At 50.6% G+C, this 70476-nt stretch overlaps 1 protein-coding gene across 1 annotated transcript; it reads left to right on the top strand.

Annotated features, from left to right (window-relative positions):
• The first annotated feature begins 50197 nt into the window (after positions 1 to 50197).
• RND3 (Rho family GTPase 3) lies at positions 50198 to 63712 on the top strand. The gene is made up of 5 exons (XM_050339709.1): positions 50198 to 50384; positions 50491 to 50578; positions 57246 to 57355; positions 58776 to 58910; positions 61613 to 63712. The coding sequence occupies exons 1-5, from the start codon at positions 50235 to 50237 to the stop codon at positions 61862 to 61864; spliced, it is 735 nt and encodes a 244-aa protein (XP_050195666.1). The 5' UTR covers positions 50198 to 50234; the 3' UTR covers positions 61865 to 63712.
• The last annotated feature ends 6764 nt before the right edge of the window (positions 63713 to 70476 follow it).

The following is a 70476-nucleotide window of genomic DNA, read 5'->3' as shown; positions in this document are numbered from 1 at the left end:
CATTAAGGGGAACAGATTGCTTACAAGCCTGGCTGCCTCGCTGCAGAGACAGAAATTCCTGGACTGTGGCTCGAGCTTTAATCAGGCAAAAATCCCACTGAACTCGCCGGGAATTTGAGGTCTCAAAATTGGCCCCCTGAACCAGCCAAGCAGCACTTTGTGCTGGATGCACATCCCTCCTCCCCTTTCCCTGGCTGCTGGAAGCACTCCCTGCTCTCTCACGCTGCAGGATGAACCCCTGCGAGTGCCGCAGTGTAAAATCCGTCGCATTAAGATGCTCCACGCCAAATTATTCCCTTATTAATTAGAACACGAGCTGTTCTGCTGGTGCTCCCCGTTCAGCTGAAGCACAGGTTGGATCCTTTCCCCTGGCTCAGCCTCCTGGTCCAAGGAACTGGATTTTTCTGCTGTGTTTTATTTTGGGATTAAGAGCAATGCTTGGTGTGTCCCCTCACCCCGGCGGGGACAGAGCCACCAGGCTGGGCCAAGGTCATCTGTGTGGGCACACCCAGCCCTCTCCATCAGGCTGTAATTCCAATGAAACAGGAATCCTCTCTGTTTGGACAGGTGCAATAAATTAATCTCACATCTGGCAAAGCTCAGGCCGGGGCTCTCTCGGGCGAGACCATCCATCAGCGCTCGAGCTGCAGCGTCCTGGGCTCAGGGGAGGCAGGGGCTGCCTGAATCCAGGGCTGCTGCCTGTCCCCCCTGCTGGAACAGCTCCTTCCCAGCACCACAGAGCCAGGAATTTCACCCCTCAGTAAGATTTTGGAGTGTGGTGGAAAGGGAAACCTCGGCTGACCTTGGGATGGGGAACTGAGGGGGATACGAGGGATGCTGGACAGGACAGGTGGGATCCTGCCCATCAGCAGGGGATGCCTCAGGATGGTCAGGCTGTCCTACCCCAGGATGGTCAGGCTGTCCTACCCCAGGATGGCCAGGCTGTCCTACCCCAGGATGGCCAGGTTGTCCTACCCAAGCTGTCCTAGACTGTCCTACCCCAGGCTGTCCCAGACTGTCCTAGCCCTGGGCTAATTGTTGGCTGATTATTTATCCAAACCATCTTTTCCAGCTGGAGGCTTCAGCCTCCACATTTCCAGCCTGGGCCAAGGGAATGTCAGAGCTGCCTTTCAGACACATCTGATGAACACATCGAATCCCCCAGAGCGCTGACTGGGAGGGGGAAGGAGCCAACCCCTCCAGGGGAGAGGCAGCTCGGGGGATTTTTTTGTTAACCACCCAAAAGCACAGCTCCTGAGGTCCCACCACCCCCCTCCACCTGCCCCTCCTGGATGAATCTGAGCCCAGAGACTTCTGGATCCACAAAACCAGGAGAAAACAGAGGGTTAATAACTCTTTCCTTGGATTGCTGTGGCCTTGCTTTCTCCTGGCCACGTTTGGGACCGTGGGCTGCTTTGAAGCAGTGGATTTTAACATGTGCTCATCATCAGCCTTGACCCCGTGCAAGCCCAGAATAAAAACCACCAGCACAAGTGCCCTGACCTTTAACTCCCAAGCAAAGCCTGCAGTGCTGAGTAATCCCTCTCCTAGCCCAGTGCCTTCGCCTTCAAGGTCTTCAGGGAGGTAAAAGCCGGATTCCTTCCTCTCTGCAACCCTGGCAAGGAAACAAGGAACAAACAAACAAACAGGAAAGCTGCTCCCAGCTGGAGCAGAAGCCCAGGAGGGGAATCCAGGAGAGGTTATTTAAAACTGGGAGAAGTTCCTCCTTGCAGCCAGGCTGCTGCTCCAGGGGAAGCAAGGCTGGTTATTCTTAGCTGGAGTGGAGGGAGCTGGGATACTGCAGGATATCAGCAAGATATTCCCGGAGGAGCAGCTGCTCCTTCACTTCAGGGAGTGTGAGGGGGCTCCGTGCTGGAGGTGATGCCACATCTGATGTGACCCGAGGTCAAATCAAGCCCTTCAGCTGTTGCTGAGGCACGAGGAGCATCACAGGAAGAAAAACCATCTCTCTGGGGGTCTGGGAGCTCAGCAGTTTGGGTTGGAAAGGACCTTAAAGCTCCTCTTCCTCTGTGGGCAGGGACACCTCCCACCAGCCCAGGATGCTCCAAGCCCTGTCCAACCTGGATTTGGACACTTCCAGGGATCCAGGGGCAGCCACAGCTTCTCTGCCCAACCTGTTCTTCCCCACCCTCATGGGGAAGAATTTCTGAAAAACCCCAGCTCAGGGATTTTTTTTACCAGCTCAGGAACAGCTTTCTGTGCACGATTATTTCCATGGCATTGTTAATTTGGGGGCCTCTGAGTGGAGTCTTTGTTAATTCTGCTGATCACTCATTGTTAACTGATGGGATGGATCCCAACAGCTCCAAAAAACCAGAGCAGTGAAAGAACTGTTTCAAAGATCTCATTTTCTTACCCCTCCCTGCCTTCACCCCACGGGTTAGGAAGATGTGGCATCTCTCAAATCACGATGTTGGACCAGAGCAGCATGAGGAATTATTGATGATGCCTGGAGAGAGGAAGGTTTTGGGGCTGGAGAGGGACTTTTCCCAGGGACATGGAGTGACAGGACTGAATGGAATGGCCTGAAGCTGAAGGAGGATGGGATAGGTTGGATATTGGGGAGAAATTCTTCCCTGGGAGGGTGGGCAGGCCCTGGCACAGGTTGCCCAGAGAAGCTGTGGCTGCCCCATCCCTGAAAGCATCCAAGGCCAGGTTGGACAGGGCTTGGAGCAACCTGGGCTAGTGGCAGGTGCCCCTGCCAGTGGCAGGAGATGAGACTGACTGAGCTTCAAGGTCCTTTTCAACCCAAACCATGCTGGGATTCCCTGATTCCAGGCATGACAGGCAGGGCTGAGTGGGATTTGGGGCTGCCTCAAGCAGGCACAGAGGTGTGGGAAGGCTGGGAAGGCTCCAAAACACCGGCATGCCCTGAGATGGACTGGACAGAAGTGTCTGGAGCTGAATCCCAGCCCCCTGAGCTCCACTCCCACCACGGCTCTCGGGGGCAGCAAAAGCCCCAAGTGCCATCCCTGGCACTTCCTGCTCCCAGGGTGGGAGCAGAGGGGTGAGGTTCCTCCAGCACTGGACACTGCCAAGCAGAGACAGCTGGTGCTCCTGGTGCTCCTGGAGCAGCAGGAAGCGTGAGGAGCGCTGGGAACAGCCAGTTGGAGTGTCCTGCTGTCCCTTAGGGATGGGGTGGGGACCATTTGGTGGACCATTTGGCTTTGGAGAAGTGAGAATTGACGTTCAAAACCGGGAGGAGGGATCTGCCACCTCCAGCACTCCCCAGAGGAGGGTGTCAAAGCCCTCCTGGAGCCCCCCAGGTGGCAGTTCCCCGGCGGGATTCTATCGCCAGCTCTGTGCAGAATTCCCAGAGGGGTGTTGGAGAATCCTGGCTGTCCCCAGCAAGGGATCCCTGTCCCCAGCCTGCTGTGGGGATGCAGTGGCCAGAGGAGGGCTGGGACATGTGGAGGCAGCAGAAGGTGCTGCCTCGCTCCCCGTGGATGAGCGGATCAGGGAACAACTTCCTCTGGAGGACACAGATCATTTACAGGGATTTTTATTTTTTTCCCCCTTAAAAAAAAAAAAAATCACCAATGAATATTTCACAGGCCTGGAGGAAAAAGCAGGATGCATGAATAGCTCCTACCCAGGGAACACGGTGTGAAATCTCCACACCGCCAGTGCTATTTTTACATCTCCCTTTTTTTTTTTCTTTTTCTTTTTTTTTTCTTTTTCTTTTTTCTTTTTTTTTTTCTTCTTTTTCTCCCCCATATCACATAAATGGTGGCTGATTTTATGGTCCACGATTAATTTAGACACGGAATAATGGAAAGCCAGGAGCACTCAGCCGGTTCAGAGAGCCATAACAGGTAAATAATGTGTGTTTACATAAGTGTCATATCAATCTTGGCAACAAGGGGTTGGTGGGAGCCTGGCAGAGGATGGGGACAGGGGAGAAGTGGGAAAGGTCTCCTTGGAGGTTTCAGCAAAGCCCCAAGAGGGGCTTCAAGCAGCTTGAAGGTTGCAGCTTGGAGATCCAACCACCTTGGGCTGCCTCTTCTCCTTGGACAGGAATCATGGAATCCCGGAATGGTTTGGGTTGGAAGGGACCTCAGAACCCATTTTGTTCCAACCCACAACACCTCTCACCAGCCCAGGATGCTCCAAGCTCCGTCCAACCCAGCCTTGGACACTTCCAAGGATGGAGCAGCCACAGCTTCTCTACCCAACCTGTGCCAGGGCCTCCCCACCCTCCCAGCCAGCAATTCCTTCCCAATATCCAAATTAAATCCACTGTCTTTCAGTTCAAAGCCTCATTTTTCAAGGGGGAGTTCTTACAAGATCTTTTATGGGAACTGGGGTTCTGGGTGTTTCTTCAACACCACGGAATTCCCATTTCAGTTTTCCCACATGGAGATGTTCCCAAGAAGAACACCTGTAGGTGCTCTCTGAGAACATCCTGCACTTCCCTGGCTGCAGCAGAAGGACCAGGGCTGGCACCAGAAGTCATAATGGCAGGTGCATTGTCCTGCAATGTCTGGGCACTGGAATCTGCTCTCCATTCACCATCTGCTCCAAAGTCTTCCTCACTGTGCACTGATAATACAGGGTTTCCTTTTTATTACCTCTCATCCAGAGAGATCAGCTCATTCCAATCCCCCTGCCACGGGCACAGGCTGCCCAGGGAAGCTGTGGCTGCCCCTGGATCCCTGGGAGTGTCCAAGGACAGGTTGGACGGAGCTTGGAGCAACCTGGAAGGTGCTGGGTTTGGAACTGGATGGGCTTTAAAAGTCCCTCCCAATCCAAACCATCCTGGCATTCCATGATCGCTTTAAATGACCTGCTAAAGGATTTGCCTCAGCTGGTGAATTTTAACCAGAAAGAGAAACCACCTTGGCTTCCCTGTTGCCTCCACAGGCTGAGAGTTCTGCGACTCTTTTTCCAGGAAGCAAAAATCCTGCTCAAAACCCATCACGTTTGCACATTCGAATCCAGCTGAGCCAGGCGGTTCTGGCCACTTGCTGATGTGAAATGTCAGGGTAGGTGGTTATATAAATGTTATTTTTAGATGTGATTAAAAAAAAAAAAAAACCCACACATTCCTTTAATGCTAACACATTTTTTTTCCCCCCTCCCCGCTGGCTTTCTTGAATTAAGAGGCTGTGAGATATTTCAAGGCGGGATTGCATTTTGCTCGTGGCATAACAATTCAGCCTAATTGTGCATATGTTAATGGTTTGTTTTTTCAGAAAGAGCCTTAGCAGGCTCCGAGGCTGCTCAGCAATAATTTGGCTTTGCACTGCACAGACCTTCACCTATAAAACTCTTTTATTACCTGCGCTGTGACTGCAGGACGATGGTTCTCATCCTGCTCTCGGCCTCCCCGGGGGGAGCCAGACCCAAGTCGTGCCTCCACTTCTCCTTCTGGCCAAGCAAACATTTCATTTGGCACATTTTCCTCAGCTGAAATCCCCCTTTCTGCGTGATAAAAGGGAATAATAAATAGAAATGTGGTGGGTTGGTTCGGGCCGTTCGTCATCGCTTGCGTGGGGGTGCAGGGGCAGCTGCCGACATCCAGGGGGGACCTGGACAGGCTGGAGGGGTGGGAACGTCAGGATCAACAAGGCCAAGTGCACCTGGGTTGGGACAAACACAGGCAGGGTGGAGAATGGGTGGAGAGCAGCCCTGAGGAGAAGGATCTGGGGGTGCTGGTGGGGGAGAGGCTGGAGATGACCCAGCCCTGAAACCCCCGTGTCCTGGGTGATCCCACAGCGAGGGCTGCAGGGGAGGGGGGGATTCTGCCCCTCTGCCCCCTCAGGTGAGACCCCCCTGCAGAGCTGCCCCCAGCCCTGGGAACAACAGCACAGGGATGTGGAGCTGCTGGAGAGAGTCCAGAGGAGACCATGGAGATGCTCCAGGGCTGGATCCCTCTGCTCTGGAGCCAGGCTGGGAGAGCTGGGGGGTTCACCTGGAGAAGAGAAGGATCCAGGGACACCTGAGAGCCCCTTCCAGGGCCTAAAGGGGCTCCAGGAGAGCTGGAGAGGGACTGGGGACAAGGCATGGAGGGACAGGACACAGGGAATGGCTTCCCACTGCCAGAGGGCAGGGCTAGATTAGGGATATTGGGAAGGAATTGCTGGCTGGGAGGGTGGGCAGGCCCTGGCACAGGTTGGGCAGAGAAGCTGTGGCTGCCCCTGGATCCCTGGAAGTGTCCAAGGCCAGGCTGGACAGGGCTTGGAGCAGCCTGTGCTAGTGGAAGTTGTCCCTGCCCATGGCAGGGGTGGGATGAGATGATCTTCCAGGTCCTTTCCAGCTCGAAGCAGTCTGTGAGACACAAGATGTGAAGAAGGCAGACTGGGCCACAGTGCTCTTCCTGTGCCCATCACAGACAGGTTGGCAGTGGGATAACTGCACATTTACACCCTGTGGAATTCACAAACGGACTTGGAATGAAATAATGCTCCGTGTTGCAACTCACCACACTATTCCATATTTCGCATTCCCACGGTGTGTCCTGTCCTGCTGGGAGGCTGAGAAAAGCCTATTTTTATTTTTCTCTTTCTCTGCTTAATTTTAAGAATTTCTCTGGTCGCTGGACAGGCAAATAAATCGGGATTGTTGTTAAATAACTTAACGAGGCGTCAGGAGCCAAAAAATATCCTCGTGGCAGTCAGGCCTCTTAGTGATGGAACATTGATCCTCCCCACTCTAGGCATATTTCTCCTATTTTAGCAGTCAGTTAAATAAAAATGGTGATTGGTTTCTGAGTCCATAATCCATTGCCAGCAGCTTAAGTTAATATTTAACAATCTTTATGAGATTAGGAGATTAATTTCTCCACCTCGGCACAGGCGTCGCTGGTTGTGGTTCCACTGTGAGCGTTGGTGCTTGATCCACCACCCACTGGGGTCATTTTAAGTGGAATAAAAAAGAGAAGATAAAGGGATTTATTGCATGTTGAGTGCTCATTAAAAACCAGGACAGGGTTAATTGGGATTTGAATTAAGGGGGGGGGGATTTTCCCACGCGCCGGGTTCGCTCCCCACACCGAGTGAAACCCAGGCCCAGGGATGCTCCTCCCAGGCAATGAGCTCTTCCACGGTGTGAAATCATCCCTCTGATCCAAAGCAGCTCCCACAGGGAGCAGGGAGCACGAACATCAGCAGAGGACTTTGCGAGGCAGCCGGGATTGGTGCCTGGCTCTTGTACTGCCTGAGCCAGGAGCGCTCTGTGTACACAGGGATAAACTGAGAGGGAATTTGGCCTGCAGAGCCTCTCAGATGCTTAGTCTTTACACAGGAGGACACTGATAAATATTTACCAGAGACCTTGGAATAGTTTCTGGGCTAGTACCGAGGCAGGCATTTAAAAATTAAATGGAATTCCTGTTATAGGCTGGGTAAAATAGAACAAGTCTGCAGGGACCGGTCTGGGCTTTCAGGTGAACGAGGTTTTAAAGCAGTTCCTTAAGGCCCCACGGAGTAAATGTGCAGTGTTTCTGCTTTTATGTGGTGGGATATTAACCCAGTGAAATACAAGTGGTGGCTTTGCTTTCCTAAAGTGCTTCCAGCTCCTGGGGCTGCTCCGGCACAAAGTTTATCCCGGGGCTGCTGGTCCCGTCCCTCGGGGCTGAGGATGGAGGGTAATGGACCCATTTAGCTGTTAATGCAAATAAGAGCTATTAAGATAAATTAAAGAAAGAAGTGTAAGGACAACTGTGCTCTGAGCTGCTGTAACGAACACCATCATCAGCTTGTAATTAAGCTGTGAAGACTCTGCGAGATCCCAACCCAACTGTGCAACTGCCAGGCAGAAATATGTCAGCTCTCGTGCTCTGCTGCAATTGTTTGGGAAGTTATCCTGCTCATCCCGCCTCACAAACGTTCCTGGCCAAGCAGGTTGGTTGGGGGAAGGCACTGACACCAACTTGCTCCAGCTGATACAGCCCCTCCCTATTAGCAACGACGGGGAAGTGTCAGTAAATCCCAGCTGGGGAGATGAGTCTATTTGGAGTTGACACACAGTATGCTCTGTGTTTGCCTTGGCTTAGCCAGGAGGGATAGGAGGAAGGAGCTCTCCAAGGCAGGGCTTTACTCCGGGGCTTTGCCTGACTCTAATTCCGAGCCTGTGCTCGTCCAGGAGCAACACCGGCCTCCGGATAATTAGGGAGAAGACAAGGTACCAACCACGCTTGGGAAAAGTAAGCTGCTGTAGTGATAAGAGAAGGGATTAGGCCATTATTGTGGAAAAATAATTTCAGCCATTAGCCTAATGCCCAGCAAGGAAAGCAGGGATAATGATGGGCTTTTCCAGCGGAGCAGGGACGGGAACGGGATCGCTGTGGGAGGGGAGAGGCTGCACACATGAGTTGTCTGCAAAGGTGCAGGGGGAGGAGGATTAAAAAAGGTGAGGGATGGGATTGCAGAGCTTAGCAAGGGTGGAAAACACGTGGGACAAACTGGCTGGGAGGAGCACTGGAGCAAATGAGCTGCCTGGGAAAGGAGGGAAAAAAATAAAGGCTACGGAAACCCCCCGAAAGATGAGCTAAGGAAGAAAACAAACAAGCTGCTCCAGAGGGACTCCTCAATCCCTTATTTTCCCCGTGTTCTCCCTAACCAGTCACAAATGCTGCTCATGTGGGGTGTCACTGGGGTTCACTGGGTGATGCCAACAGTTGCCTTGCAGGGAAAATGCTCCAACACTTCAGAAACACCCTGGAAAGGCAGACAAGAAACATAAAAGCTGAGTTTTCCCTCCCCTGATGCCACGGGTGACGTTTCCCTCCTCCCTGGGGTCGGAAGACAAGGGTCAGGCGGTGATTTTCTGCCAGCTATGAAACACCTTTGCCTGCCTGCACAACACGAGCCAGCTCTTCCCACCTTTCCCATTATCCCCCTTTTCTCCACCGCTTTTTCTCATCTTCCGCCGTGAACTCCTTCAAACCGAGGATTATTGGAGTCCCTGCAAAATAGAAACCCTCTGGCTCTGGCTGGGCTGTTAGCAAAGCCAGTGGGAGGCTGGGAACCTCCCCGCTCTGGAGAGCTTGTAAAATGTTTGAAAAGGAGAATTATAGGGAAGAAAAAAAAAGCAAAAAAAAGCCCTGTATGCACCGAAATAGCCACCCACGGCCTCCCTCAGCACAATAACTGGATGCACTAAGTCATTGCTGAGACACTTGATGTGATCACTTGAAGATAAGGGGAAATGATTCAATCCCTGATTTTTTTCTCATCAAACAAAGGCTACGGAATAACATTTTTGGGGCGAACGATATAAAAAGGATCAAGGGAAATGCACAGCGTGGCCTCAAATCCATCACTTCCTCCCGTGGGAATCACAGCAAATGCTGGAATACCTGGGGAGGTTCTGCCAGCCCAAGAGGCAAATCCCAGTTACGAATTCCTCCCATTTGGACACCTCCGAGTGTTTTCCAACAGGTGAGCACTCAGAATCTGCCGTCCACAAGTAACAATTCCCCTGCTTCTCCTGCCTCCTGCTTCCCTGCTTCTCCTGCCTCCCATTTGGCTGGATCATTATTAAAGCACCTTTTGTTACTGTGGCCTGTTAATGCCAAGATGGGTCTTCTGTGGTTTGTGAAGAGGAACAGATAAGGCTGAGCAAATAAAATAATTCAGATTTAGTTCCCAGGAGGAACGAAGCACCTCATTAAAGACAGTGCTTCCCAGACAAGGTTTATCCATATGGAAACACCCATACAGTGCTCCCCAGGAACTGATCTCAAACCCTGTTTAATATCTTTATCAAGGACCTGGATGAGGGGATCGAGGTCACCCTCAGCTGGTTTGCAGAGGACACCAAGTTGGGTGGGATGTGGATCTGCTGGAGGGCAGGAAGGACCTGCAGAGGGATCTGGACAGGCTGGAATCCATGGGATGAGGCCAACAGTGTGAAGTTCAACACCCCATGGAACGTTCCAGGCTGGAGGCAGAGAGGCTGGAAGGCTTGGAAAGGACCTGGAGGTGCTGGTTGACAGCGGCTGAACGTGAGCCCAGGTGTGCCCAGGTGGACAAGAAAGCCAAGGGCACCTGGGTTGTGCCAGAACTTGGGTGTCACAGCCCCAGGGTCACTGCTGGGCACCCCCAGTGCTGGGGCACTTCTGGGACCCCAGCCAGGACACAGAGGGGCTGGAGCTGGGAAGGGGCTGGAGCAGCAGGAGGGGCTGAGGGAGCTGGGGGGGCTCAGCCTGGAGAAAAGGAGGCTCAGGGGGAACCTTCTGGCTCTGCAATCCCTGACAGGAGGGGGGAGCCGGGGGGGGTCGGGCTCTGCTCCCAGGGAACAGGGACAGGAGGAGAGGGAACGGCCTCAGCTGTGCCAGGGGAGGGGCAGGTGGGACATCAGCAGGAATTTCTCCTGGAAAGGGTGGTCAGGCACTGGCAGGGGCTGCCCAGGGAGGTGGTGGATCCCTATCCCTGGAGGGATTTAAAATCCATGTGGATGTGGCACTTGGGGACTGGGCAGTGCTGGGGGATGGCTGGACTTGATGATCTCGGAGGAGTTTTCCATCCTGAAGGACTCTGTGTTCATTCACACACACATGTAGGTGTGTCTGGGTGTGTCCTTGGCCCTTGTGCCCCTTTGGCTGAGATTTTAACCAAGAATCTGCGTCACAGTCGGTGCCTCTCCCTCCAGCCACCGCCCAGGCCATGGGGATGGGGTGGCTCTGACTGCTCTTTGCTGCTGCTTCCCCAAGGAGATGCCTCTCTTGGATTCCAGGGGTGATGTGAGGATGGGTCTCAGCAGGATGTTCAAATTCCCCCTCCAGGGTTCCAGGCTCTCCTTGTTTGCCCAAGTAGGAATGTAGGTCTCTGCAGCAGCTGCTCTGAAACCACGAAATTCCTACATTTCACTACAACCCTTTGCAAATATAGAGCTCTTTGCTCTCTTTTCATATTGGATGAAAGGATCTCTGGGAATGACGTGGGAGCCAGGTCCAGGAGGAGCCCTGCTGAATTAAATGGAGCTTCTCCCAGGGGCCAGAGCTCTGAATCCCAGCCTGTCCTTGAAAAAAAAAAAAAGCCTGTCCCATATACAGATCTTTGCTTTTCCTATTCAGGTCAGCTCTGGTGCCTCAACTCTGTGTTTCAAATGACAGCTATTGCAGTCAGGCTTGTGTCAGGTTTCTGCCCAAACACATGTGAAAACACCGAATCTTCGCTGTGTTGTTGTATCTAAACATCAGATGGGATTCTTTTTTGGCCCAGCTCCCCTGGAGCTGCCTCTGTGTGCCGGGATAAGTGATGATCCCAACGCTTCCCCACGTTTCAAGACAGTGGGATAGTTACTCACTTTGGGCTGTGGAAAGTCCTCAGGGCAGAAGAAAACTCTTCTCTTCTCAGTCTTGCCGTTCAAGTGCTCCTTGAATCGTGGAATCACAGAACATCCCGAGCTGGAAAGGCCCCCCAGGGATCATCCAGTCCAACCCTCGGCCCTGCACAGACACCCCAACAATCCCACCCTGTTTAATCGGTATTTTCCTCCCCAAATCCTGTCCTTTCCCACATGGGAGCCAACACCTCTTCTCCCAACGTCCCACCCCAGGAAAAGCTGAGTCTTTAAGCTCTTTAGCTTTGTTTTGTGCCGTTCTCTCCAGCCAGGCTGGGACATGTGTTGATGCAACCCAGCTATTTATACAATTCACCCAGAAAATTATGCCCCAGGAGGTGTCTGGGTGGGGTTTTTTGGGGGATTGCTCCACAGGTTCATCACAACAGGGAGCAAATGCTGGCACTGCTGTAGGATGACAGCAAATAACTGGTGGCTTTTCATTCAGCAGATCAATGAAACAGCAATAAATTCTTGCACGGGTTGTCTCAAACACCCCTGTGAACACACTCATCCCCAAAGAGCCAGAATTTGGGCAAAGCAAGTCTCTTCTTTCACACCCAAACCAAAAAACTCGTGATTTCGGTGGGAAAAATAATTTCTTCTGTCTCCAGACACTTGCACTTGGGATCACTGATCTCTCTTTCAAAAGGTGTCAGCTGATATTTATATTGAAACTGGTCTGAAAAAATACGAAATACACATGGAAGGTGTGGAAAGGTCTTTTAAGAGTCATTTGCACAAAGCCTCAGGTTTCTCTATCCCTGAGCTAACCTTAGAGACACAGTCACGAATCAGAAAAATAAGAAAAAAAAAAAAAAATAAAGGAAGGTTATAAAAAAATAGGAAAATTAGAGAAATTAGAAAAATTGACACCTCTGGTGAGGAGTGGACAAAAAATGAGGTGGCAAATACGTCACACAGTGTCCTGGATTGTGGACAGGCCAAAAGCCATCAGGATCCACCTAGCACTGATGATTGAGGGAACAACTGGGTTAAATTCACACTTCCCTGTGTTTTCTTCCCTTTCCTAAGGCCAATTCCCGGTTCTGATGGGCTGTTTGGGACTCAGACAGTTGCAAACAGCAGCTATAAATAAACCCCAGGCAAAACAAATCACTATTACACAAATCACTATTACACGTGGCCGTGGAAAAAACCTCCCAGGCCTGGTCTGGAGGAGCAGAGGAAGAGCTGTGCTATATTTACACTGGGCTTAATTGGCCTGAAGTGCCTCAAAAACAACAACAGAGGGGTTGGAACGTGCTGGGAAAGGTGAATTATGTGGGATGTTTAATCCTTGGCCATCCTCTGCAGCCAAGGGATGGTTTCCTACTGATGCTCATCCAAAGCAGTGATGGCTTTTCCCTTGAGGAGCAGTTTGCAAGCTGAGTCAGGGCAGGGTTAGGATGGATTTTAGGACAAGGTTCTTCCCCCAGAGGGTGGTTGGCACTGCCCAGGCTCCCCAGGGCAGTGGGCACAACCCCAAGGCTGCCAGAGCTGCAGGAGGGTTGGGATGATCCTCTGGGGTACAGGGTGGGATTGTTGGGATGTCTGTGCAGGGCCAGGGGTTGGGGACAAGCAGCAACTCTCCTGAAACAACCTAAGGGCCTTCTTCCTGCTCAGAGCTCAGGATTTAAAAATAAACGAGCCAAGAACACAAGCCCAGTCAGATGCACTCAGGATCACCGTCACACTCGGGTTTTTTTTTCCTCTTAACTTTAAACCCGGGTTCTGCAAACAGCCCTGACAAAATGGATGGCTTCTCTGAGCTGCACTCTTTTTTTTTAGGGTAAAAATAGTGGTTTCATGCCCTTTTGAACCAGAGGAACATCTGGCTCATCTCTGTGACGCCTTGCAGCCAGCGATTTTTTTTGGAAGGGGCAAGTGCAGGACCGTGTTTAATCCCCCCTGCGTGGGACACCCTCACGTGGGGTGCTGCAGCTCCAGCTCATCGCCATTCCCGCTCCCCTTTGGAATCAGAGCCTTCCCGGGGCAGCCTGCACGGAGCTGAGCTCACTCCACGTGATTTATCCTCCCCGGTGCCTGCTTTGACAGAGCTAATCTCTGAGAAATGTCTGAGCAATCAAAGTGTCTGCGGCTCATGTTGCCTCTCGCTCTCAAAACCATCTCGGTTTCCAGCTGCTGCCAGGGCTCTGCGGGCCAGCTGGAGGGAACTTAAAGGCAAACAACAACAACAACAAAAATCCCTTCTCTCTGGCCGGCTCCTTTACTGTTATAATATTTCCTTTGCGATGTTTTTCTTTTCTCCAGGCTCATTCCCCGGGGCTGCTGCACCTTCCCTGCTCGGCTGCCCAAGCTCTGCCCAGCACCAGGGGTGGGGGCCGGGCAGGGGGGCAGTTCCTGCTCGTTCCCCTCTGATCATCCAGGCTCAGGAGCTGGACATTCCATGTGCACTGGACCCCCAGGAGCCCCCCATGTGCTGGGTGATCCCTGTGGGCAGCAGGGGAGGGGGATTCCGAGGTGAGACCCCTCCTGCAGAGCTGCCTCCAGCTCCGGGGAGCAACATCTGAAGGACGTGGAGATGCTGGAGAGAGTCCAGAGGAGGCCACAGAGATGCTCCAGGGCTGGATCCCTCTGCTCTGGAGCCAGGCTGGGAGAGCTGGGGGGGTCACCTGGAGAAGAGAAGGCTCCAGGGACACCTGAGAGCCCCTTGCAGGGCCTAAAGGGGCTCCAGGAGAGCTGGAGAGGGACTGGGGACAAGGCATGGAGGGACAGGACACAGGGAATGGCTTCCCACTGCCAGAGGGCAGGGAGAGATGGGAGATTGGGAAGGAATTGCTGGCTGGGAGGGTGGGGAGCACTGGCACAGGTTGCCCAGAGGAGCTGTGGCCACCCCACATCTCTAAAAACAATTAACACTCGAGAGTCTTGTCAGTGGCCTGGCCAGCTTTCTGCCTTCCTCACTTCCACGCCTTTGAGCTGCCCGGCTCGGGGGATCGTTTCCCAAAACCAGCTCGTAAAACAAACCCCTCCCTCGCGTGCACAGCCCATAATAACCCCGCTGGAAGGGGGATTGCTCGGGACACTCATCAGCATCGTCTCCCAACACCACACTCTCCCTCCTCCTCACCCCCCAGAGATGCAGCAGTCACTGCCATGCAGATCAGCTCCGATGGTTCCTGCACACCCAACCCTTTTTTCTTAATTCCCTTCTCTCTTTTATGTATTTTTTAAACCGAGGTGGTTTGTGTTTGGTTTTTTTCCTCTCCTTTTCTATTTGTTATTGGTTTCCATTCAGAGCCTTTCAGGTTCCCTCACACCCTCATTTCATCCCGGTTTGGAGGGGCGATTTAACACCTTCCTCCCAGCTTTGTTAAAGGTGTGAAGGCCTCATTATCCCTGATCCCACTGATCCCAGCCCACGCAGGCAGGAATGGGCAGCCTCTTCCCGCCCCCCCAAATCTCCCCGAGTCCCTGGCCGAGGTCTCTGGGTAATAATAGCACAGGAAATTGTTGATTGGAGTGTTCTCTTGAAAAAATGTAAACTTCGGGTCTCCTCTTGGCTGTTTTGGCAATGGGGGAAGTGGGAGGACCTCCCACAGGATGGTCCCAGTGTCCTCCCAGCCCCTGGGATCACCCAAGCACCCCACTGATGACCAAGCAGGGAGACAGCCAAGATACCCAGGGCCATTCCCACCAGTCCTGTGGTCCTGGGGGCTGAACAGGTCCAGGCAAGTCCCTTCCACCACGTCCCATCAACCAGAACAGCTGCAGGCTCTCCATCCCCTCCTGAGCTTCCCTGGAGGCCAACTCAAACGATCTGCCAAAAATGGTAAATGAATTCCCACCTTTTACAAACGACAGCAGCTAAAACAGGGACCAGGAGTCACCACAAAAATTAAGGGGAGTCTTCAAAAGGAGTAAGAGAAGTGAAGGCATCCAAGGGAATATCTGCATGGAGGTGTTTGGATCCTTTCTCAACAACCAGCTTATCTCCAGAAAGCCAAGTAAGTAGCACTTGTGCATAATAATAATAATAATAATAACAATATTAATATACCACCAAGCCCAAATATATAATTTCCTTCTAAAAACTGAATGACATACAGGTGACAACGAGGTCTAATGCCCCCCACTGAATTAGGCACAAGGCCCTGGGGATAACAGCACCCCTGCTCTCCAGAGCAGAAATGTGGAGTGGTAAAAACCACAGAGCTCTGCTCAGCCAAGCTTGGCTCCAAGGCTGAACCTCCAGCCTGGTTTAAGGTGTAAGTGCTTTCAATTTACCTCAACATCATTTGACCCCATAGTCACTATTTTACACTGTGCTTTTCTCCCTAATACCTGTCATGTTTTTAACCATAATAATCACAATAAATTCAATAATTTTCAGCCTGTTTTCTCCAGTCCTTTATGGCCAACAGCATCTGCTGACATCAAGTCCTGAGGTGCCACCACTGCTGGGGAGGTGTCCAAGCCTGGAAGCCACATTTCCCTAGGACTTCCCATGTGTCCATGAAGAATTTCAGGATCATTTGGGCTGGAAATGACCACTGAGTCCCACCCTGTGCCCCATCCCCACCTTGTCCCCAGCCCAGAGCACTGAGTGCCACGGCCAGGCCTGCCTTGGACACCTCCAGGGCTGGGCACTCCAAACCTCCCTGGGCAGCTGTGCCAGTGCCTGACCACCCTTTCCAGGCAGAAATTCCTGCTGAGAAGGGAGGGAGCAGCAAAGCAGTTGTCCTCCTCAAGGGTCTGGGCCTTCTGCATCATCTTTGCCTGCTTTATGTCCCTTGTCTCCCTACACAGAGTAAAACCCGAACGGTCCAAGTTCATCTGGAGTGGAAAATAAACCCCTCTCCCTGCAGACTCACCAAAGCAGCTCCACAACCCACCCCAGGGACTCCTGGCCCCTCTCAGAAACCCAAGAGCTCGCACAGGCAACATCTGCAATTCATAATCCTGTCAGGCAGCTCCAGCTGGGGGACGTTTCGCTGACCCCGCCGCTCGGACGCTCCTAACGACTTCCTATTCAAAAAAAAAAAAAGAAAATTAAAGAGTGAGTTAAGGTCAAAACCGAGAGAACTCCTTTTATTTGCTGACAAAGAAGGCAGGGAGCTCAGCCCTGGGGGCTGGCTGGGTGCCCACTTCCCCCAGCCCTGGGTGGGGACACGGATTGCGACACCGGGAGGAAGATGCTGTTGCGTAACATCTCCCTCACACCCCCTTTCCAAGTGACATTCCATCCTAGTGGTCAGGAGATGCTTATTTTTTATTTCACTGCTTTTTTCCTAAAAATATTTCAATATTAAATGTCATGTCTTTCAATATCACGATTTTTTAAAAAAATACTTTAAATTTTTTTTTAAAAAATTAGATAAACAGAATTAATTTCTTTCCTCTCAGCTATTTTAGCCAGCCCTGCCAAAACAACCAGCTCGTGGAGATGAGATTTTGGAGAAGCATATTCTGCTTTTTTTTTGGGGTTTTTTTGGGTTTTTTTTAAAGCTTCTTCCTGGGCAAATCTCCACACTGGGATGCACCAGCATTTTATGTATTGCATTCTATAGAATAATTTGGGCTTGGACATAAGTTTTGCTTCGTGTCTGCTCAAAACACAAATGTAAATAGGAGGCAGTGTCAAATCGAAAAAATACCGAGAAAAAAACGTGGTAACACATGGAGGAAGCAGAGAAAAGAGACTCTTATGGATGAAATTTCAAATGAAATTTGGAGGGTGAGCGAGGAGGAGGCAGAGAAAACACTGCTTTAAATATCAGGAGTTGCAGGAGGAGATTTGGATGCGGATAACGTGGAGAAATGTGGATGTTGGGAGTGAGGAGTGACGAGCAGGGGATTGAGGGGCTAGCTCGGTGCCAGCTGCACCTGGGCAGCTCTGGATCTCCCACTGACCTTCCTAAGGAATATGCAGAGTGCCAGAAGGGTTTGGAGCACGTGGTGGGATTTTGGGGATGTCCTGTGCAGGGCCAGGAGTTGGACTTGATGGCTCTTGTGAGTCCCTTCCAACTCAAGGTATTCTATAATTGTATGATGTCATTATTGTCCCAATCCTGACAGGGCCACAGACAAACCAAACATCCTCAAAATGTCTCTTGACTCCTCTCCTGCTTTGCTTCTGAGCTGACCTTAAAAATCCGATGGTGGGAGAATCGTGAAGGTCCCACGGGAGGGAGGGTCCAGCTGCACCCCATAAATACCCCCCCACCACCACCACAGCTCCCCTGCTAGAAATTCAACCCACACAGCTCAGAAACGTTTGTGCAGCCAAGATAAACTCTGGGAAGAGCAGCTTGGATTCATCCCCGAGGGCGTGCGAGCTCGGATCCACAAAATACTTATGGAAATTAATACTGCAGTGGATTAGAAACTGCACAAGGTTTGTCCTGAGCAGCCAACATCTGCTCTGCCTGCTGCACTCCCAGCACCAGGAATGTATTTATTGATTGGAAAACTGTCCTGCTTTCTTGTGGTTGTGTCTGTAACCCGTGTTGAGAGCAGCACATCCCATCTTATCCAAGTGTGTTGCCTCTCGCCACCCAACGCTGCAAAACCAGTGGTGGGATCAGCGAGGTCATTTACAAATCCAGGGAGATAGAAATCATCCCTGACTTCTTCCCACACGGAGTTCAGGCTGGCACCTTACACCCTTCGTGCCCTGCATCTGCTTCCCGGGAATATCCCTGCACAGAATGCGTGAAACATCCTTATGGATCCATGTGAAAATACACACGGATGTGGCAGGATGCTAATTAGCATGCAGGAGTGGGTAATTAGCATGCAGGAGTGGGTAATTAGCATACAGGAGCGATTAGAGGCAGAGCTAAAAGCAAACACACTCAGTGATGGTCCTAGAATTGGGGAAAGTTCCTAGGAGTGGGAAAAATTAAGGAAGGATGTGGAATATGGAGCAGAGGGGACATGAAATGTGGTACAGAGAAATTCGGCTCCTTGCTGGGAAATGTCCCAGTGGCCTCTGCGGGCCGTGGAAATGGGGTTTGGGTTGGGCTTGTGGGAGAATCTGAGGGCAAATTCATCCCCTCAGGGCTCGGGATTCAGGCAGAGCTGTGGGAATCCCGCTGGATTTGGCTTAGGAAAGTCCGTTTGGAATCCACACAGAGTCACCTGGGGGGTGGAGAAGCAGCTCGGTGCTGTGAAGAGGCTGGACCCAAAATCAATTTGTCTGAGCATTTGGGGTCTGATGCCACATCACTCTTGGTATCCCCCCCTCCCCACTTCAATCCCAGGCTGCTCCAGGCTTTGCTTTTCCCAGAGGATTCGGCTCCATCCACCCCGATGTGACAGGACGGGCACACCAAACCAGATCTCTCCGTTCTCACTGAATGTAGCACCTCTTTTGGTTATCTGCTGCAAAATCAGCTGCAAGGAGACACTCAAAACACCCCCCTGGGAAACCAGGGAGAATTCCAGTAACTGGGAACAGCAGGCACTGCTGGGAACACCTGGGTGGGCTTAGTGGAGGCTGTTTGTGGCCAGCACTCAGTTGTCCCTGGGGTTCACACCACTACCAACCACTCCTGCCTCCAGATGTTTCCCCTGACCCCAAAGTGCCAGCCCAGCACTGCCCTCCACCCCCACCAAGTGCCACAAGGACACCAAACCTCATCTGCCACCTCCCCAAAGCTCCTTCCTTTCAGTTTACATGGTTTGGATGCCCTGGATCCATCAAAACAGTGACCCCCAGGGGTGTCCCAGGTTTGGATCTCAGCAGCTTCAGCACCACCAAGAGCAGACCACCCAGGCCCTGGGGACTCAGAGTGTTTCCCAACCAGTTTAATGGTATTTTCCATGCAAGACAAAGCCTAAATAATTCAGGGTTTGACAGAACCCTGTGGATTAACATCCCACAGTTTGGAATGGGGTATTAACCCACAAGTTGCCAGCATTCACACTGAAAGGAGAACCTCAGCAGTCCCAACCTGACATTGGGCAAGAGTATTTAGCATCAAAACCCCTTAAAAACCCACAGAACCCCCCTCTCAAAAATCATATGAACTAAAATAATGAAATCAGTTGTCGTGTTCAGCACTAAAACCAGGGGGAAACAGGAGCTGAGAGAGGAACATGTGATTTAGGTTCTGTAGTGGATAATTAAAGAGGAACTGAAATTAATGCAGCCTTTTCCCCTTGCTCTCATCAGCACCACTAAGCTATACATTATCAAGTGCATTAGGCTGGCTTTGGGGTTTATTTTAGAAGAAATTTCAGTTTTATCAGTGCAAGGCAAATGCTCATTCCCTTAGCTTGACTTCTTACCATACTAATGAAGCAGCTCTCTCAGAAACAGCTGAAATTGTTTTTTTTTTTCCACAGAATTTTTTAGATAATCAAGATTTAAGAGTTCACTGTAAGAGAGGTCAAGCTTGGGGATGTGATTGCAGAGCTTGTCTGTCTCTCCCTGGATGGGACCCAAGGGAAGGGCCAGTTTGGAGCCAAGTGCTGCCAACTCTTCACTTTGTGCTCGGAGCATCAGCTGGTGGCAGATCAGAGCAGGAAAAAAAAACAAACCCTGTGAGGAACAGGACAACCCTCCCCCATCTTCCAGCCCCTCCAAGCTGCCCCCAAAAAAGCTCTGCAAACTCCAGGAGATCCAAAAGAGCTGCATGAACCTGAGCAAACCTGTGCACAGACACAAACAGCTCGACCAGGGCCAGAAGGACCTGATTTTTAAACACCAATTTCCTTCTTTCTTAAAAAGAAACAGCTGCAAACGCTTGTCAGCACCTCCCACAGCACTCTGCTGCCCTGGCTTACCTTGTCTCCGTGGATTTGTTCATCAGGGATGCTCCCTGTGCTGCGAATCACATGGGGGAAGGGAGATTTCTCCCCTCAGATTTGCCTGAAAGACAAATCCAGCACAGAACACTGAAAATTCAGCTTCAGGTTTTAGAACAACCCCCCAGCCTGGCTGTTTGCAACCTGAGGAGAGCTCCAACAGGTTGGCCCCTGAGCCTGGGAGCCAGCCCAGCTCTTCTTTGGGACACAGCAGAGAAATAAAACTGATTTCCAGTTTTCCTGCTCAGGGACAGGCAGGATTTTATCCTGTTTAACCCCATGGATTGTTGCCACAATCCTGCCCTCACTGGAGCAGGATGAGGGCAGCCCAGGGAGCAAATCCAGGCAGGGAGGGGCTCTTCAGATCATCCTGTGGGCAGCTGGAGCCTGTTATCCCTGAAGGCTTCACCAGAAGCACCTGATTCCAATGAAAAATGTTGATGGAGCAGGAGAGACACCTGATGGAACGTTCCCTGGGGTTAAAGTTCTGGGAAGTCACACAATGGAATTGCTGTAAAAAGGAAGGAGCTTTCCCAGAGGTTCAATCTTATCCCTCAGTGGATCCCCTGTTTGGCTTTTCCTTCACTTCCTTCCTGATTTTATATCCTTTTTTCCCTGCCTTTTCCCTCCTCCTCCCCACCCCTTGCTCCTTTCAGCCCAGGAGAGCAGCACCCAGGACATTCCCTCTCTCCATCCCACGGCATATTCCTCGTCCTCATCCATGTTCTCCCCTCTCTACATATTTCACTCCATTTTTCCAGTGCTTCAGGCACTGAAACATAAACACATTTGAAGACTGGGATTTGATAAACTGCCTGTTGTTTTATATTATCATGTGATATTAGACTTGCAGATCAAGCTCTAAACCCCAGTGTTGAACTGAACACCTTCTCAGGCTTCTCAAGCCCCTGTGGCCAGGGGCAGTGTTACCTCCACCTCTATATTAATATATATATTTATATATATATATTTATATTTTAATATATTTTATATATTAAAATATATATTACATATTATTTATATATTTTTATGCGTGTGTATTTATATATATATAAATGTATACGTATATAAAGGTATTTATCCGTATTTGTGTATTTGCAGTGAATTTTTGGATATACAAATTTATATCTAAAAGTTCACTGCAAATACACAGATGTACAAATATAAATATATGTATTTTATTTATATATATATATAAATGTCACAGCTGAACAAGTTGCTGTGCTGATATTAGAGATAACACGATCAGACATAGGACCTGATTACATCACCCTCATTATTTTTTTTGCTGGTTTTCCTCTGTTTTTCCTTCTCTGAGAACTCGTTAAAATACCAACCAAACGCAGCTTAAAGCCATCTCTCCCAGCGAGGTGATGAGCAGTGACAGCTCAGAGAACTCGCTTTCCAGGGATTTAGAGCTGAGGCTCATCAGGGATGGCCCGGGAATGGGGGGATTTGTGCTCTTATCCCAGCCATAAAAGTGGGGAAAGCAGAACCCCCCGGGCCAGGGGCTAATTGGGATCGGGGTAATTAATTGCTCGTTCTGCTCAGCTCTTGGACTCAGCCCCAGCGAAACGGAGATTAATTTGATCGGCTGCAATTTTGTGGATGTTATCAGAAAAAATACACCGAGTTTCGAAACGTTTCCCTTTAGTCCTGAGTGAGCAGAGCGCAGCTCCGGCTCAGGGAGCAGGAGAAGGGTCTGTCTGCAGACATCATAAATCATGGAAAAAATGGGATGCTTTGGCTTGGAAGAGACGTCCAAAGCTCATCTGGTCCAATCTCCTGCGATAGGCAGGGCCATGTTCCACCAGACCAGGTCCCCGACTGCGATCTCTGCATTTAAAACACGTCAGATTAGCAAAAGTCTTGACGCTGACCGATAAAAAAGCAGCAATCCCGTGTCACCAGAAGGACACCAGGGAACAGCTCCTCGTCCCCAGCCCTTTGCCACCAGCTTGGCAGGTCTCAACAGCCCAGGGTTGCGGTTTTAGCACCGGAGGATGAATTAAAGGTTTTAACTCCATCGGACCGCGGGAATTCCGCCGCTCTCTGCAGGATTTCCAGCTGCATTTGTGTCTCTTTTCTCATCCTTCGGTTTTATTTGGATAAAAGAGATTGCTGATGAGGAAGATGGTGATTTGGTAATCCTCCGCTTTTGTCTGGGTAGCAGAGAGTCCGTCTCGCTCAAGAGATCGAGTGGATCACAGGTCTCTGTAATTAGCAGGTGATTATTTCCTCCTCCCTGGCACCTTCCTCAATCCCTGTCCGAGCAGATCCCCTCTAAATCCTGATAAACACCCTGCCCATTTTGGAAAGGGAAAAGGCAAAAGTTTTCATCCTCTGCTTTCCCAGATGTAATTTTTTGTGGGGGATAACCTTGAAGTTTATTCCCATTTTCTTTTTCTTCAGAGCCAGCCGAGCACAGGTCACTTTGTGTCCTGTTTCCTCACTGCTGGGTACCGGGGGGGCTCCGGTGCCCCTGCAAATCCTGCTCTTGCCATTATGGGAGCAGCGTAAATTAACAGAGAGACGTTTTAATCGCCATTAATCTGTAACCCAGCCCATGTTTTACCCACTGGGAGGGATCCGGGGAGGGAAGAGATGTCAGCGCTGGGCCACGAGGAGATGAGCGATGCAACAAGCGATATAAGAACTGCATTTCCCAAGGGAACGCTGCCGGGAGCACCTGCCTGCTCCGGAGGGTTGTCCTTGCTGCGTGGAGGAGATATTTGGTCAATCATCAGGCCTTAATGACCCCCCTGCTGTGATAACCAGCCTGGAGCCTCACATTTCATGGGGCAGCGCCTCGGGGCTCTTGGGCGTCCAAGAGGAGGGTGGATGAAAATTTCCCTGGCAAAGAGCAGGACTGGCTGTCTCCTCAAACATCCCCCAGCTCCAGGAGTTGTTTTATCTGCAGGGAACATCTCCAGAGGGGGTTTTCCTTACCTCTCTCGAGTTTCCTCTCGCTTTGCAGTGGAAGGGCTCTCGGTGTGTGCTTTGCTCTCCGAGCAAGTGCAGGGGAAACAATCTTTAGTTATCTAAAGAAACGGGAAGGTTTGAGGGGAAACAGCCAGAAATTCAGATGTTCTCGTTTGCTTGGTGGGCTCTGGCCAGTGGAGTGTTTGAGGCATTAATAAAACCACGAATATTCTCTGTAACACAAAGAGTCTCTGTGGCTGAAAGGGGCAGAAAAAACAGTGCTGGGCTTTGCTCTTCCCAACTCCCCTCCCAAGGAGGGGTTTGCTTGTTTGGAGGTTCTCCACCAGGGGTAATCCACAGTGGGAAAGGACCTCGAGGGCAAGGGGGTGAGGGAAGGGCAGCCTGATGGGAAGAGGTGCATGAGGAGTTCAGCAAAACTCGGGAGAGGACTCGGGACAAGGGGATAATTCAGTTTGGAGGGGACCTCCTGTCCCAGGCAGGGTCAGCTACAAGTCTGGACCACTTTGCTTCATCCAGCTGGGTCTAGGACACCTGAAAGGCTGGAGATGGTGCTGGAGATCTCCTCCAGCTTGCTCATTCTCCCCATGCCACCTGTGCAATCCCAGAGCTGCTGGAGGTCACCACAACCCCACCACTCCCAGTCTGACAACACTGCAGCCACCAGCTGTCCCCCAAACTGCCCCTGGAATCTGAAAAGCCCTGAATTCCAAGCCTTGCTCCCTGTTTCCACCCCGTGGGACCCTTCACTATCTGTGTGGGAGATGGGCGGATTGGGGCACCTCTGTCCCTGCTGCCTCAGCTCCCAAGGGAACCTTCCCATCACCCACATTAATCTGCATGAGCAGGCACGGCGTTTAACACATCCATCTCACCAGTCTGTCAGCGGGAGTGGGTCACATAATGCAAAACTCCTAATATTTTGACTCGGCTCCTCATCACGCTCTCCAAAATCTGCTCGACAGCAGGAAGGGAGGGGTTTCTCTCCTCGCTCCTGAAGCTTCAGTTCTGATGGTGTAATTGTTGCAAAACGCTGTTCTCCTGCAGGGCTGGAGCGATCAGTGGGCTGTGGTTGTGGTGGTATCCCAGGGATATTCCTTCCTGGGCTTCTGGCAAGCCCCTGGGAGGAGGATTTTCCCCCCTGATCTCCCCTGGTGTGGGGGGAAATGCTGGGAGAGCTTCCCCTGGATGTCTTGCTCCATCCCTCTGGAGGGTGGCATGTGCAGGCTCTGGAGCTGCTTAAATCTGCCCTGAGATGCCCGTGGGCTGGGCTGGGTTTGCCCAAACGTTCTCCCAGGATGGAGAACATCCCCGAGTGAAGTGGGGCCGCTTGTCTGGACGTGCTGGTGGCCCTGCTGAGCCCATCACTTAGGGGGATGCTCAGGCTTTTATGGCTCATTTTAGAGCTCCCATGCATCAGTTTAAGGGGCTGTCAGTGTGGATGCAGCAGCAATGAATTCCCAAGGCTGCTCTTCCCGGCGTGGCTCCAGCAGGGACCGGTGGGAGCTGCATCCCGGGAACTGCCAGTGCAGCCAAACGAAGGGATGGCAGCGAGGAAACAGCACATAAAGGGTTTGTAATTCCAAAGGAACGGATCCTGCATCACTAAAGCGGATTAATGTGTGGATTTTTATGGTGTTGGATGTGGAAAGCACCTGCACAGCGGGGCAGCAGCAGTGGGCAGCTCCAGGCCTTGGAAGGTATCCCTGCTCCTGCTGAACATTCCCTGCTGTTGTTTGCTGCAGTGATTACCCTGGCTATTTGCTGATCAGAAATTAGTGTGCTAATGGAAATGCAGTCACAGCACAGAGTTACTTGAATCCAGCTGCTTCCCAGGGTGGGTGATGAGAGCACTGCCCAGGCCACCGCTGTCCCCAAGAGCCACATCCTCGTGGCTTTTAAATCCCTCCAGGGATGGGAACTCCAGCTGTGCCAGGGCTGGACAGCCCTTTCCATGAGGAATTTCCCAAAATATCCAACCTGAGCCTCCCCTGGCACAGCTGGAGGCTGTTCCCTCTCCTGTTCCCTGGGAGCAGAGCCCCTTGGGGGACATGGAGCAGTGGTGGCCTTGCCTGTGCCACTTGGACTTGACAGTCTTGGAGTTCTTTTCCAACCTAAACCATTCTGTGACCCCGTGGAAACATTTTCTCCTGGTTTGTATCTCAAACTGAGCAATTTTTCATGCAGAAGGCAGAGTTTCATCTGGTGCCAAACTGCTCCTCTTACACCAGTGCTGGTGGAGGCACCTGCAGGGCCCAACCTCTGCCATGCTGATCCAAGGGAATTCCACTTATCCCTCTATCTGGGAGAACTTCTGGCAGCTGTGGAGGGGTCATGGAAAGACAGACACACTTCTGAAATAGCCCAGTTTTTTTTTTTGGTGGGTGAGCAAAAAAGTGTTGCTCGTCCTTAAGGAAGGTCCCTCAGTTTGGGATTCCTGCTTGGAGACCTCATCCAGCAACCAGGAGAGAGGAAGAGGCACAAAATCACATTTATCATCCCCTTTTTCCATCAGAGTTTCTCACCAGGTTTATAGTGATGACATTTCCTTAGATTTGTGGTGCAATTTGATATTTTGGGGTCTTTTTCACTAAGGAAAATAAGCAGCTGGGGGGATGAGATAGAAAGAAAAGTGAGTCAAAATACCAAAATATTACATTTTTCTTTTGGGGCTGGAGAGTTGAAATCCCCCTCAGTTTTGATAGGAAGCCTTTGGAGGTGGAATTCCCCTTTCCCAGCCATCTCAGAGCTACTGAGCCGACTTTTTTTTTGCCCTCCAACTGGAAAAATCTGCTGCAATCTGATCTCCCACACCCAGCTAGGAGGTTTGGGTTGTGTCCCAGCCCTTCTGCAGGCACAAATCCAGCTTGAGAGGAGCTGATTGGAAGGAAATCAGCAGAAAGAAGAGATCCTGCCAATATATCCCAGCCAGGGGCTGAACATCCTCCATCCTGGGACTTCTTCTCCCCTGTCTGAGGACGGTTGGGTTGAGCAGGGGGTGGTACCTTGGCTGGGCACTGCTGTGGTTGTCTGGATTTTAAATATAAAAGCAGAAAGGGCTTCTATAGCACAGGGGATGCAGGGGTTTGTAGTTTGGAAACACCTATAAAAGAGTTTTTAAGAATCTTATTAATGTATTTATATATATTTGATATAGAGGTATTTTATTATGTGTGTTATATATAATATATCAGTGCAGGTAACCACAGATGTAGAGCATTTAGGAAGAGTTGTGGTTAAGAATTTCATCACATTAATAAATATGGATTATTTATAATAAAAGAGGCCACCAAGAGTTGTGCAACTCTGTGGACAAGCTCTTCCCATCCAGGACAAGCTGCTGGCCAAGCCCAAAACCTCGTGGTCCACCTCCCAAATAATTTTGCCCCAAGCCAGGCCCTGCCTTGCTGCACTGATCTGGCCATTTCTTTGCTTTTGTGGCAGTCCTTTCCTCCTGGAGGTCTGTTAATATTCATATCCTTGGATGATCTCCTCATTCCAAATTACAGGGTGCTCTGTGCACTCCACCAATGGAGCGTGACAGTGTCTGTATCTGAATTTAAAATCACCCACAGGGTTGTTATTCCAGGTCAGGCTGCTCAAGGAAGCAGGAGAGCACTTTGGGGGATACTCAGTGTTGTTTCTGCTGTGGAGAAACATAACATCCAAATGTGGTTTTTTTTTATTTGAAGGTGTTTATTTTAGTCTTAAAATATATGCAGGAATCTTCTCCTTAATCCAGTCTGTCTGTGTGTCTGGGCTTGGGTGTTGTTTGATCTGGGCATGGACTGGGATATGTTGTGTGTGGGGGGGGTTTATGATGGGAGCAGGGTCTCTTCCAGTCTCTTGCTCCATTCTCCTTCCTCCTGGCAGCAATCCCTGGCTCTGGGATCCATCAACCAACGTGCTTACAAGGATTTATTTCTCTCCAAATTCCAGTCAGGCCACGTTGCCACCCCCTTGGGGAGGATGTGGGGGGCACCAACACCCTGCAGAGCAGAGGTGGGTGCACACAGTGCATCTCCTGAGCCTGCTGGGGTGTTTGGGTTGGAGGATTCTCTCCAAGATCCTTTTGTCCCCCAGCCAAAGTGGCTCCTTGGCTGCCAAGGAGCAGCGCTGTGGCACCCTGTCACCCTGTCAGCACCCTGACCACCAGCACACCACGTGTCCCACCCCTCTCCAGAGGCAGGGAGAAGGGAGCAGAGCCAGGAAAATTGGGATGCAGCACTTCCAGCTCCACAGACCAACCGTCATCTGCTGCCTGAGCCCCTTCAACCTCTTCCATTCCCACAGCCATTTCAACCCCTGGGAAAAAAAAAGAGTCAGGGCTGTGATCCCTCCTCTCCTGACTCTTTGCCCACTGTTGTTTTGGGCTGAATCAAAGGGTTTTCAGAGCTTTGGGATTGCTGTGGCTTGAAAAGCCACAGGCTTCAAAATTGAAAGATGCAGCTCAGCTGTGGGGGTATAAATATGCAGAAATTATAGCTCGTCCCTGAACTCAATTGAGCACCATATGATCTGCATTCAGTGCACTCAATTTGGGCCCATTAAAAGCTATCTTGATGGCTGCTTTTACAGTGACTGATTTGTTAATGTGTGTTTTGCAAACGTGGCTTTGATTGGCTTGCCCCAATTTGCCAAGTGGAAGGCCCTCCTAATGAAGCCAGGAGGAACAGAGAATTTCATCTGACTTTATGTGTTAATACAAGGACTGGTGGTTGTTTTCCCACTCCAGCCCACGTGGGGACAGACAGAGGGTTGTGGCAAAACACCCCCAGGCCCTGGAGCACTTTGATGTGCGGGGTGTCTGAGGGAGGGACAGCACAGAGTGCTTGTCTGACACCCAGTGAGGAGGTTTTGGGGCTTGTGCCAAGTTCAAAGAATCCCAGAACGGTTTGGGTTGGAAGGGACCTTAAATCCCATCCCAGTCCACCCCCTGCCAGGGACAGGGACACCTTCCACCAGCCCAGGCTGCTCCAACCTGGCCTTGGACACTTCCAGGGATCCAGGGGCAGCCACAGCTTCTCTGCCCAACCTGTCCCAGTGTCTGCACCACCGTCCCAGCCAGCAATTCCTTCCCAATATCCCATCTCTCCCTGCCCTCTGGCAGTGGGAAGCCATTCCCTGTGTCCTGTCCCTCCATGCCTTGTCCCCAGTCCCTCTCCAGCTCTCCTGGAGCCCCTTTAGGCCCTGCAAGGGGCTCTCAGGTGTCCCTGGATCCTCCTCTTCTCCAGGTGAACCCCCCAGCTGTCCCAGCCTGGCTCCAGAGCAGAGGGATCCAGCCCTGGCAGCATCTCCATGGGCATCCTCTGGACTCTCTCCAGCAGCTTCCAATATTAGTGGCCCCAGAGCTGGAAGCAGCTCTGCAAGAGAGATCTCATGAGAGTGAAGGTGAGAATCACCTCCTGCTTTTCCTCTGCTCTGATTTGCTGCTGTGGAAAAACACGGGAAAAAGCAAATTATCACTAGAAGTTTTATCACCAGTAAATTCTTTGATTTTTTTTTTTTTTGCCAGTCTCAAAAAATCATTAAGTTATTGAAACCTGGGACACCTAAAAGTCAACACTTAGATGCTGCCACAGGAGGAGGAGGAGGAGGAGAAGGAGACTGTTCATCCTACTTGGAGACAATTATTCCAATCTCTTGGGGGTGATCTTGTCTGCACCCAAGTGACCGTGGGAACAAAGACATCCCCACAGCATCTCCCCCCTCCTGCCAGCTCCTCCCCCTGCCTGCTCCTTATCACACCCAGGGATCACATCCACTGCAGGGTGGGTGGCAGGAGCTCAGGTTTTTCTGGTCGGGCTCGAAGGCTCCTCAGGTTTATCAGGGACTCCTGCAGGCACCACATCAAACACTCACCCTGGGAGGGACTCATCCCCTGGCTCGAGCAGAGCCGGCCTCTTGGTGTTCACAGCCGGCCACCAAAACACTGCTGCGGGCTCTGCAACCTCCCTGCTGGCTTCACCTCAGATCTTGAGGGTTCCTCCAGTCCCCTTGGTGTTCTCCCACTCGTCTTGAGTGGCTTGAGAAACTTCTTGCCCCTCGCCTGATATCTGGCCCTTCAGTGTGTCCCCAGACGGGAGGTGGATTTTCTCACGTTACCCTGCTGAGGTCTGGGCAGATGAAATGCACGGTTTGTCCTGCACTGGGACAGCTCATTTTGGAACACACCAGGTCAGAGTGGTGTGCAGCATCTCAGGTGGGGGCTCCTGAAATCCTTGGGCGTGTCCTGGGAGCTCTTCCTCCCCCTTCACCATTTGGAACTGAGGCAGTCCCCCCACATCACACAAATCTTCACTGGGAGACCCTGAGGGCATTCATTCAACCCTCAAGGTCTCAAATTGCCCATGTTTTTCCCCTTGAATTTGTGCCATCAGCACAAATTCCATCAGCAAACACCACCCCCCACAGGTTTTTTTTCTCTTGTTATGGTCGTTAATGAAAATACCATTGGAAATGCCATATTGGAAAATAACTTTGTGTTTCTTGAAGGAAAAGGCTCCTCTGGTTGTCACCTGCCCTTTCCCATTTTTTACCTGGAGCTGACATCCCCTAATTTCCCACCTCCTCCCTGTGCCCCTGCAACCTGCTTTTGCTGACATCCAGATGCAATCTCCGTTTCCTTTGTCTAAGAATCCCATTATCTTCACAAAGTCAGGCTCAATTAACCTTCCTTTCACCTTTGCTCCACTTTCCTATCATTTTCCCTTTACCTCTGTAGCAGTAACAGCTCCTTCCTTCATCCGTTTTTTTTTTAAATAAAGTTAAATTAGTCGGCTTTTAATCACCCAATCACCGTTTTTCCAAGGTGTCAGTGTTACATATGCTATTCCCCAAGAAAATGCTGAGCAGTCCTTGGGGCAGGGATCAAACCCTGTAATTCCTCTCTCCCAAATGGGGGCCCAAATCACAAAGATAAACCACTGCAAGCCCTTCAGCAAAATGCCTCTTGTGCTTTCTTAAAGCTTTATTGCCATTAATAGGTCATGAATTAGCAGGAATAACTCCGGGAGCTTCATTAATTTCCTTACTGAGTGTGAATGAAAAAGGTGACCTGGATAAACCCATCATGTTCTGGAAATGCTCATCAATCCTTGGAGGTTGAAGGTCTTTGCTTCTCTTCACAAAGCCGTATTTCTTTCCTGCAGTTTGGGTGAAAATGCTTCATAAACCTCAACGGGGCCTTAAAATGCTCAGAAATGAGTGTTCTCACCTCCAGAAATGTGAGTTCAAATGCAGGAAGGAAAAATGAGAGGGAATTGTTGCAATTTGATCACAGAGTGCCAGAATGTGCTGAGCTGGAAGGGACCCACAAGGACCACCCAGTCCAACCCTCAGCCCTGCACAGGACGGACCCAAGAGTCCCACCCTGTGCCCCAGAGGATCATCCAAACCCTCCTGGAGCTCTGGCAGCCTTGGGGCTGTGCTCACTGCCCTGGGGAGCCTGGGCAGTGCCCACCACCCTCTGGAGGAAGAACCTTTCCCTGAGATTCAGCCTGATCCCAGTGTCCAGGCTCTGCTTCATCACCAGACCCAAGGTGGTGCCACCAGTTGGGGGTGAGGGGATGAGCCCCAAATCTCTGCCCAGAACACCTCAAATTGACCATGAGCATCACCAGCTTCAAGTAGCCTTGAGATGTTCGTGTCCCACTCCCATGGCCAGGGAGATGTTCGTGTGCCACTCAGATGTCCCAGGCCCTGTCCCTGGCACTGGAACCATCAAACTCTGCTTCGTTCATCCCCCCAGGGCACATCCCTCTGCAGCTGGGCTTGGGAGCTTGTTGTCACCCTTTCCAGAGCCTTCCCAGTGCTGGATGGGAGGCAGAAAGCCCAGAAATTTCGTGGCAGGCCATTCCTGGTGGATTAACAACAGAGCCTGCATTCTGTGGTTTGGACAAGTCACCGAGTTGGTGTCCCCAAAAACAAAACCAAATGCTGGATTTCCTGACAAGCTCCACTTACTGCTTTGATCCTTAGGGAAAAGAAAATCATTGCTTCACCTTCTCAGCAGGTTTCTGGAGGAGCAGATTGACCCCCCAGCCACGTCCTCCTCCACACAGATGCCGCTCCTTAAACTGCAGGGTGACACCTTTGGCAGAGAACTTGCTAAAAAGTAGGTTAGGTGTGTATTTTAGGACACTGTGCATGAGTAACAGCTATTTTAAAAAGTAGGATTCAGGGTCACAGAAGTGGAGATGCAGAGAAGTTGGAAGGAAGCTGGATCTTTCATCCAGAACCAGAAAAAAAACCCCAGGGAGGTGAACAATGCTGGCACTTTTACCTTCATCAGTGCTACCCCCACACACAGGTTCCCTTCCTGAGCTCCACAGCTTGGGGAGTGTTTGTGTTGGGATGGATTTGGGACAATTTTGGACAATCAGGATGGCACAGGGAGCACAGGCAGGACCTTGGTGCTAATAATGCCAAGGTTATTGGTTTGATCTCTGTCTGGGCTGTTCATTTAAGAGCTGGACTCGATGATCTTTGTGGATCCTTCCCAGCTCTGACTGTTCCGTGATTCTCTGATCACACCTGCAGTGGCAGCACCAGGGAACACAATCCCACCCTGGGAATGATTCAGGGCTCACAGAGCTGCAAATCCAGGGGCTTTGCTGCTATTTGGGGGCGGGGGAGACCCAGGGCAGAGCCAGCACCTTTAATCCTTCCTCCTTGTGACCAGCGTGGTGGCTTCTCTAGGAGGACAATGGCAGGAGGAGAAATGATTTTCCACAGCTCCAAAATACTTATCCAGGTGTACCTGGCACAGGAAACACGTGAGAGGCTTTAGCAGAGCCTGCCCAGAGACAGCAGGCTGTGTCCCAAGTCTGGATTTCTGAGGACACACGGGATAAATGACAAAAAAGCGACAGCAATTCCCGGTGGGTGGCTCAGAGCCCACGGAAATGACTCAGTCCCAAACAAAACGATAATAAAACCCTACATTCCACGCAGCACCAGGGGAGGTGATGCCTCTCAGCTGGATTTAGGAGCATCCCCTCTGTGTTTCGGGGTAGGAATTTGCTGGGCCAGCAAAGGAAGCAGGTTTGCTGGGCAGCCAGCCCGGCACCAGGGCAGCTTCCCATCTCACAGGCGTTTGTGGCAGCCTGGCCAGCTTTGTTCCAGCCTGGAAAACGTTCTGAGGTGGTTTGAAGAACATTGTTGAAATGTTTCTGCACATCTGTCCCTGCCAGAAGCCTTTACCGGGAATAAATAGGAGGCTGCAGGTTTTCCAGTCACTGGAATAAAACCCTCATCCCATATCCCTGTAGCTCCATCTGCCACAGCCTGAATGAGCCCTAAGTGGGATTCCTGCCTTCTTCATCCTCACTGATCCTCTCTCCCCATCCCAAGGGAACTTGAATGCCCAACCCATTCCATCCCACCCTGGCAATCCCTGGAGCATTTCTCACCCAAGCAATATATATATATATATATGAACACATATGGAGATTTTGTGAAACACTTAGATCATATTTAACTTGGTTTCCAGGGCAAAAAAAAAAGCTCTGTCAGCATTTCCTCCGTTACATTTAGTGAACACACCCTGCCTTAAGTCACCAGTTCTCATTTTCTGCCCCTATTTTCCTCCCAGACATTTTCCTTCGCCTCATGCGCTGCTGCCCTGGCCAAGGGATCTCCTGGCTCCTGTCCCTGCCCTCTGAATGTCCTGCAATTACACTTTGATGGCCCCTCATTAAACTTTGTGGCTATTAAAACTATCTATTAAAAAAAAAAAAAGGGCGTTAAGTACATTAATACATGAATAAAAAGGAAAAAAATCAGTTTGTTGAGCCGGGAGCTGCTCCAGTGCTGCAGTTCAGGGATCCCATCCCTGTCCTCTCCTGATCCCATCCCCTGCACATCCCTTTGCAGGGGCTTCTCCCTGCTGAGAAAGCCAGATGGAGTGCTTGCTAAGTACCCTGAAACCATGCAATAAAAATCCCTCTGGAGCTCAGAATATTTCTGGTTTATGAGTGTCATCATAAAGCCAACGTGGGTGAAGACCCCAAACACGAGAATAATTCGGGGTGGATGCAAAACACACGCCAGGGCTGCAGAGAAAGGCGAGGGCAGAGGGTTGGAAATGCATTTTCCTCCTCCATCTCTTGTTATTTGAAGAGGGGACTCAGGGCAGAGCACTCAGGTACAGGTTTTGTGCTCAGTTTAAAAGCAGCCTCGGCTCAAAGAGCGACTGAAGTCAAGCGATGGAGCAACACGGGTCAAAATCCCAGCGTCCTGCGAGGCAGGAAACAAAAAGGTGGGAAATAAAGGTAGGAATTCAAACAGCCAAAGCATTTCCTACCCCTCTCAAGATGTGTTAGTGAGGAAGCAGCACATCCCTGCTGCCTGGGGAAGCTGTGCTGGGTACCCAGGAGTGCTGGGACCATGGGGATGTGCTGGATTTGGGGATGCAGGAGCCAAATCCCCTCAATTTTGGGCCCCCCAGCAGGCAGGAGGGCAGGTACATGAACCCTTATCAGGCAGCAAGGCAGGTGCACACAAGGCCAAACAGCAGCTAGTGTCTGATATCACACTTTTACAAGCAATAAAAGGCAGATGATCACAGGGTATTCCGTGAAGCAGATGAGGAGAATGCTCCTGGCCTGGAGGTTGGAAGCCTAGACATCAATATGTGCGCGTAGCATTCCTTGCAGCTGCTTTATCCCTGCAAAGGCTTGTCCTGGAAGCTCCACGCAGGCACAGAGGGGTGGCAGGAAGGGCCAGCAGCAGCCAATGCCATCCCACCTTCTCTGCTTCACCCTCCCGGTCCGAGCCCTGAACTCGGGCATTTTCATTTTCTTGCTTGGCTTATTCCACTTATAAATGTATTACATGGGCTGGTAACATCCATCTGCTCTTCCTCTGCCTCTCACACGAACCAGGGCTGATTCAGTCCTCCCCTGGGCGATGCAGTGAGGCGGGGAGAACCAAAATCCTTCTGGGACACGGATCTGCAAACACACCCGGGGCTAAACATATCCCCAGCCCTCCCTGCAGCTTTTCTCTTCCTCAGACACACACAGCTACAGCTCCTTAGGGCCACAGGACTCCTATTTTTAAAATATCAGCATGCAGGAGTGGTTCCTGACCAGGAAAAAAAAAAAAAAAAAAAAGACTAAATATTGATTTAGCCGCCGCTGGATTTGAATGTGAAGGTGAGGGCTGGGGTGGTGAACAAAAAGAGCAGCTGCTGGGAGCCGTGGGTGAGGTCTGGGCACGCTGTGTTACCCTCATGTCCCACGCTGGCACCTCTTCCTCGCACATCTTCGTGCCCTGGGCACGGGTAGCGAGTGCTGCTCTGCTCCCGAGAGCCCCGGGGCTTCCTCCTCCCACATTCTCCCCCGTGGATTCACACCGGAGCACCAACGGGAGCTGACTCTGCCAGCTAAAAGGGGTTTTCCACTTTATTCCCTGAAACGTGCTAAATTTTTTGCCCCTTTTTTTTTTTTTTTTGGTCTCTTTCCCTCTTCTTAGCAGCTCCTGGGGAAAGTTGAGATGCGTGGGATCCTGGAGCACGGTAGGGCTGAACAATTCCAGCATTTTGCTTTTCCAGAGCTTTCCCCAGCCCTCCAAAAGCAGCGATTTCCACGCAGCCAGCGATCCCACGTGAGAGATACTGAGGCAAAGAAGTTATTTGGGGACGAGCTGCGTGCGCGTGGATTCTCCAGAGCAGAAGAAAAGGGAGCCCAAATGTTGCCGGGTTTGTTCGGATTTGGGTTTTTTTTCGAGGTGAAACTCCTGTCCCCGCGTCGCTTCTGGGGGCGTTACGAAACCTGGCCTGGAGCCCGCAGATTTCCGCTCGGTGTTAACGATCTGTTCCAAAAAAAAAAATTAAAAAAATAATAAAAAAAATGCGGTTACAAAGTTTCCTGAGAGAAACTCTGGGAAGATTTCACACCGAGCGCGTTGGGAACAGCTCCGGGCCGCGCTGCCCGTGTCGTGACATCGCCTGAAAGGCGACACCGCCACCCCCGCACAGCTCGGGGCTGGGCCAGCTGCCACCCAGGAGGAGCACCACAGGAGCTTTTCCCACCTACGAGGGAGACAACAAAAGATTCAGGGGCCGCCTGAGCCCTGAAATCTGAGGGATGTTTGAACCGGGAGGGTGTGGATGCTCTGGCTGACTCCAGGCGGGTTCCCAGGTCTCGTGCCGGGGGGTGGCTCTCCGGGATGACACCCGGGCAGTGTTGCTTGCTCTGATGTGCTCTCTGAGTTGTATTTCAAGCACTCACCTCACACCCCCCGGGGGCTTTCACAGCAATTCCCAGCGTGCTTGAACAGCGGGCAGTTTCCCTGTGTGGGAGAGGCTGTTCCTGGGCTGTGGGAGGACACTTGGATGCCTGGGGACGTCACCTTCTGGTACCCAAAGAGCCACACGCTGAGCTGTGTTCCCGGGTAGATACTTAAATTTTTTTAAATTGAATATTGATTATATTATTGAGTAGGATTATTCCGAACCGGGAAATGCCCTCACACAGCATCATCAGGGCAAGGAACCACATCTCCGCCCCTCGCCGCTGTGCCCTGACAACCACCACGGGCAAAGACGGGCTGGAGTGATCCTCTCCTATCCCTGATTCTGCAGGAGAGCTCCTTTCCACGCGTGAATCCTGAGCTGAAGCCGAGCTTTGCAGACTCACGAGCACGCAGGAGGAGGTAGCAATGTTTACCAGATGGTAGATGAGGATTCTTTCCAGGAAAAGAAAAAAAAACCACCAAAAAACAAGGAAGAAGGCGAGGTGTGTGTCCCAGCTGGGGTCAGGTGCTCCCAGTCACGAGCTCTTCCTGCCCGTTAACATTCCTGCTGCGGCTTTGGAAACGTTCTTTGTTAACAGGCTGGGCTTAAAAAAAAGAAGAAATAACACTTGCGTATCCCCCACCTTTCGTTCTACCTTCCTGGCTCGTGTAACCATGGCAAAGGATCCTACGCTAGCCTGGGAGATGGCAGAATTCCTGCCAGCCCCCCCCCCACCATCCGTGTTCTCATTAAACCCTCAAGCTACCTCTTCCCGAGTCTCACCTCAGCATTCCAGCTGGGAAAACACCACGATTTTGCTCCGGGGCAGAGAAGGGGCCACGATTTGCTCGGGGCTGTGAATGGTACCTGTCCCTGCTGCTCCCCCTCCCCGGTGTGCGGCTCATTGACGGGAGGATGGGGATAGTAGGGGGAGCCCACGCAGGCAGCTGTCAGAAAATGAGCTTACTATGAAAGCAACATATGCTGAGCTGAGTGAGGAGGACCTGCAAATCACTACAAGTGCTTAAAATATTCCAGAATTTAATTACAAGCCTGTGTGTGCTTCAAGTGCATGAATGTCTAATGCAGGCTTGGGCTGTGACAAGGGGAACCTTCTCCCATGTGCAGGGGAAGGGGCTGGAAGGGAAAATCCTCATGGGCCAGGGAGTTGGGATCCACGGGGACCTGTTGGTAGAAGGCAGGATGGCACCATGGATGGGTGCTGAGCCAAATGAAGGTAAGGTGTGTAAATCCCAGAATCATTTAGGGTGGAAAAGCCCTCCAGAATCATCAGTCAAGTCCCCCCTGTGCCCCATCCCCACCTTGTCCCCAGCCCAGAGCACTGAGTGCCACGGCCAGGCCTGCCTTGGGCACCTCCAGGGCTGGGCACTCCAAACCTCCCTGGGCACCCCCTTCCAAATGTGTATGAGGTAAAGGGAACATTAATGGTTAATAGTCCTTTAATATTTTCTTTTAATTCCTTTGTTGTGAAAATTTTTGTCTGACTCAGAATCGCAGAGTGGTTTGGCTTGGAAGGGACCTCAAAGCCCATCCACTCTCAACCCCTGCCATGGGCAGGGACACCTTCCACCAGCCCAGGTTGCTCCAAGCCCCGTCCAACCTGGCCTTGGACACTTCCAGGGATCCAGGGGCAGCCACAGCTTCTCTGCCCAACCTGTGCCAGGGCCTTCCCCACGAATCCTTTCCTAATATCCAATATAAACCAAAACCATTCCCCCTTGTTCTATCATTCCATGCTCCTGTAAGTCTAAATTATCAAAGACATATTAACAGCGATGAAGCTGTTTGGGTTGAACCCTTTCAACAGTGTTTTCATTCCTAAAAAAGCTGGTGTGTACTCAACAACTCATCCCTTTTCTATGTCACCTGCCCTGATCTCACCCCTGCTGTTTTAGTCACACAGACTAAAATAGATTATAATCTTCCCCCCAGGTGAAATGCCTGGTGTATTGTGCCTACAAAAATGAAGATGCACTTAACATAACAATGTGCTTATTAGCTTAATGGCAGGAAGGGAAAACTCAGGGCTGAGAATTAAAGCACTGCTCCTGCAGGATGTCCCTGGGGAAGGATCTCTGGGTCCGGGATACCCAGGAAGGCTCCTCATCCCCCAGGGTTTCCTGGCAGGCATCCCACAGGGATTAACATTGGAGCAGCGTGTGACATGAGCAGGGGAACCTGGATGGATACCACCCTGGTTTATAGCAGATTATTATTCTTTTCCTCCTTTAATTAACATAGAGAATTCAAATGAGAAAAGAGGGAATGTGCAGTTTCCAAGCAAAGAAAGTACTGTTAGTAAAGGCTTTTATCTGCAAGCAGGGCTGCAGGATTGGGCTGGAAAAACAATCACCACGAGCCAGAACATCCTCTGTAAGAGCTGGGGATGGGATGATATTCCTGCCCACAGAACCCTTAACTTGGAAAAGACTCCAAGACCATCAAGTCCAACCTTTGATGGAGAGGCCAAGCTGAGCCCGAGCAGCAAGCCAAGGATTTTTAGGATGCAGAATAAAGCCAGAGATTTCATTGCCAGGTTTGACAGAGGGACATTTGCAGGTGTCTTTCAGCTTTCCATCAGGCAGCATTCCCAGCACTGCTTCCCTGTGCGGAAACACGGTGGAGATGGCACCGGCACGGGCTGGAAGTCACTTAGCACAGAGTCACCACCGAGGCACTGAGGTGACAACCAGCTCAGAAACCAGGTGTGCAGGGTAACCAGAGCCTGGGAAAACACCTGTGGTGCCAGGTAACCCCAGCAGTGACTCGTGCTCCGAGCTACGTCATGCCTGGAATCTTCCTGCGGGAAATGCTTTCCGTGGAAAGCAGCGGCAGCCGCTGCTGTGTTTGGGTTATTTGAAGGCTGGAGAGAGGTCAGGTCTAGGCTAGGATGGCTGCTCAAGGCCTGCCAGGGGTTTTATCACTTGATCTGTCTTCCAGAGTTCTCAGGCTCCCTTTTGGAGTGAGTAAATTGTGGGAAGAGATGAGGAGAAGTTGCAGGGGTGTGGCCGTGTCCCCTCTGTGTCTCACCAGCACCACGAGCACTGCATGTGGCATCTCTGCTTTCCCCACACAAAGCTGGAGGGCACCTGGAAAACACAGTGGGCAACCAGGTCCCTGCTTTGGACTCTGGCTGGGACAAACACTGACCTGGCAAAGGGTGGGGCTGAGACAGGGATTTGGGGCTGGAACAGGGATTTGGGGCTGGAACAGGGATTTGGGGTTGCACCCCCATGTCGTGGTCAGGGTCGTTCACTGTCTCAGTCCTCAAGGGCCAAGCAACACCAGCTTCACAGCCCCAGTGCCCATCAGGTCCTGGTGGCACTCAAAAATCAGGTGTGGGTACCTGAAAGGAGGGAATGGGGTGGTAAAACCCCTAAAATCATCCTGTCCCACACTTGAAGAGAGGTAGAGAGGGACTTTGGGCAAGGGGAGGACAATGGGGTTAGAAATTCTTCCCTGGGAGGGTGGGCAGGCCCTGGCACAGGTTGCCCAGAGAAGCTGTGGCTGCCCCTGGATCCCTGGAAGTGTCCAAGGCCAGGTTGCAGCACCCTGGGCTGGTGGAAGGTGTCCCTGCCCATGGCAGGGGGTGGGATAAGCAGATCTTTAAGGTCCCTTCCAACCCAAACTTCCCAAGGCTCCGGTGCTGGATGTTGGCAGTGCTTCCAAAGCACCAGCCCCTTCCTAGGGAGGAAGGACTCAGCAAGACTAATGACTGCTTTAATTAAATCCAGCAATATCATTAACCCGCTGGAGTTCATCAAATTAGTGTTGCAAATGAAAACCGCATTGGCCTCGTTTTCAGGGAGGCGGTTCCAGGAGGGAAAACAGCATTTTGCTCCTCAACACGGTGTTTGCTTTTCCCATAAAACAGAACCTCTTCTTGTCCCCCTGGAGCTTTGACTCTCTCTTTAGTTCTCAGCACAATATTTGATTTGGCCCTTCCTTGGTTTTGGGGTGCCCATGGTGAAGGTATTGGCACAACGGGGGTGGAGGGGGGGTTGCCCCAGGAAAATGTTGGGAAAGAGGGGAGAAATAGGGGACTTCTAAAAAAAGGACTTTGGGAGGAGGAGATCCAGTGTCCCTCCTCCAGCACAGAAATCGTTTGTGGAGTCCAAAATAGCCCAGCATGTGTGCAGGTTGGCCCCCTGCCATTCATTTTCTTATCTCTCCTGTTTGCTGAAGGGTGACTCAGTGCAAAGCTAACACAGTGCCCACGGGAGAGCTGCTGGGAATGTGCTGATGTCAAGGGCTCGAGGGCTGGGAGGGGGGATTCCCACCTGCTGGAGAGGAAGGAAGAGCAGCCAGAGGGATCCCCCTGCCAGCACCCTGGCTCGTGGCCCAGGCCACTCTCCTGGCTTGTGCTGCACTTGGGGGAGAGTGTCTTAAATAAATACAAGCTTTGTACTCCAGGGCTGCTGTCCTGCTGGCACAGGGACAGGGACAATGTCCTTCTGCCCCGTGCTCATCCCAGCATCAAACTGCTGACACAGCTTGGGATTTCCTAGGGAAAGAACCCCTTGGTTTTGCAAGGCTGAGTCAGGTGAAGGACTCAGGGGGTACAAATCTCTTTGGGTTGAAAGGTCCCTGGAGCACAGGGGTCCCCAGGAGGTGCTCCTCTATTTTTGGCATTGCAGGGGCATCACTAAAAACAGAGACTGAGCTTCTCCTACAGAGGGATCCAGGGGAACCAACTTATTAACTAATTAATCCAGCTCCATCAGCAGCTCCTGGAGATGGCTCAGGAGATGAATGCTCTGCCCTGGGAAGGGATGGGCAGTACAGGAGGGCTCCCTGGACAGTCCCCACCGCTGGAACAGAGAGGCCTTAACTCCAGGGATGAAGCAACCTCGTGCCTTTGGGAACACTTTGAGCAGAGTTTCACAACAAGCCAAGCTGATTTCACCACCTGCAACCCTGCAAAGCTCCAATGCCCTCAACTGCAGCTGCATCCTGAGGGCTATGATCACCCTGTGCATCCCCCTCAGACCCAGGCACAGGTAGGATTTAACAGGAGAAAAAGCCTCCTGGTTTTCCAGTAATTCCATCGTTATTTGATGCCAAGAGGCATTTGATGCTCTGGCACAGGAGGGAATAACCTGGTGCTGCCCTTGGGTGCTCCTGACCCAGCTGTGCCACCCTGAGGGGACATCCCTGGTGTCAGTCAGGGAGCTGCCACCCCCTCAGTGAGGATCATCACTCTCCATGGTGGCCAAGCATCGATGTCCCCAAAATGAACACAGCGTGTAAAATTAAAACCTCCATCGAGGAAACCGGGAATTCTCTGGGCTCCATTCACGGAGGCTTTGGAAGTGCCAGGGATGTGAACTGGCTTGTCTGGAGCACCCACAGGCTCCAGGTGTGGTTAAACTGGCAGCAGGGAGAGGATGCCAGGCAGCAAATGCCATCCCCATCCTCGCCCAAGCCCAGGGGACCGGCTGTGCCCGCTGGCACGACCCTCCAGAGCGTGTGGATCTTGCCCTTTCCCAGCTGCCATTCCTTCTGTAAAAGCAGCTGAGAGTGCTCCTGGTTTTCCTGGAGCATTGGAGATTTGCACCACGACCCTCTGGCCCAGGTTTTGCTCCCTGGATGTTTCCCTCTGCCCTCCCACTCCCAGGATCAGCTCAGGTTTAGTGTCTCCTCATCCTGGGGACAAACAAGGAATCCGCCAGACAGCGGGAGGGCACTGGGAAAAGCAGCTCTGGAAAGCACCATCCTCTGGCAGCAGCACCCAAGGAGCCACCAGGGAGGGAGCAGAGGCACCCACCACGTTCTGCAGCCAAATCCCAGGCTCCCAGGAGGCAGCAGAGCTCTTTTGGAGGAGGTGGCAATGAGTTCGCCCTCGCGGTGCCCTTGTGAGCCCTGGAGTTCCTACGAGGCTCAGATAAGGAGGGAGGCACGGAGACATGAACTGGCTTGCCCCACATCCCGCTGGAAAACTGGCAGGAGAACCAGGAACAGACTAAACCTCTTTTCTCCTTGGACCAGAAGATTCTAGAAAGCTGGAAAAGTGCCTATTTTAGTGTCTAAAATCAGTTATTGTCAGTGCATTGCCCTCTCTGTCATCCTCATTTCCATGGGAGAAAACTGTTCCAAGACCATCCTCATTCCTCCAAAACTCAATCCCCAATTCCCTTTCTTTTGAGATTTGCCATCCATCCCCTGCTGATTTTTGCAGGGATTAAACTGTGGAGCAGTGCTGTGTGTGCACTCAAGGGATACCCCCTCAAACCTCACAGCATGGCAGGATCCCACTTGGCTGCTGGGTACTCCTCTCTCCCCATCATTATTTTTCAGGTGGGAGGTCAGAAGAGATTTCTGTGCCAGATGTCCCCCAAGAACCGTGAAAACTAAGGAATACTCCAATGAATTTGGAAAATACAGCGGGAGAAAAGCTATGTGAGCGCTGAGAGCACCAGCCCCATCTTCTGCCTGGATCTTTCTTTATGAGAGGTGATTATACCCTTATAATTAATTGTTGGCTCAGGGCAGTAAAGGTTTGACTTGCACAGACAAGTTGGAAAGAGGGAAGCAGCCCTGGGATGGGAAGCAGATATGTGGGAGGACACAGCATTCTTTTCCCACGTCGAGGAGCAGCAGGACATGTTAATTCAGCTCTGGAATTTCGCTCCCTACCTTTTATGGTGAAAAAAATGAGGCTTCCCTTTGACTTTGCTAATACATGTTCCAGCTGAAATCCAAGCTGGGCACGAAAACCCAGCCAGGCGTGTGCAGCCGCTCACCTGGATGTGCTGAGCATGGAATATGCAAAGGGAAAAGCTCAGCTCCAGGCTCCTGGAGGCTCCTGGAGGCTCCTGGAGGCTCCCAGGCCGCCTCGTGCGAGCTGATGTCATGGTTTTATCTGAGGACAGGATTTGGTTCTTATTGCTCCGTCGTGCCTGCCAGATGAAATAACTGAGCTCAGTAATTAATTTTTAATGCGTCCCAATGTAGGCAAGGAGAGTTTGGGAGTGATTTACGCTCCTGCTGTGGTTTCCAGGCTGTTGCTGAAAGCTCAGAAACGCCTGGATGCCTCGCCTTGCCCTGCTTTGTGGGGTTTGGAGGTGAAGGGATGGACCCTTCCTTTCCAACACACAGCACACCAAGCTGAGAAAAAAGTGAAGCTGCTCCACCAGCCCTTGTGTCCTGTAACCTCCCGAAAAAAACTTGTTTTATTTATTAGCAGTGTAGGAAGAAGATATTTAAACCTTTGAATGATTCATTTGCAAACACCTCGCGACAAAAGACCAAAGAGCAAAGGTGTTAGAAGACCAGTTAGTCCTTTCTGAGTCATGCAGGTAGAGCCACCGACTTTCCCTGCCCGTGGAAATCTCAGGGTGGAAAGTGTGTGAAACCTGCTGCAACCAACACTTCCCTAATTAGCCTAATTAGGGAGTCAAAGCCTGTGTGTGACCCACTGGTGTTCACACTTTTCCAGGATAATCCAGTTTAGGAGCTGCTGAGGCGGGAGAGGCTTTTGCTGGGGGGTGGGATGGCAGTGGCAGCTGAGGGACCCCCAGCCTGATGCCCACCATCCATCCATCTGTCCCTCCATTCATCCATCCATCCATCCATCCATCCTGGTGCTTTCTGAGCTCCAGATCCTGAAAAAGTTGCACCACTCCAGCATCTGGAAGCAAGCAAAGAAACGGAGCAAAACTCTGCGTTTTATCTTCCTGGCTGCAGGCACACGGCTGAAAATCGAGGCCAGGGCCACTGTGACCCAGAAATGTCCTGTTGGACCCGGGGGCCTGGTTTAAATCTCATTTTTGTGCTGCAGCCTCACTCCAGGAGCCCTGGAGAGCAGCTCCTCCCAGAGCACAGATCCCTCGGCCACGCAGGAGCCACCTCAACAATTCCAGTTAATTAGAAATTGGAGGGCAAGGACTTGCTCGAGCAGCTTTCGCTTTTCCACTGGAAGTTTAATAAGGTTGAACATTTGCTGTTCTTATTTTTTAGCCCGAGATTTCGCTGCCCCAATCCCGTGGACGCCTTTGTGCCTCCCAAATCCCAGCGTGGCACTGCCAAACACTTCCCACGGAGGGTTTCTCCTCCCTGTTATTTGCTTTACAGAAGCTCTGGACACACAATCCCCTCTACTCGCTGCAAGCCGGTGGGTGGTTTCTCCACATGGATGCCCGTGGCCATCCTGCTTTTCCCCCATGAAATTCCTGAGGTTTTTTTTCTTTCCACAGATCAGAGCCAGATTAAATCCCAGCCTGGCACAAATCACCCTCCAAGCTTAAACCTGCCAGCCCCACGTTCAGCTCAGAACTCGCCCCTGCCGCTTTACGGTGGGAAAGGCCACGCCTGGGGGGGACAGAAAACAACAATAAAAATCAACATTGAGGCGTGGAAAAGAAGTTTCAAGCGGCTCCCAAAAAAAAAAAAAAAATGCTTGCAATGTTTCCGAGGGTCTGCGCTGCTGCTGTTACTCATTCACAGGGGCAGGAATGACAAGTATGCGTGTGCAGCCAGGAAAGCTTTGGTTCACCGAATATTTGAGGCTCGGGGTGGTATGAAGGGGTGGGGAGCGCAATTCCAGTCAGGAGAAACGCTCTGAGCTCCCTCAGAACAATGAAACCACCCCGGTGGGGCCTCAGCCAAGAAAATGCATGTGTTAGTGCAGAGTTTTCTGCTCTTCAGCAATGCTTTCAAGCTGCTTTGCCTTCAGGGAAGCGCTGGGAAGTGCAGGGAATGGGTAAGGACACGCAGTACTGACCTAATCCACTGCTTCCTAATCCTGGGAGCTGTTCCCAGTGTCTGCCTTCGGCCAGAGCTGGCTGAGAACTGGGGGTTACACAGCTTCCCTTGTTCTTTCCAACCCAAATTGGGATTAAAGTTAAAAGATTTCAACATTCCTTGGGACATGAAATCCATCCTTGGACTCAATGGTCCAAGTTTACTCCTTTCCTATACATTTCCAGAAACTGCATCATAGACAAAGCTTGGAAATTCATATACATTTAAAAAAGGTTGAATCAGAGTGGTGCAACCTCAGCTGAGAATTTCACATTGGAGACTTTCTAACACCGAATTTGACCGAAATCCAAGAGTTCTGCAAAGGAAGTGGCCTGCAGCATATCAATATTTCTGATGGAAAACCATCCACTCAGAAAATTTTCATGCAGCTCTAGGCTAGAATTTCCTATCAAATAGTTCTACTGTCTCCCCAGCAACTGGCACTGCTGATCCTCTGCGAGGAATTTCCATAATTAACCTCCAGGAACTGAAAAGGAAATCTTTTTGTCTGCAGGATGTTCTCCAACAACGTCTAGAAATCATTTCACTCCCAGCCAAAGCACGAGAAATTCAATGGGATTCTCTCTAAGAATTTCAATGGATCTTTGGATCAGCCTGGTTCAGATCAGAGTTCAGACCCAGATCAATATAATACAGCTCTGGGTGTTCCCTCCAATTCCTGCAGGGAATCAAATTTGAATAAAATAAACCTCAAAGCAATCCTTCCTTGCTGTTGAAATTCAATCCCGTCGTGCCATCCAGATTGAGGACATGGATGCTTTGATCCCTGTGGATCCAAGGGCTTCCTGAGATGTTTGTGCTGATTTTGTAGGAGCTGGGGAATGCACAACAGCATCAGGAATTCAGACCAAATACCGGAGTTGCAGCTGTGGGCTCGAAATGCTGAGTTTTGGCTCCTCTCCTGTGTGTTCCTGCTCGCTGAAGGCTGGTCCCTACAACACCATCCTGCAGCAGGGAATGTCCTTGAGCTGCACGTGATTCCACGGATGGCAGGACACCCCTGATGCATGATTTGTTCTCCCTGTGAGCGCTGGCAAATCGTCCCTAACGGAACAGCAAAGCAGCAGGATTTGCATGAGGTGCTTTCACTGTGTTTATCCAGGGGTTTTCCTGCTTTAGCTGTATTTACCCCACTGGAATAAGTTCTGCTTCAGGGGAGTTTTGATCTCAGGCAGTTCCCCAGCTGGTGGGATGGGAAGGTCAAGCAGCCCTAAGGCACGGTGGGTGTGCCTGAACCTGAGCCCTTGCAAGAATCCCCTTGCCCCATCCCTGGAAGTGTCCAAGGCCAGGTTGGATAGGGCTTGGAGCACTGGGAAGGTGTCCCTGCCCATGGCTGGTCTTTAAGGTTCCTTCCAACCCAAACCATTCTGGGATTCTGTGATTTAAAGAAGTGGCCCCAGGTAACATTTCTCTGGCTCCTAAAACACCAGAGGCAGAATCCAGATATATGTGTGAATAATCCACATAATTTTCCTGGCTTTTGCAGAGCCTCCTTAGCTGGGTGGTGTGATGGGAAGAGAGCAAACACGGGGAAAGGCTGATCACCTCACTTCACTGTGCCCTCCACATGTGCTCCTGGAAAAGTCATTTATCCCCTCTATTCCCCCTCTGTAAAGGGGAGAGAACATCACACCTGCCATTCTGCTGATGCCATGTGGATAAATGTCTTGGAATGGACCCTTTGGATACATCCCAGGAGCTGCTGGCACTGCCAGCAGTGCACGGGGCTGCCACGAGAGGTGGGATTCCTGCTTGTATGTGAGTAATTACCCTACAATCAGCATGTTAAAATACCTTGTCCTCTGCCTTAATATCCTGCCTTAATCATTGAGGGCTTTTAAAAGCGTTTTGCAGTGTTTATAATTTTGTCAAAGCTTTGCCCTCAGCTCTTGAAACTTGGAATAGCTGAGCTTTGTCTCCCATCCAAGCTGGAGCACCCAACGACCTGTCAGTCAGGTGAGGGAGAGTCACTTGTCTCCAGCTAATGTTATGAATTTATTCAACTCTTCCTCGGCGCTGTAGCTACAGACAGATTTCTAAATGCCAAAATACGGATTATAAGAGTGTCAAGCTTCATTTTGTTTTCAGTTCACAGCTAATTAGCATTGATTTTCATGCCGATGTTCCCGCATATTATTACACCGGCATCGCGAAACGGGAGATGCTCGTTCTCACCCTGCCATCATCCGTTTTAAAGCCCTCGCTGGAGCAGAAGGAAATTGGGGTTTGGTTTTGGCAGGGTCTGAGTCAGAATTCCCTACAGAATTCCCTACAAGGGCAATGAGGCCTCGGATTTGAAGCCTAACCCCTCCTGGCTGCACAGGAAAGTAGCAGGAGCTCCGTTCCCAACATCTGCGTGAGGTTGAGGGTTGGGAATGGAGCAGAATTAGCGAGGACTTTGTGACCTCAGCTCTTCTCCCTGTCAAACAGGCCGGCTCAGATCGTGCCACTCACAAGGCAGAGCGAGAAATAATCTCTTTTCATCTGCTAAGAACTCGAATATGACATTGATAAGCCCCGCAGAAGAGGTAACAAACGGGTCCATGTTCGGAGGAAGGCTGGGAATAGCGGCCCTAAACGAGGCAGGGATTACAGGGCGGCCCGGCAGAGGTGCAGATGTTTCTGAAGAACCGCTCGTTAAGGTGACAATTACAACTCCGTGGGCTGAATGGGAGCCAGGGGGGGGGGGAAAATAACCCGTGATCCTGAAATTCATGACTATCCCCACGTACTCCCGGGGGAGCCCACGCTTCCGACACACAGGAAGCACGCATTTCCTAATCCACAAATGCTCGACCTTGAGCCTCGGTAATGTTCTTTTAATGCACCTCCCCTCTGGCTGCGCACAGAAAGGAGGAGGAGGAGGAGTGGGATGTGGAAGGTCCGCGGTTTGTGTGTATTGTTCCATGCTTTCCATGGAAAGGGAGAGGGATTTGGAGGGCAGTTTTAGGTTGAGATCGTGGAGCACTTAGAGTGAAACTCAAAGCACTTGTTCTCAGCGGGTTTATTGCAGCCGTAGGAAGCGTTCAGGCAGATTGCTCGTGAGAGCAGCGAAATGTATTCTGATATTCCCATGAAATCTCATATCAGACTGGGAGTCATTACCACGCCAGAACTGGATTGTGTGCATGTTATTAATACACACATAATGCTTTCTGGGATGGATGGAAAGAGGAGAAACTGCGAAAGTCCAGAGTGAGATCTGGAGTAAAACGGGGAATTTGAAGGGAGCAAAGCACGAGCCTCTGCCTTATAAATCCAAATCCAGACTGCGTGAGAACAATACTGATGGAAACCCCAACCCCCACCGCGTTATCCCCCTTGTTATCAAGATATGGGAAAAGGCATTAAACTGGAGGGGATGACAGGAATAATAGTTTTATGGGGATTATTAACATCCCTGGAGCAGCTTCCCTGAGGAATGACAACAGGCTGGAGGTTCCTGAGCAGGCAGGAATTGGTTTATTGATTGTTACCAGTGCCCAGGGCACTGCAGGGCATCCCGAAATCCCTGGGGCTCGGCTGGGTGACGCTGGAAACAAACAAATCCTGTAAACATGATCTCACTGGGAAGAGTGGTGATGGAAGCTCTCTGCTGGGTGATGAGTAAGTGTTTCTTGGGCGTTAAAGTTTCCACATTCCTCACATAGCTGGGTGAGGGTGGATTTTCCACACGTGAGCTGGGTGAGGGAGATGCTTCCCCCAGCCCCGGGGCACCGATTGCTCCTCCAAGGTTTGGCCAAGCCAAACCACCAAGGAATGAGCTCTTTCAGCCTCATCTTCTCCCCTCCTTGTATTCCACAGATCCCCCTCAGATGGCAAGTTGGACTCAGAGGGGCAGAGCAGGACCCCCAGAGCTCTATCCCGCCTGCCCCTGCCCACGAGGCTGCCACGTGTTTCAGTGCAGAAAAAACAAGGTTTTCTGCCCTTTGGAGAAGACCTGACAGCATTTGCACAACTGTATTTTTCCAGATTTATCTCCTGTTCAAATATTCACAGTTGAACAGCAGGGTGAAACCCAGCTTGCTGTGAACATTAAGTTTCTTTGCTTATTCCTCCCATTCCACCGTATATCCAGAAACCTGGTGGACAGCGGGGTTGGATGGAGGCTGCAAAAGAGCTGAGACTAGCTTTAAATTTAAAAAAAAATAAATGGAAAGCTGTCTGCTCCAAGGCTTTACAAATAAGGCACACGCTGCAAATTTCTGTGTTTTGCTTGTGATTTCCAAACAGAAACCAAATCCTTTGGAAAATTCATTAGAGATAAGTAATTTGACCAGATAAAGACATCACAACAAACTCAAAAAATATCAGCACCGACCTTCAGAAATGTCGTGTTTGGGATTCTCCTGCGTGAGTCAGAGCAGCATCTCCCTATGGTCAAACACGCACGGGACGGTAGCACTGAAAAAATCAGGATGTTGTTGTAAAACTTGATGAATTGCTCACGTTTCGGCCCAGAATTGACACAGAGATAGTTCATGACCTGGGTGACTCAAGAGATAAGGCCAAGACCCCACCTTCGGGAAGGACACTCGCCCAGTGCAAAGCCTGGGCTGAGCAAAGCCGGGTCTAAGCAAGGAGGGCAGGCAGGATTAATGCTCTGCTCCAGCTCTCCCGCTGCTGGCAGCCCTTCCCAAGGGCATCTGTGTGCCATGCAGAGCCGTATGGGAGAGGAGAGGAGCACTCGAAGGAGAGGAATGCTGTGAGCTGCTCACAAACCAGCCCTTGTTCGGGGCTCTCCCTTCAGGGATGATGTCAGCCCTCAGCCAGTCTGGCTTGGGGTTGTGTCCAGGAAGCTGAAAAATAGGAAGTTTGTGGTGGGCAGCACCCATCCCTGCTCTCTGGCGACCTGAGGGGACGGCTGGAGCTGTGCCAGGGCAGGCTCAGGTTGGATCTCAGCGAAAGGTTCTTCCCCCAGAGGGTGGTTGGCACTGCCCAGGCTCCCCAGGGCAGTGGGCACAGCCCCAAGGCTGCCAGAGCTCCAGGAGGGTTGGGATGATCCTCTGGGGCACAGGGTGGGATTGCTGGGGTGTCTGTGCAGGGCCAGGGGTTGGACGGGATGGTCCTTGTGGGTGCCTTCCAGCTCAGGATATTCCAGGATTCTGTGCTTTTGTGAGATCCCGACATGCCCCTTGTGACCACATTTTGGGGGAAAAGCCCCTTTGCCCCTTTGTCACGAGCACCAGCCCTGTAGGGCAGTCCAGGCTGAAGGTGGGGGGCTCTCCTCAGCCCAGGGGCTCTGATCAGCCCTTCTCAGCATCCTTCAGCCCTCCTCAGCTCTTCTCAGCCCTCCTCAGCTTTTTCATCCCTTCTCATCTCTCCTCAGCCTTTTTCAGCCCTCCTCAACTCTCCTCAACCCTCCTCAGTTATTCTCATCTCTCCTTGGTTCTCCACACGTCTCATCCTTCACCCCTCCTCAGTTCTCCTCATCCTTCCTCAGTTCTCCTCATCCTTCCTCAGTTCTCCTCATCCTTCCTCAGTTCTCCTCATCCTTCCTCAGTTCTCCTCATCCTTCCTCAGTTCTCCTCATTCCTCCTCAGTTCTCTTCGTCTCTCCTCGTGTCTCCTCATGTCTCTTCTCCTCTCGCCCCTCCTCATCCCAGCCTGAGGCACTGGACCACCCTGAGGGACCCCGGACCACCTCTCCGCCCCTCCGGAGGGCCCCACAGCCCCACACATCCCGCAGGTTTCCCTCTCATACCACCGGCCACTTCAGGACGGCCCGCGCACAATTTTTTTACAAAACCAATAAAAAAAAACCACCACAAAAGCCCCGTTTATTCTCCTGCCGCTGCCCGTGTCCCCGCGCCGCCCTCAGCGCGCGCTCCCCTCAGCGAGGGGCCGCTCCCCCAGGGGGCGCTGTGCTCCGGCGGCGCGCGGCCGTGGTGGGGGGCGTGGCCCGCGCGGGCGGCGGGCGGTGATTGGCGGGCGCGAGGCTATAAATAGGGGCGTGCGGCGGGGGGACAAAGCAGTTGAGCGCGGGAGCGGCGGCGGCTGCCGCGGCTCTGCCACCTCCACCTCGGGGCTTTTTAGTTATTTTTACTTTTTTTTTTTCTTTTTTTTTTTTTTTTTTGCGAGGAAACCGCGTTGTGTGGGGGTTTTTTCCTTTTTTTTTTTTTTCCTTTTTTTCCTCCTCCACTCTTCTGTCGTGGCCGGCCGGAGGGACTAAGCGGAGATCAATGAAGGAAAGAAGAGCGAGCCAGAAGTTATCGAGCAAGGCGGTGATGGATCCCAACCAGAACGTGAAGTGCAAGATCGTGGTGGTGGGGGACAGCCAGTGCGGGAAGACCGCGCTGCTCCACGTCTTCGCCAAGGACTGCTTCCCCGAGGTGAGAAGGACGGGAACGGGGCTGCGGTCGGGGTGGGAGCCGGGATTGGGGTCGGGATTGGGGTCTCTCCGTGCTGGCGGGCTGACTCTGCGCTGTCTCCCGGCAGAGCTACGTCCCCACCGTGTTCGAGAACTACACGGCGAGCTTCGAGATCGACACGCAGCGCATCGAGCTCAGCCTCTGGGACACCTCGGGTGAGCGCTCCCTTCGCATCCCGGGAATGTGGGGTGGGGGATCCGCAGCTCCCGCAGCCCCGAGCCCTCTCCGCATCCAGCCGCTCCTGGGTGCTTTTGTACACATATTAAAAAAAAAATCTGGGATGTACTTTAGGGATATCTCCTTGGCTGAGGGTGCGGACGAGCCTCCTCGGAGCGATTCGTCAGCATTGCGGGGTTTGTGTCCTCACCTGCCTGCGGGGAGCCGAGCCGGGAGCTCCGGCGGCACCTTCGCCCCGCTGCTGCCTGGAAACCCTCGCAGGAGAAAGGAAAGGTGTTTTTCTGCTGATGGGAAACGACAGCGGCTCGCCTCGGAGCTCCCGGTGGCCTCCTTAATGCCTGCTTGGTGTTTTACAAAATACGGGACTATTCTTTTCCCACGATGTTTTAGAGAGTCTTTAAGAGCAGGAAAGGCTTTTTTTTTTTTTAAGGGAAAGCTTTTACCCTTTATCCCTGTTCCTCTGTTATCTTTGTTCCTCTAGGATGCAGGGAGAACCATCCTTTTCTATATCACGAAATAAATGCTGAAGGTCCTTTTTTCTAATTGCACCTTCAGTGACCATGCCAAAAACTGCCTCAAAGGTTGAGGTTTTTGGTGCTTGGCTGTCTCAGTTGACACGTTAAGACGTGTTGAGACACGTTAAGACGGGAACTCTTCCAGATCTTGATAAGTGGGATAATAGGACCGACCTTAGAGGCAGGGGGGTGAGGATGCACCCCAAAACTTGCTGCGTGGGCAGCCAGGGTGTCTGTGCTCTGGATAACTGAGCACTCCGAGGTGTCCAGGGGTGAGTCACACCGTGAACCTTTAACAGAGCTGTGGGGATCATCCTTATCTGCAGAACTGATGGGGGAAAAAAAGACCCGGAGGAACCTGCCAGAACACACAACCCCTTTTCTTCCTCAGGCAGCCCGTGGCGATGGCTCGTTAATGCTGAATTTGGAGCCAGCAATTTCTGCTAAATATGACAGCAGTTCTCTTACCAGAAAGGAAAATGTTAATCCCTTCTTTAAAAAAAGGAGTTCAGGAGGCGGGTTGGCTTTCCTCGTGCTCTTGAGGAAATGATTCCAAATTCTTGCAACACGATTACTGGGAAAAGGCAGTCTCAGCCCACAGCCGGTATCAGCGTAGCTCTGAACTGATTTTTTTTTTTTCCCTCCTTCATCTTATGCCAAGTGAGACTTGCAGACTTCCAGAGTGTGTCTGGTTGGAGCTTTCATCCTCATTACTAAGCTGGCTTTAACCGTGGAATAAGGGCTTATTAAAAATTAATGGTTATTTTGGAAAATTTTATCTTTAGCTTATTAAAATACGCAGGTGAAGCTGTTTGGACACGGCAGGGTTTGGGACCTGGATGTCAAAGGCTGGAGACACCCATGTAAATGAAATATTCCATAGCACTTCAAAAGGCAGGAGCAGTGGAAGGAACACCTTGGCAGCCTGTTGTCCTTTTTGGACTGCCCTGAACTAACAGAAAATTTGGTTGAGTCAGAAGCTCGGGATCAAGTGGGTAATTTGTCTGCCATCCAAAAAAGGAAGAGGAAATATTCCAAGAAGCCAATACTTGGTCTTACAAAGTGTTGCTGAGTGAATCCTCAGCTTGTGGGACTCAGGATGAGGAATTTGGTCCCCATAAACATCCCCTCTCTCCATCTGCAAGAAGCAGCACTCCCCATTAACCCAGTGCAAAATCACATCAGCAGATAAGAGCCAGCAGGAGATAAGATAGTGCTTTAGCATTATCTTCGAGTCTTGGTAATTTAATTTTTACAAGTCTTTGTCCTGGCCCTCTGCTGAATTAGAGTATGTGCCTGAACGACATTTTTTTGAAGCAGGGCTAGGTCTAATTAACTTAAAAATACGGCTGATTGACTGCCAGGTGCTAATGGAAGATCATGGCCATTGCAACCCCGGGGGAGGGGATGGCTGGACCCGGGGTGAGGTGCTTCAGGATCTCTTGTGAATCCTTTGGAAGGATATACTCGACTTCCAGCATTTTATTTTTTTTTTTTTTTTTGGCTCACTGGGAAAATGAGAAAAGCTGTGGCTTAAAACAGTCTTGTGTCGGGGTGAGAACAGGCCCTGCTGTCGCAGTTTTGGTTTATAAATCTTTATTGAATAATAATAATAATAATAACGTGGTTTTTACTAGAGGACCCTTAGGTACAAAATTAGGAGTCATGCAGTTGATGGGAAACTTTGGAGCTGACTGTAAATTTGTTGGGAAGCTGCTGTTGTCTCCTGTTCCTATGGGCATATCCAAGATACAACACACACTTACAAGTAAGAGTGGAAGGGGGAGATTCGTTATTGAAATGTTTTCTGGTACTGTCTCGTCCTGCAAGTCATTAGGAGGATTTAAATTAGCCACAGCGTTAAGGGAAACACTTGCCAACTTGAATTTCAATTGGGTTTTGGACTACCAAGCCTCCTCTCAAAGCAGGAATGTCTGGTTGCAATCTCCCTGCACCATAAATTATTCCACTCTGTGGTAACATGTGGTCGTTTGGAGCTGTTTGGGAGCTGTGGGCTTGTTTGGGGAGGTACAAGAGTAGGATTTCTCCTAAGGTTCAAGCTTCATTTTGTACCTCCACATCAGTGGAACACTTGTATAGGAGTTATGTCTCTTTATCTGTCATGGGCTAATCTAATTACCAAGTTTTTTTGGGTTTTTTTTCCAGTAAAAGTGATATTTATATTTCTTGCTTGGACAGCAGCAGCTGTGGCATGAGGAATCACATCCATTAATTAGGTGTACATACCCAGGTCTCCCTAAAATGTATTTTAGGGCTTTTTTTTATTGCTGGAACCGTGGAAAGTGCACTGGATACTCCACTAAAATAATTCTAGACAGGGCCAGAAATACTTGGGCATTGCTGGGGATTAGCAGGTAATTAAATCCAGAAGGACCTTGGAGCTTTAAGTCAAGTTGGCTTTGCTGGGATTTGGATGTATACAATGTACTCAGTGTCCACAGAGGAGCAGAATATGAATTATGAAGTTTGTGCTGTCTCTCCTTCTCGAGACTGAAACTTAGAGGAATTAAAGTTCCTAATTCCCCAAGTTCCCTGGCAGCAACCACTGTAAGGGGAATGCCCAATTTCTGTCTTTGCCTTCCAGTTCCACTTGGAACTTGAACCATGTGATTTCCTTATTTTAATGGCAGAGTAACAGCAACTAGTTTATCTTATTTATGTACTTTTGATTTTAATTGGAATTAAAATCAAATCACCTCCAAAACCCTGTTTTCTTTGATGAGAACACTGAAGATGCCCTGGATTTTGAGGCCCTCCTGTGCTTGGAGATCACACCTTCTGTGATAGCACAGGAAAATCACCTGAACTCCAGACCAGCCCAGGTTTTGGAAGGAGGAAAACCAGCAGCAGTGAATCAGCTCCTGGGAGCAGCCACTGTGTGTGTGTTTGATGTGTTTTCTCTGCAGCTGGTAATTAGTGAGCCCAAGGGTTTGGGAGTGAAAACGCTGCTGCTCATCTGTTGTTCTTTCAGTTGACTGGACTCCAAAAGGCTACAAAGACTTGAAGCCTGCTGGTGGAGTGGAAATAGCAAAGTCTTGCCTGTTTTACTGAGCATCCCTTCCCTCAAGGCCCACGGGCAAGTGGTGGGATGTGGGGCTGAACCTGCTGCTTGGAGCCGCTGGTGGCTTTGGATCCTCCAGACAAGCAGCTCTCCCTGCTTTTAGCATCTTAGAGCAGTGCTAAACCACCAAAAAATTAAGTGTTTTCTAACTAGTAATGGTATAATTCTGTCATTTGTTAATTTAAGCCTAAGCTTGGTATCTACTCTACACCAGCATTGCTGGGGAGGGGTTTGGTTTCTGTTTAAAAGCTGAATTTGTGTTGGACTTTGTGTAAGGGTTCAGAAGTAGATCATTCTGAATGTTTCAAGTATTTTGGCTTGAATTATTTACAAATTAAAGGAGGAGGGTTGCAGCTGGAACAGACTCCCAGCCCAGAGGAAGATGAACTTTTACAGCCTTATCAGCAATTCCTTGCTAAAAGTGAAAAATCACCCGTGTTGTCCTCACCAAAAATGTTTTATTTTGTAGGAGCGGGATCCCAAAAAACAAATAGCCCGATTTATTTATTTATTTATTTATTTATTTATTTATTTATTTATTTATTTCCACAAATACCACTGCTCCAGCCCTACATTCTCCTCCTGTTTTCGAGGGTTGGCACGGCTTCAGCTCTGCAAACTAACATGAAAAAAGAGCGAGCTGGAGTTGTCTGCTCGGACTTGAGCGAGCCTCATTCCTGGCATTCCTGCCTTCTGAGGCTTTCTCCGGGCTGGGGGATGAAATGCCAGCCTGAATAGGGCCTGCACAGCCAGAGCTGCAACCCCTCTTTATTTGCACAGCAAGAAAGGCTCGGTTCTTGCTGCTGAATGAGAGCAGGAAATTCGCTTTGTGGGTCCCGCAGCCCCGAGTAGTTGAAAGGGTTCCTGTTTGTTGTGCCACCCCGGAGAGGAGGTGCTGAATATTCCTCCTCGAAAAATGCATTTATCCCAGCTCAGCACCTTTAATGGGAGAGAGCTCCAGAGGGACAAAGCTGAGGAGCAAAACCCTCCAAAGCTGCAGCTGATGGGGTGGGAAGGAGTCTGAGGGCTGCAGGTGGTGACTCTGTGTACACATAAATACGTGCTGGTGGACATATATGGTGTGCTGTATCCCTGCAGCCCTGCTGAGTGAGGAGATAGGTATGTGTCTGAGGAATTAAGTTTCTGGGTGAGGCTTTTTTTTTTTTTTGGAGCCTCCTTTTCTAGCCAGCAAACCACTTGGCATTTCAAAGCCCTTCCCTCCTGCCCTTACACGCTGGGGAGATGGGCCAGGTTGTTCTGCAGTTCCTCTGTCCCTGGGCACATCCCTCGGCCCTGGGGCTCCAGGAGAAGGAACTTGGCCCTGAGGGCTGCAGGATGGAGCTGTTTAATAGATAGCTGGGGAGTAATTAGGAGGGAAAATGCTTATTGATGGTCCCTGGGAGCTGGAGGAGTTTACCACGGGTCACCTGGCTCAGAGTTGTCCCCAACATGTCATTGAGTGCTGAATTCAGTTAACTGTGGTGTGGTGAAGAGCAGCCTTTGGCAGCTGCCTCTTTGTCAGCTTGACATCATTTAGGAGGATGAGCATTTGAATGAAGCAGCCTCGTGCCACAAATTACCTTCTGCTACCTAGTTTGGTAAGGCTTCATTCCCCATGTGTTACCCTTCGCTTCGAAAACAACATTCCTGGGATTCTTGACTCCTTTCCGGGCAGTGGAAGCTGCCCAGCTGAAGTCAGACCCGTTCACACCATCCCCTGCTCTGCCTTGTGCAACAGCCAGAGCTGCCTGTCACTTAAAAACTCGAGGAATTTCCCTAATCCCTCAGCCTCTCAGGCCTTCCAGCCAATTAGTCCCAGAGAGCTGGGAAACCGGGGGCATAATTAGCTGATAACCCCCCAGAAGCTGTGTTTTTGTTGAGTGTGCTCTGTGCTGTGTTGAGGGGGGGAAAAAAAAAAATACAGAAATAAGGGTGTGTTATGAGCTTTAAGTTCCAGGCACGCATTTTAAAGCCCAAGCTCTTGCCCTGTTGAGCCACCTGACTGGTTTAAGCACCCTTTTAAATCAGAAATATGTTCTCCTCAGGTAGTGAAGCACAGCAGACTTAAGGCCAAACCAAATGGTGGCTTCCTTTTTCTTAGGAAAAAGAAAAAAAAGGAAGATTTTATTTCCCCAAACCTGTTGCCAGACTCACCAGCTGATTAAAATGACGTTTCTGATGTATTTGTAACTCTGCACATCCTGATCATTCTTAAAGCAAACCCCTCACAGCTCTGCAAGTAAAACATGCCCAAAGTGCAATATTGTGCCTACATCTGTTCCCCCAGATCACTAAATTAGCTTTGATCTCCTTGATAAAAATCTGGTTTATGGGCTAAACATAAACATTTATTGCAAGCTTTTATTGGTTTACAGATTAATGAGGCTTTTTGTGACAGATAACTTGCCTGCCTACAGGGCTGGGATCCCTTCCTGCTGGACTCCTGCAATAAATGCTCTAATTGGAAGCAAGAATTTCGTCTAAAAATTCCCAATATCCATGACAACTAACGATGCTTTTCTGCCCTTGGAGCTGTTTGTTTTAAATTAACTGTTAGGCAAATCAAAACTGCTGAATTTCAAAGCTTTATGTGGGTTTTGGGTTGGTTTTTTTGTGGTTTTTTTTTTTTTTTTCCCCCCATGAAAGCACAAGTGTGGCAAATGTGCTTTGAAAAAAGCCTTTTTGGAGTTGGAGGATTTGTTCTCCCGAGTCAAATCCCTGCAGGTTAATGCTGGGACTTAAACTTGGGCTGACCCTGTTTTCCCTCTCCTTGTTGTTGGGAGGCTTTTGGTGGGAGATGGATCACTGGGGTGCCATCACTCTTAATTACTGGGGAAAGCTGCTGCTTTTGGAGGTGAGGAACAATAGGAAAGTGGGGAAAATGAGCCGTGAGGAGCGTTCTGGGAGTACAATTCTACTGAAGAACAAAAATAGCTGGGTGTTATTACAGAGTTTAACCCAAAACCTCTCGAAACTTTCTGAATAAGCTTGAATAGGTGCAGAAAAGAGAAGATAAACTAATAAAAATGTTTGTTTGTTCCCCTGCAGGGTCCCCCTATTATGACAACGTCCGTCCCCTCTCCTACCCGGATTCCGACGCCGTCCTGATCTGCTTTGACATCAGCAGGCCAGAAACTCTTGACAGTGTCCTAAAAAAGGCAAGTTTTGGGGAAACATTTGAGCGTAAAAGCTGTTGGAGGAGCTTGTCTTTCAATCAGTGCTGCTGTTCCTTTTGGTGGAGAGGTGGCGGCGCTTTGCAGGGCTGGAGTTTGTTTGAAAAGGGGTGAATTAACTGGAGACCAAAAACTCGCTAGTGGATGTCGAGGGCTGAAGGGAATTCTCATTCCTCAGCCCTTAGACGGCAGGGTGTTGGTGGAGGGTGGTGTGAGGTGCAGCCAAGGAATTGCCTCTCTCACAAGGTGTTCCTCTGAGAGACAGGGTTGGGAAACTTGGCCGTGTTGTAAAGGTGGTTACGGTGCCAGCCGAGGGTTTGGACCCCTGCCACGGCTTTACATAATTCCTCAGCCCGTGACAAACGCCTCTGGAAGCCACCAGCAGACCAAGAAGTAGCATGGAAATACAACCTCAGTGATCCAAGATTCAGAGTCAGACTTTCCATGAGGGAAAACATTGCATTTTGATAATCAGGCTCTGTGTTGAAGGTGGTCCTGGTGCTCCCCTTGCTGAGCATGACTCAACTTTGCACTGCTTTTAAGGCTTAATGACCTGAAGTTCCTCTTTTTTTCTGTAGCTGGGGCCAGTGGTTCTTGTCTCACTGGGATAAAGTGGCACACAATGCTCTGAATAGCCTACAGGAAATGCTCAAAACCTATTCTCTCAGCCACAAACTGTGCCAGCAACCATCCAGAACTGTGTTTTTATTGTCTCTGATAATGTTGGTTACTATACTGTTGCCTCAGCGTGTACATTTTTCTTAGCGTGCTTTTAAACCCAAATTATAACCTTACATTTTAGGGATCATCATCTGCTCAGATTATGCTGCGAAACTTTTGACTTCTCTTGTGTTTTCAGCCTGTTAGGGATTATCTGCTCACATTGTGCTGCTGAATTTTTGGCTCTCTCGTGTTCTCAAAATGACTTTGTAGAGAGGCAGAAAAACAGGGGATATCTCACAAGTTCTGTTTGAAGGGCTTTCTGAGGGTTCCCAGGTTGAACCTTGGGCAGACTTGTGCAGTTCCAGGTGTGAGGATGTAGCCAGGAGCCAATATTTAGCAGTGCTTATTTAGTGGTGGTACAAGCCCTGTGGTGACACCAGCTATCAGCTGTCTCTGGCTGGGTGTGAGAAGCATCAGGCCTGCAAACCTTTACTCATGTAGGTAAATAATCTCATTTCCTCTTGCTTAGTAAGTCAGTGGAATTACTGAGTGTGTGAGATACTCACATTTCATCCCTGGCTGGGGCTGATGCCTCCAGAAAATCAGCTCCGAGGTGGAACAATTATGTAAGAATATTTCTGTGGGGGATGTCATGGCTTATTAAACTTCACCTTGTATCTCCTGCTGCTTTGGATTTAAACACCCCACTGCCTGGCTTACAACAACAACTTCCATTTTACAGTGGAAAGGGGAGATCCAGGAGTTTTGCCCCAACACCAAGATGCTCCTGGTGGGCTGCAAGTCGGATCTGCGCACGGACGTCACCACGCTGGTGGAGCTCTCCAACCACCGGCAGACCCCCGTGTCCTACGACCAGGTGAGTGCCACGTCCTTCCTTGGACTCGAGGGTGCAAGATAAACCTCTTTTCTGTGGCTTTATGAATCTCTATGAACACTTTCTCCCCGCCTTGTTGACATCCTAGAAGGAGGATGCGCTCTAGGAGGAGGTGGAGGTGAATTTGAGAGGGACGAGTAAAGGCGAAGCCTGCCCGTAGATTGGGTGCAGCAGGAAATCCTGCAGCCCCACAACACATCTTGGAATCACAGCTTTAAACATCACAGGATTGTAGCCTTGTTGGTTGCAAAGAGATCTTTAAGTGAATTGTAAATAAACTTAACTCTGTCCCTGCGGAGGCCAAAAAGGAACGGAGAGCTGACACATCTGGTTTATGTGCTGACAAATTGGGAAAATTGCTGCCTTAGGCTTGAGTGTCAATCATTTGACTCGTCATCATGACGAGTGTTTGCATCTAATCTGTCCCCTTTAAAATCTGGATACCTTAAAATACCTGTGAAGGCACCTCGTAGTCCCCTCTGAAGGTGGCCAGAAAAGCACTTTAATTCTTGGAGGAGTTCTGAAGTGCTGGGGGAGTGAGAAGTCTGGAGCCGTTAGAGGATAAAGAAATTGAGGTGAAAGGGAAAGGAATCAGGTCATGGGAGAGCAGGAATGGGAAAACTGGGCTCTGAGGTAAACTTGCCTTTATTACTCACATGTGTGTGATCACTGCAGCTGAATCACACTGATGGTGACAGATACACCCTGTAGGAGGGAGAGTGGTACCTCCAGAAGCCACTTCAGAGTCTTTATCATGTGCTAGCAGCCAGGTTTTGATCTTTTATTCACAGTCTGAAATTTCCCAAACCAACAGCTCCTAATATGGGATTGCTCATGCTGCTCCTGCAGCGTGTTTAAATTGACAAATTGCAGCACTTCAGTAAAATCACCCAGTCTCACCCCTTGAGTGATCAAAGAGAGCCATCAAAAATCTGCTGGCAGGTGGAATTTTTCCCCTGGAGTTGGATTCACACCTGGAGTCGCAGCTCAGCCTTGTACCCCTGAGGAACAGGAGTCAGCTGAAGACCAAGGGCTGAGCCAGGAGCTGTTCCTTGGCATCCAGAGGGAAAATTGTACCTGTTCCAGGGAAGCCCATAATTTCCTCTGCACTCTTTGTAAGCAGAAGCCTGGGCTGAGCAGTGCTTGGTGTGTTTTTGTGGCTGCCAAATTCCTGGTGGTGTGAAAAGACCCAACGCTCCTGCGCTGGGTCCTCGGGGGTCGAGACACGGCTTAATCCTAAATTCCCTCTGCTGGCTAAGTCCAGATCAGAGAGCTGAGTGGGGCTTTCCCAGTCCTGGGGAGGACAAAGGCATGGTGGTGACACCCTCCTCCAGTGGGTTGCCCAGTTGCCCTGAGCTACACCTGAGCAAACATCGCCGAGGCTCCAGGGACAGGGTTGGTGGAGTTGAGGTGTTTAACTGTGGGGAGGGCTCGTCCTACAAGCCAATACTCCTTTATCAACCACTCCCACTTCAGACTGATAGAGTGGCTGCATCACTGCAGGGCAAATAGGGAGGATTGACAGCTGGATCTGATGAGATCGGTGCCATCAGCCTGGCAAAGAGCAGAGAGGGAGGGGTTGGACCGGGCTTGTGCCCATGAGTATGTGAGGAGTGGCACGTCAAGGATGTGGCTGGATTTCATAACTTCACCAAAGATTCATCCCCCAGAAATAAAATTCCACTGAGACAACTCTGTTTTTTTTCCACATAATGCTGTATTGTGGTCCCAGGAGCAAAATCCACAACAGGATACTGGGTCATTGTCATCTGTGGGTGTCACGTGTTGTTTTCCTTGTGCTGCTGGAACAAACAGCCCTGCTTTGACTTTTAGTGCCCTTAAACTCAAAAAAGAAGGGTTCCTCTAACCCCTAATGTCCTTTCTCCTTCTCTTCCCTGTTTCCTAGCTGGAACTATCCCCAAACCCACAGCACATTTCCCTGTGAGCTTTGCCCTCCTCATGGAGCTGTAGCAGGAGCTCTGCTCCAGATCAGGGGTTGTTCCTTAAGGCCCAGAATCCCAATTTTTTTCCTTGGAGATAGGCTTAAATCTGGGAGCTGCCAGCTCCAGACCTTTCCCAGGAGCATGAGATTCATGGATTCAAGTTGAGGGGAAACTGCTAAATAGGCCCCACTAAGACTCTTCAGGCTTTTTGCACTTGTTTGAAAGTCACTGAGTTTATCTCCTCTTCCAGTTTCTGTCTAAATGGTTGGATACTTGTTCAACTCATCCTGGGAGGCAAAACTCTGTTTATTTGGCAAAATCAGCTGCTGGAGCTTTAGCTTTTCTCACAAAAAAAACCCAGCACTGGAAAGGAATTGTGAGCTTTGCTTTGGCTCCCTCAGAATCTGAGTATTGATCACCTGTTAAGGTGAAAGTGCTAAATAGGCAAATTAAGGGGAAATTGGTAAATAGGCCCCACTAAGACTCTTCAGGCTTTTTTGCACTTGTTTGCAAGCCTCTCTCAGTTTATCTCCTCTTCCAATTTCTGTCTAAATGGTTGGAAACTCCTTCAACTCATAACTCTGTTTATTTTGCAAAATGAGCTGCTGGAGGTTTGGCTTTCACCAAAAAAACAAACAAACCAACAAACAACTCTGCAAAGGAATTGGGAGAGCTTCGCTTTGGCTCCCTCAGAACCTCAGTATTGCTCACATGTTCTTTGTGTTGCTGTTTCCCCCTCAGGGTGCAAACATGGCCAAGCAGATTGGAGCCGCCACCTACATCGAATGCTCAGCCTTGCAGTCGGAAAACAGCGTCAGGGACATTTTCCACGTGGCCACCTTGGCGTGCGTGAACAAAACCAACAAAAACGTCAAGAGGAACAAATCGCAGAGGGCCACAAAGCGAATCTCACACATGCCCGGCAGGCCAGAACTGTCCACAGTGGCCACGGACTTGAGGAAGGACAAAGCAAAGAGTTGCACTGTGATGTGAAGGACCTCTTGGATTTTTTTTTTTTTCCCCTGGAAGGAGGAGGAGGAGGAGCGTCCAGGAGGGGTTGGAGGCTCGATGAAGTAACAAAAGCCACGTGGTGTTTAAATGAGGGGCTTCTGTTCTGCCAGGGCTTTAATGGAGACTCGGCCTGGTGGGTGAGACTGTGCTTAGAGGAAAAGGCTCTTGAGGTGGCACCAGGAAATGACACGTTGAAGAAAATGCCAAAAAAAAAAAAAAATAAAGGGAAGCAAAACGTTTGAATGTGCTGAGAGAAGAGTGAGTGGGAAAATGACCCTGCAAAGGAGAGAGGTGTCGTGGACAGCGCTCGTTCCTTTTATTAACGCTCTGCTCCTGGATGCTACCACTTTGATTTCATTAAAATAATACTTTAATGGGGGTTTTTTAAATTTTTTTTTAATGAAGACGTTATTAACGTGCCCTCCTCATTAAGGAACTTTACCCCTGTGACCTTCTAGTTGGTTTTCCAAAGGATATGATCTGATTTTTTTAGTAGCTCGTTGTGAAAATGGGGAGAGGATTCCGAGGCTTGCGTGTCACCTGGAGGAAAACACTGCTTGGGAAAGAGTCTGGAGTTCTGTGTGATCCACTCTGGGGATGAAGACACCCTGTTTTGAGGATTCCCAGCCTTACAGGTGGAAATGGATGGAATTTTGGGGTGTGTGGGGGGGAAGGGCACAGCTCCTGCCCCCTTGCCAGGACTCTGGACTCGCTGTTCCTCTCTGTGGTTGTGGCGTGGAGTGGCCTCCAGTCGTGGTGTTGTGTGTGGCTGTAGGTCCCAGTGCAAGGTGCTAAGAGCTGTGATTGACAGATGATCCTCGGTTTTTTCCGACCATGAGAATTCCCTAAAGCCTTACTGCCCACCTGGGGGGAAGCCCCCAGCCTCCTGTGCTCCAGGAGAGGGGGGAATCCCGGGATAAACCCTGCAGAGAGGGGCTGTTCTGTGACCTGGTTGCAAAAGGAAACTCCCCCTCCACTCCCCAAAACAATCTGCAAATGAGCCAGCAGAGCCAGGGCATCTTTTGTGATGCTCTTCATTTTTGGGGGCTGGGGGCAGGGCAGCCACCTCCTGCTGCAGATGGGGGAGGAAATGATCTGAACAACTGTGAGGCCTTAAGGGGTCCCCGGTGGCAACTGGAAACTGCCCTTAATCTTTCAGATGAACCCACAAATATCCAGACAGCAGTCAGGGAACACGGGGGAACCGGTTCAGGCAAATTCCTTTTTTTTTTTTTTTGTTTTGTTTTGTTTTGCTTGCTGTTGTTCCACCCAATAAATCAGCCTTTAAAGTCGAGTGTTTGCAACTCCCTGACCCACTAAACTTCTCTCTCAAAAGAAAGGAGACTCTTGAGCTCTGCCCAGCGTGGTTGCTGCTTGTGGAGGACAAGCATTTCGTTCCCCAAGGGTGATGCTTCGTTTTTGAAGTGTTAAAAGCTGCGTTCACTTGTGCGAAGGTGAAGGCTTGCCATGATTAACTCTTAAATTAAAACTCAGTTCTCTGTGTGTGCGTGTGTGTGTTCCTGGCACTTTGTTTCAGCCGAGAAAAGAAGAAAAAACAAACAAAAAAACACCAAACAACCACTCCCATTCTGGTTATTTCCCACAAAAAGACATTTTTTTTGCCACCATAATAAGCTTTTAACTGATGCAACAGTGCTCTTAGGGCAGTATTACAAAATAGCTGGTAAGTGCTTCTTTCTGTATTTAAATATTGTGGAAAAAATAAGTTATAACTGTCATAAAGCAGGACATTCATTACTTTTTTTTTGTTTTTTAAGTTGTTGAAGTCACTTTGTATGTTTGGTTAATGTTTCTGCAGTATTTATTAAAATACCATTTTTTTTTCTTTGAATTAAAAAAAAGAGAAAAAAGTAATTGCCTCGTAGTGGAAATGGCCTTTGTGTGGTAGTTCATTAATGCCTGTGTGATTTGGGCATAATTGTGCTGAGCTACAGGCTGGGAAGGGGGATGTGATTTGGATGGGAATCATTTTTCCCCCTGAACAGCCTTTTGGACTCTTGTACATTATATTTTAGGGGGTAGTGTGGCTTACTTATCCAACTTATTTCCCGGAAGTGCCAGAGGAAGAGGAGACTGGAGCAAGAAAACAAGTGTGCTGTGCTTTGCTTTGCCTCTATAAAGCTGAATTTGGAAAGGTTTCCTGTGCTGTGAGTTCAGCAAAGGCTCATTCCCAGCCTGTTCTCTGCCACTGTTGGAATATCATGGATGCAGCTGGAAGCTGAGGCAGGAGAGCTTCGGGTTGTCTCAGTTCTGGGTCTCCTGTGAGCTCACTCTCCACCTCTCAAATCCCAGCAGCTGTTTTATCTCCCTGATTCCTGTGACCAATCCTTGCACTGCCCTGATCTTTCCTTCCCGCTTCTCATGACCCAGCAGGTTTGGAGCTGCTGTAATTACAGGAGTGAGGGGTTAATTATCCTCCTGCCTGAAAATCTCCCTTGTCTTTGACATCTGAACGTGTCTTGTCCCAGCCTTTGGTCTCTCCAGCAAGTTGAGTCCATGTGGCAGGTTGATGAGCTCCTGATTACTGGGGTTAAATACACCTTGTAGGTCACTGGTCCAGAACTGAGTCAGCAGGAGCCAAACAGATCCACTCCTCCTTCAGTGACTTAGAATCTCTGCCCAGGAAGGGTGTTCCCAAAATTAATATTTAACCAGCTCTGTGGTGCCTCTTGGAGGTTTTTTGGTGTCTGTATCAGAACTCCCAAGTGCTGGAGGAGCAGTTGGGCCACTGTTTCTACTTTCTACTGATGGTGCTTTTGTTCTTCATCTTAAGCCTTGTGGTCCCACATCACCAGTTCCCCAGTCCAGGTTCTTGGTGGTTTCCCTGGCACCTGACCACGGCACAGCTGGTGTTTGTTCACACTTGGCAGAGCACCATGACCTACAAACCTTCTCCTGGGGTTTGTAGACCCTCAACAGATCCTCTGTTGTCTCTTTTCTGACCTCTGCTCTGCTATTTCCTTGGGCTTGAGGAGCAGGTTAGGAGAAGGAAATAACCTCTTGGAAGCCTCAGTTTGACTTTTGAGAGCCCCTCCCTGCACCCCCCCAGAGTTTGCAATGAATTTTTGGCCCATTTAATGTGCACGGCCTTGGTTTTACATCACTCCTGTGTCACACCCAAGTGTGGTCACAAATGGGGTGGATTAGGGAGATACTGTTAAATGCACTCTGAAAACATCCTTAGGCTCCTCCAGGAAGGAGATAAACCCCATTTTCAATTGAACACTGTTAATCACTGCCCTTCTTTAATTCCACCAGCACAGTGGAATTGATTTCCTCCTTTGTTTCACTCCGAGGGGATGAAAGATGGAAATGTCTTGATTTATCTACATTTTCTCTTTTAATGTTAAAAAAGAAAGCTGGTCATTCTGTCTAAAGCCACTAACTTTTCCAAGGTTTCTTTTTCTCTTACTGCTTCCCAGTTTTACCTTTTCCTTCAGACCAGAACTGCCACTTTTGTTGTTCACATGAGGCGTTTCTTGCCAGCTTTGGCCCTGTGGTGGTTGAAACCTCCGAGCAGGAGGAAGGCCCAGAGGTTTACCCCTCTAAAACAAGAACCTGGGCTGAGCTGACACGTGCAGGAGGATCCCAGTTGGATTTGGGTGTCAGCAGGATGATGTCCAGCTCCAGTAAGATGACCCACAGCTCTCCAGTTGCTAAAGCGGTGAATCGGAAGTATTTCCACTCGTGGGCTGGACTTGGTCAGATGTTTCCCTTCAGCACCATTTGATCCCTGGAAAACAACTTTGGCAGGTGGCCACGGCCAGGTTCCCTTCCAAAAAGCTCTTCACTGGTGCAAGTTCTTCTGTCTGGCTCTGTTATGACCCGACCCTGCTGTGCAACCGCTCGCGGGAATCGCGGTGCGTTCCTGAGCCTCGTCCCCCGCGGCAGATCCCGGGGGATCCCCGGGAGAGCCCTGTTCCTAGACAAGGTGGGCTGCTCTGTGGTGCAGAAATAGAGCTGGCAGGCTCCCCACCACGCCGAGGACGTGGGACTTGACACCTCCTCGCTTCGCGGAGCACTCGTCACGAGCGCGGCCCCCGCGTGCGATCCTTGCGGGGCCAGCAGGGGAGGGGGTGGGTGACGACACCAAACTGAGCCTGGCTGAGCTGTGCTGTTTGCTGGGTATTTATGGCTATTTCCACACAGACTGGGAGCTCTAGAAATGGGTGTTTCCACCCAGACTGGGAGCTCCTTAAAGCTCTGCACAGACTGTTCTTGTGGGATGTTGGTGGATCGGGCTGGTGGTGCTGAACCCTCCAGGCAGGACCTGCCTCGGGGGCTGCTGCAGGAAGGGAAAAAGAGCTCAGAAAGGAGACTGAGCTCCTTCCTTGTCTCTTGGACTGGTTCTCATGGCTGAGCTGCAGAGAGAAATAAGGGTAACTTGGCTCTTGAGTAGTCTGAAGTTGTCAGGGTGGCATTTCCTTGCCTAATCCTCACGCAGCGGCGCTGCCTCTCCTCGGGGAGGGATTACTGCCTGAAAAGCCAGTCATTAGTACTTCTCAGATCATTGCATTTCTTCCTACCAAACTCCCTTCTTAGAACAAAAGATTTATTAACCTTTGTTCCTTCCCAGGGATTCTCCATCTCTTTTGGCTCTCATTTTAACTAAGCTTTCCTGCAAAAGCCACGGAGAGGCTGGAGCTGCAGTCCCTGGGCTGCAGCAGCAGCAGCTGCCAGTTTTTAAGCTCAAACAGAATTTTTTTTATATGTTCCTGAGGCCTGTTCAGCTCTTTCTTCTTCCCAGGAGACCCTTGAATGTCCTTGGATTGTGCTGAGCCCCAGTGAGGGGGTGCTGGGGACCAAACTCCTGCCACAAGAGCCTTGCCGTGGTCCTTGTTCTCTGTCAAGGAGTGATGTCCTACCAAGTGTCTCTTTTGTTTTTTTCATCCTCCCTAAATTAGCTTGGAGGATTAGGGACGAGAAGCAATCTTGAGGAGGAGAGCAAAGATCTCATCCAATTTTCTAAAGGATCTGTGGACAAGGAAGTTTCCCTGCAGCTGCCAAGTGGGGAAATGGCTTTTTCAGACCACAGACCCACACACCTCACAGAAGGACTAATCCTGCCAGCTCCAGGTCTTCCCTGTTATTTACACACACCATGGCACAAATTCTGTGGAGTTCTCCCAGATCTTTTCCTCTTGCAATTTGCTGTTGAGGTTGGTAAGAAATTGGCTGTGTTTAATTTGTAGAAAGGCTGGGAAAGGGGGTGAATCCCCTTTGTGCAGCACAGGGACACCCCTGCTGTGCCCTGGCCACTTCCCCTGGTCCAGGAGGTGATAACAGCACCAGAATCCCATGGGAATGAGGAGAGGGGCTGAAAAAAGCTCCCCCCAAACCAGCCTTGAACCCCCTGTGGCCCTCCCAGAGCTCCTCACCCTGCAAGTGGAGACATTCCCTGGTTAAACCACATTCCTGGGGTCCTGCTCCTGCAGCCTGGGGTGGGAACAGCCCCCCTGGGGCCAGTTTGGAGCCTCCAGGTGCCACTTTGGGGTGAAAGGAGCTATTTGATACATTTTACCAGGCAAATATAAAATATGGGGGCGGGGAGCTATCAGTAACTCTCCGCAGCGTGCTCGTGAATTAAAGTGGCATTTCGGTGGATTTGCAATGAAATAATGATCATATTATTAAATGTTATTAAATAAATAACGAGTGGGGGTGAAGTTATGGCCCTTGGGAGCCCCTGAGCAGCAGGGGAAGGGGCTGTGGGCCTGTGCCTGTGGCCTCTGCCAAGGCTCACCTGGGTTTTTTAGGGGAAAACCCAAAGAAAAGCTTCATCCCCAGCACCAGGAGCCTCGACTTCAGCAAACACACAACTCCAGGGAGCAGAAGAACAAACAGGCACTGTGGATGGCTCTGAGGTGTCATCCCATGGCTGGAATCCAGGCCAGCAAATGGCACTGCTGGTCCTGGGGGTGCTCTGGGCTGGCCCAGGGCAGAGGGTGCTCACTGAGCCTCGGGCACCGCGTGTGTTGTCACCGTGAAAAATGATCAGTGAACAGGGGCTGGAACACCCTGGAGCACCTTCAGCTGCTGCTTGAGGAGCTGTGGCAGGTCCTCGTGTGACCTCGGTGCTGAGGACCAGGGAGGGAGAAGGGGATGTGGCAGCAAAGGAGCTGAAATCTCAACCTTTTCTTCCACAGCCGCAGGGGCAGGGAGCGGATCTGGAGCGCCGGGAATGCGTTCCCCTCCTCGGGAATGTGCTGATGCCATCGAGCCGCTCAACCTTTCCAGCACGGGCAGGGAACAAAAGCAAATTGTGGGGCCTCGGGGCGTTTTCTGCCCCCAAAAACGGGACCTCCCGAAGTCAGGGCAGGACTGGGAGCTGTAGGTGGCTCCTCAGAGTTTCAAGTTACCCAGAGCAGAGCCATTAACCTTCTCCTGGCTGTAATGACTGCAAATTAGATTCGAGGCTTGCCTTAAACCAGACGGTGAGTCATTTATTCTATAGCATGTCTGGTGTTTAGGGAAATCTCTTCCCTGTGCTCCTGCCAGCTGGGGTGACTAATCCTGCATGGGAGCAGTGACGTGGGGATGGGGGCACTGACCCCTGCACTGCAGCACTGTGAGCTCACCCTCTGCTTGCTGACATCACGGGTTCACTGGTGTTCATCTGCTCGTGGAGGTGTTTTGGTGCTCTTTGTCCCGCTCAGGAGGTGTTTTGGGTGCTCTTTGTCCCGCTCAGGAGGTGTTGTGGTGCTCTTTGTCCCGCTCAGGAGGTGTTTTGGGTGCTCTTTGTCCCGCTCAGGAGGTGTTTTGGGTGCTCTTTGTCCCGCTCAGGAGGTGTTTTGGGTGCTCTTTGTCCCGCTCAGCAGGTGTTGTGGTGCTCTTTGTCCTGATTTTTTTTGCCCTGATTCCCAGCAGGGAGGTGACAGGATGGATGGACAGCATTGCATGGGGTACCTCAGCCATGAGAAACCCTTCTCCTGCCCAGAGAGATGTAGATGCCCCATCCCTGGAAGCGTCCAAGGCCAGGTTGGATGTGCCTTGGAGCAACCTGGGATAGTGGAAGGTTGTCCCTCCCCATGGGCAGGGGTTGGAATGAGCTTTAAGATTCCAACCCAAACCATTCCATGGTTGCAAAATGCTCTTTCTCCACCTCGATTTCTGTAGCTTTACCCACCCCTGATGAACTGGGAGCACCACCTTGTGCAAACACGCAGTGGTGTGTGCTTCTACACCTAAATTTGGGGTCCCACTGGTGACCTGCACCCTTCTCTCTGCACAAACCCCCCTAAAAACACCCAGCTGTCACTCATCCCACTCCCCGGGACCTTTTTTCCAGTGCTGACAAAGGAAATGCCATCCCAAACCACCGCACCTCGCTGCCCAGAGTGCTGTGCTGATGGAAGGACTGATGGAAGGACGCGCCCGGTGAGCTTTTGTCGCCTTCCCTTTGTCCCTTCCCTCTGCGATTCCCACTCCGGTGTCTCTGGGCAGTGCAGGCAGCTCCGTGCTGGCTCCTCCAGCCCTTCCCCGCTCCACACGGGTGGTGGCTTGAGCCAGCAGCGCATCAGAGCCATTTCATTAAGGTTTGGGGATGCTGAGGGTGGGGTTTGGTGCCTTTCCAGGGCGAGGAGGGCTTTGTGGGGTGGGGGATGTGTGAGGGCAGGGCTCTGTGTGAGTGTGTGTGTGTGTGACTCTGCTCGCAGCCCTGAAAAGGCTGGGAGGGGGCGGGGGGGGCACTGGCGGGGGAGCCCAGAAGGCTCATCTGGTGTCAGCACCATTCATGTGCAAAGCAGGAGCCAGGGCAGCGCATTAGCTCCGAGCTGGAAATCGCTCTCGCAGGCGATCCCAGACTTTTCAGGGATGCTGCACACTTGAAGGTTGGTTATTAGTTCCAAATGCTGCAGGAGCATCTGCTCTCAACTAGCTAGAAATCATGTTTAATAACAAGAAAACCTACTCCAGCCAAATCCCTGTTGGGAGGGCTTTAGCCCGAACAAAGGGCCCCACCACCCCTGATTTCCATAACAGATGTAGCATGTGATGCATGACAGCCCAGCGCAGTGGAGCTCCTTTATTCCCCACATCTCCATCTGCAAGGACCCGGGCTTTCATTTTATTAATTACTCTGGTGTGCCCCGGCACGGCTTTGTGTGGCTGCGGGAGGAAGGGCTTGTGTTTCATGCTACAATGCCCGTGGTAATGGCTTGGGTTGGTTGCTTTTCCCTTTTATTTTTTTTTTTAAATTTTTTTTTCCCTTTTCTAATTTTAGTGTTAAAGGTCGTTCTCCCTCCCCTTTTCCACTTCTCTGCATATGGCACACAGGGGGAAAATACCAGTCACTCAGTGCTTGTGGTGCCAACCCTGCCCCTTCCAGGCAGGGCTGCCAGTGGGCACCCCCAGGAGCCAACAGGCATCTTCTCCGTGCCAGCCTTGGGATGATGCTCAGCCAACTCCCTCAGGATGCCCTTTCTGGTCCATCCTCAGCTCCCAGTTCACACTTTTCAACCTGGAAGCGCCCAAGGCCAGGTTGGAGCAGCTTGGGATAGTGGAAGGTGTCGCTGCCTGTTCACCTCTTTGAAAATAGATGATCTTTACGGTCCTTTCCGACCCAAACCACCCTG

Source organism: Myiozetetes cayanensis, unplaced genomic scaffold (genome assembly GCF_022539395.1).
Source record: "Myiozetetes cayanensis isolate MyiCay16 unplaced genomic scaffold, myiCay2020 scf9, whole genome shotgun sequence".
Taxonomy (NCBI): domain Eukaryota; kingdom Metazoa; phylum Chordata; class Aves; order Passeriformes; family Tyrannidae; genus Myiozetetes; species Myiozetetes cayanensis.
This window is presented reverse-complemented; position numbering and strand designations above follow the sequence as displayed.

What these genes read in the sequence shown, in the direction of transcription:
- RND3 (XM_050339709.1), top strand. Translation starts at nt 50,235, where the DNA reads ATGAAGGAAAGAAGAGCGAGCCAGAAGTTATCGAGCAAGGCGGTGATG. An exon ending in CAGCCTCTGGGACACCTCGG is followed by an intron (nt 50,579 to 57,245) that starts GTGAGCGCTCCC and finishes GTTCCCCTGCAG; the next exon opens with GGTCCCCCTATTATGACAAC. An exon ending in CCCCCGTGTCCTACGACCAG is followed by an intron (nt 58,911 to 61,612) that starts GTGAGTGCCACG and finishes TTTCCCCCTCAG; the next exon opens with GGTGCAAACATGGCCAAGCA.